The sequence below is a fragment of the Helianthus annuus genome, chromosome 4, assembly GCF_002127325.2.
Source record: "Helianthus annuus cultivar XRQ/B chromosome 4, HanXRQr2.0-SUNRISE, whole genome shotgun sequence".
Taxonomy (NCBI): Eukaryota; Viridiplantae; Streptophyta; class Magnoliopsida; order Asterales; family Asteraceae; genus Helianthus; species Helianthus annuus.
Window position 1 is genome coordinate 5,945,394 of NC_035436.2, and position 65,819 is coordinate 6,011,212.

The window sequence follows — 65,819 nt, forward strand, 5'->3', positions numbered from 1 at the left end:
CGAATTCAAGGATCTGATTAAGGAAGAGTATTGTAGTCGTGATGACATCCACAAGTTGGAAGTTGAGTTCTTCAACTTAAAGATGACAGGGTCGGAAATCGAAGCGTATACGAAAAGATCCAACGAGCTGGCAATCTTGTGTCCTACTATGGTAGATCCTCCTATCAAGCGCATCGAGCTATATCTCAAGGGTCTTGTACCAGAAATTCAGAGTCATATGACTGCGGCTAACCTTGGCACCATCCAGCAAGTCACTCGACTTGCTCATCGTCTCACTGATCAGGCGGTGGAACAGAACAAACTGCCCAAGCGTATTAGTACTACTACTACAGTCACTACTTCTGATGCCCCCGGTGTCACACCCCCAAAATCCCACACGCGGAGTACCACCGCTAGGAGGCGTTACATGACCAGGATCAAGCCACCAATCATATTGAACATGTAATTAATAAGTAAAAGTAAATGCCATTCAACCACCAATATGAAAGGTGTTCAAAATATAAGTATGTTATCACTGTTTAGCGGAAGCGTATAAATAAAACCCAACATAATAAAGTACGAAATGTCATAAAGTGTTTAACGAAACATTCACGATCCGTGCCCACAACGACCTGCTCCTCCTTGTGCAAGCTCCATATGTACCTAAGGTCCTGACGTGATGTCGCGGTCACAATCAAATTTAATCCCAATTTCAACTATATAGATAGTGGCAAGTGGGTATCGAACACAGGGAGTTTGTGGAATATGTGTTATTTGAGAATTTATCTAGATTAACTAAATTAGACTAATTGCAAGAAAAGTAAAATGTAAGAGTTGGTTGGATTGGTTTCTTTTAAAACTACAATTACTAATTAATTTGCAAAATGAAAAATTGAGTTTGTAAACAATTTAGAGACAAATGACTATCTTGAGTTTCCGGTTTGTTTCGACATTTGTGCTATCGACCACTAGAAAGAACTACATAGACATAGTTCATGTATAACCAATTGCAGTGATGAAAGGGGACTAAGTACTCAGATTCCAAGAACGTGAGGTTGTCACCCGATGATCAATCAACCCTTACCCAAGCCTAACTATACCCATGATTTCTCGATTGCCAACGGCACCAAGAACGTATGGTTTCTAATTAGTTCAACCTAAGAATCAACAAGTTACTAACAATCAAATATACACCATAACAATCAATTTAAATAAAAAGGAATTGTTATTCTAGAAATATAAATAAAACACAAAGTCTACCACAAACCTTCCACACAAGATAATCATCCAAATATTTAGCCACTCATAGCTTTAACAAACATCATAACCAAATGGAAAGGAAATATTGTTCACAAGTTTCACCAACAAGAAGTAAATAGAGATTTTTAGTGAAAGATAGTTCCAAGATGTGAGATTAGATGATCTTCTTCACTCCCCAAGTGCCCCATTTATCCTCATCATTCATGTCCCTCAAGTAGTAACCGAAATATTATGATTAAAGATCATAATTCTCCATCAAAAAGGCATTAAATGAAGATGTTACAAAATAAGCTCAGTCGTCGCCGTAAGCTACGGCGGTCAGTATAATCCAGGAAGTCAACATAGCGCCGTACGCTACGGCTCATCGCCATAGCTTACGGCGACCATCAATCTTTTACGGCATCTGCTTCCTGTCTTACGGCGGCACCTGTTTCATGAAAGGGGGGCCGTAAGCTACGGCCTGGTGGCGTAGCTTACGGCGCTGAGCTTTATTTCTTTCCTTGTTCTTCATCTAAACTTCCATTCTTTCACTCTTTAACTCTAGCAGCTTCTAGCATTCCATCATACCTCCTAAAAGCTACATCTTGGTAGCTTTAACACCTGCACAGTCCAACATAAAGTGGTTATCTAGTTCAAGCAATTAACCGAATAAAGTGTAGAATGTGCGTTGTATTAAACCTTTTAAGGGTTGTCCTACGGACCACCCGTCACATCCCCACACTTACCCATTGCTTGTCCCAAGCAACCCTTTCAAAACCATTTTCAACCAAGAACGATCAAATATGCAAACCAAGCTAAAGTGCCGTCCTTTTACTAACTTTCTATCATACCACAAAACACACTCCTCACAAAAACTCTCGGTGACAAGAAAAATTAGCATATTATGCTAAACCACTCAATGCGTATATGTGTGTGTGTGCGGCAATAAGCTTGTATGAGAATCAAGTTTCCTCCTAACAAATATTTAACATGCTTATGAATCAAAGAAACTTACGGGTTGTACGGTGCTAGGTGTAAGGGTAGGAAAGTGGTGGAATACATTTGAGAAGGCTAATTGATTTGACCCGGTTTTATTTCCACTACTAAACAAAGCAAGCAACTATGTACAAAACATCAAAAACTTCTAAACTACTTTTGCAACTAATGACTTCTTTTTTTGTATTTTTCTCATATTTTCCTCTTTTTTTTTTTCAGATATTACTCAACAATATATACAAGGACATCACAATCACAACTAAATTCCTAAACCGGGTCATCTCAATAGGGTATAATTTATATAGGAAGTAGGCTTTGGGTTTCAATCGAATGGCTTAAGGCTCAAACATAGCTTTCTATGGACCAAACCCCCACCCCTCACAATACCAAGCTCATATATGTAAAGTATGAGGTCCAACCCACCAACTCCCGCACTCTCACACATCTAGACGAGGCTTCCTAAAAGTCCCCTATCATCTTCAAAAGCATGCCAACTCTGGGATTTAACAAGCATTCACACACAAGTTCTATTTACACACTACACACACCGCCACTCAAGCAAAGAATTAACTCTCATATGTGGTTCACTTCTCACCAAAAATAAAAAGCTAAGAACGGGTATCGGTGTGTCAAATGGTACAATATCAAGCTTTCAAATTTTTACACTTTTTGCTTGGATTTGCAAAAATTTTTGAATTTCTCAAAATTTCCCTCATCCCCACACTTGGGATACATTGTCCCAATGTATGGTTTTGAGGGAAAGATTCCTTTAACCAAGAACATCCCCAGTTGCTTATATTCTCAAACCCCAATTTTTTTTTTTTTTTAGATATTATAAAAGACACCATCAACTCTCACAACCCAAGAACATATTAACACAAACACCACCCAACCTCCCAACCGTAACATAAACATACCACTTAAACAAATATATAAAAATGTACAAAGGAGCAAAATACAACCTGGCTAGTAGTACTTCGGCTGTGGAGGCCCAAAAATGGATGTCATCATATCCGTCCACTCACCAAAGCCAAATGCTCCACCGCTACTACTGCTTCCTTGATCACTACTTGGATTCGCCTGTTGGTAACTCATAGCATGCGGATCCACCCACTGAGAATGGTGCAATGGTGGGGTGGGGTATGACACACTACCATCGTGTGGTGGCAATGTGGTGTAGTCCACAATAGGCGGATCTCCTACAATTGGCTGCCCCGCATGCCATTGGTCATGCATGCGTCTCTGACGATCATCCAAATAACGGTTGTTTTTTTCTTCTTCATGGGCATATCTATGAGCACGGTTCCGTTGCTCATTTCTATCATAACTTCTTTTGATAGCCCTTTCCACACTAGCACCCATGAAAGTTTGTTGATCAAATAGCACTTGGTTTTGTTCACTCCAATCACCGAAAGTGGGTGGCCGCCTTTGTTGAATGATTTGACCCATATCCCCAGAATGGGCCCAATACGGGTCATAAGCCTGTTGTGCATAATCAAATGCAGTACCCACATAACCAGATTGTACGCCAGCTCCTTGAACCCCCGCCTGACCGACAACCCTTACCTGAGCATCTACCATGAATGTGTCTTCACGATAATCATCATCTCCACTTATTTCATCATCCGTTGATTCGGGTTGCTCTTCCTCTCCCGGTCGTAACGGTCTCGCATCCACTTTCAATGCTCTCCACCTTCTACCGTCTGTTTTCAACTTATGAAACCTCTCCGATTCTGTGTAAGTCCAATCCGACCCAAGATTCTTAAGGTCGAATGGTCTAAACCTCTTGTAAGAACCTTTTTCATCTCCTTTGATTGCCCCATATTTTTTAAGCAATGTCGTAATCAACCGGCAATGGGGTATAATCGTTCTTTCCCCACTATTCTTGCTCAACCAAATATTGTTTAGCACCAAGAACCGGAAAGGGACTTTGGGTGACCCATGCATCATCATATATAAAATTGGCACTTCTTGGAACCGCACCTCCATCTTGTCACCCCGCCTTGGAACCACATTATACATACACAATGTCAACAACAACTTCGCTTCCATCCTCAAATTTCTTCTAAATAACTTCCCATGTGTTGTACCCGGAAGGAAGAGGTAGTCAAGCATATTTTGCCATTGTGGATGCTTAGCGGGCTCATGGTAAAGATCTTTGAGGCTTGGATAAATGTATTCGTTGGCTGGCCCATCATCAAACCTTGCTATCTTGCGCAAAGAATCATACGACATTTCTACTTTCACCCCATTACACCATCCTACTAGCCGCATCTTGCTTGGGGACTTGAATGGGGGACATTCTAGTGATGCCACCCATTCTTGAATCTGCGTGTCATACATCTTCTTCACCTCACCATCATAGCATTTCATAGCCGCCCCCCAACCCAATGCATTAAACTTGTCTGTGATCCCGAATGGTCCGAAATCAACATGTCGGATCTCCTTTTCACAAATAAACGCTTCACCTCTTTGTTTTAGCTTGTTCATTTGCTCATGGAATAGATCCTCTCTCCATTCCGCGGGTTGGTCTAACAATGAACCGGATGTCCAATCCGGCTTTGGCCCCCTTGGAGGTGCATCCTCCTCCGAGTCCGGGTCACCAACCCGGGTCAATCTCCTCCTTTTTTGTTGTGCCGCATCCCCTTGAGAAGAACTTGCAACTCCTTTCCATTTCTTAGATGCCATGCCTACACATTCAAAAATCACATAAACAAATCAAGTTAGTATATCTACCCAATCTTCCCCACACTTGCTTCATGTTATGAGTATAGATGTGCAAGAACCAAAAAAAATTATTCTTTCAAACAAAATTTTGGCATGATGTCCCCTAAAATCAGAACTTTTCTAAAAATTTTCATTAGACATCAAACACATTCATACCCATAGCACTCAATGGTTCACAAAGTTCTATCATCTATCTCATACAAGCAAGTGTGTAAGCAAAAACATAATGAAAACTTACAAACCTCAATGTACTTCAAAGAATGAAAAGAAATTGCATACCTTGGTGTTGTGGAAGATGAGAATCACAAAAACTTGAAGTTCACACAAAAACCCACAAAAAGCCCCAAAATTTCGGCACCCTTATGCTCAAATCCGACCCCAAAACCAAAAAATCTTTGAAATACGAGTACAAATTTAGAATCCTTGTAAAATTTTACCCAAGATAGACCCAAAAATTTCTAAAATCGGGTTAGATTTGAGAGAGTTATGAAGATGTGAAGGTTATGGAGAATTAGGGTTCTAAGAAAAGAAGGGTGGAGAAGAAAGGTTGTGGTTGGGGTTGATTGCACGATGTATGTGGTTGGGAGTTATTGTGTTTTTGTTTTTATTAAAAATAGTTATTACTATTATTTTTTATTTTCGTTTTTTTTTATATACAAAACGCTGACCAGAAAGGTGCCCCAAGACCTGCTCGGCGCCGTACGCTACGGCGGTTACTGGGTACAAAAGTTGTGCCGTAAGACAGGAGCTTACCGGCGTAAGGTTCAAAAATTTTCATGGCCGCCGTAAGCTACGCCCCTTCCACCGTAGCTTACGGCGGGTACTGGGCTTAGGGGGGCCGTCAGAACTTGCTTCAAAAACCTTTTTTTTTTTTAGCTTTTATACTTCTTAATTTTTATGTGTTTTTATAATTTATCGAAAAACATAAAATATTACCCTACCCCCCGTTAAAAAACCGTGTTGTCCTCAACACTATGTTCGGGAAATCCGTAAAAATTACCCCACACTTGTTTCGAACACCGGTTTGAACGGAACTTATTCAGAACGAAATAAACTACACTAAATATTTACAAATAGCAAACCTGGGCCTCTTGCACGTTTCTTCGTCATCCACCAGGTGTAAAATGTAACCCACTTTGTCTAGATCGAGATTGTTGATATCATTACCTTCCAAGTACGGTTTGAGTCGATGCCCATTCACCGTTTGTTGCTTGTTTTCGTTCGTCTTGAATATCAACATCACCGAACCTTCCCACTCTTCGAACAACGTAAGGACCCATCCACTTGCTTTTTAGTTTCCCCGCAAACATTTTCAACCTTGAATTGTACAACCACACCTTTTGACCCACTTCAAAGTTCTTTTTCTTTATCTTCGCATCATGAACTTTTTTCAGTTTGTCTTTATATGCGGATGCACACTCATAGGCTTGATCCCTTATTTCCTCAATTTCATTCAATTGAAGCTTTCTTGCCCGACCCGCTTCATCATAGTTTGCGTTTACCGTTTTAATTGCCCAATACGCCCGATGTGCCAACTCCATAGGCAAATGACATCCTTTCCCGTAAACCATTCGATAAGGAGTGGTATCAAGTGGAGTTTTGTAGGCCGTTCGATAAGCCCACAATGCATCGTCAAGCTTGCTTGACCAATCTTTCCGATCCGTTCTCACCGTCTTCATTAAAATCTCTTTAATTTGCCGGTTGGAAACTTCAACTTGACCACTCGTTTGCGGGTGGTACGGTGTTGCAACGCGATGGTTCACATTATATCTCTTAAGCAACTTTCCGAAATTGAAATTTTTGAAATGCGAACCACCATCACTTATTATCACCCGAGGCACACCAAAACGAGCAAAAATATTAGATTGCACAAACTTACATACAACGGCATGATCATTGGTCCTTGTGGCGATGGCTTCAATCCATTTCGACACGTAATCAACCGCAACCAATATGTACAAAAACCCATTCGAGTTTGGGAAAGGACCCATAAAGTCTATTCCCCAAACATCAAATACTTCTACTACCAAAATCGGTTGTAACGGCATTTCATCACGTTTCGAAATGCTTCCCATTCTTTGACAATTGATGCAATTCCGGGCATACTCACAAGAATCCTTGAAAATCGTGGGCCAATAAAACCCACTAGATAACACCCGATAACCCGTCTTGTTCCCACTAAAATGCCCTCCACATGCCGATGAATGAGCATGGATCAAGATCTCTAAAACTTCCGTTTCGGGAACACATCTTCGTATCACTTGATCGGCCCCGATTTTGAACAAGTCGGGTTCATCCCATATATATTGCTTCACTTGACTAAGAAACTGTTGTCGTCTCTTCTTAGTCCAATGATTTGGAATTGCACCCTTAGCCAAATAATTAACGTAATGGGCATACCAAGGTGCAACATAAGTAGAGACGGCCAACAAGTGTTCATCGGGAAACCGTTCATTGATTTCACTTGGATCATCAACACCTTCCAACGGGATTCGGGACAAGTGATCCGCAACAACATTTTCACATCCCTTTTGTCCCGAATCTCAAGATCGAATTCTTGTAGCAAAAGCACCCAACGAATCAACCGAGGCTTCGCATCCTTCTTTTCCATCAAATATCGAACCGCACTATGATCCGAATACACTATCACCTTGCTTCCCCAAATATAAGATCTAAACTTTTCCAAGGCATACACCACCGCTAATAATTCTTTCTCGGTTGTGGTGTAGTTGAGTTGCGCCTCGGACAAAGTTTTGCTTGCATAGTATATCACCACCGGCTTCTTATCGACCCTTTGACCCAAAACCGCTCCAATGGTCGTGTCACTAGCATCACACATAATCTCGAACGGCTTTGACCAATCCGGTGGTTGCAAGATAGGAGCCTTCACCAACTGTTCCTAAACATGAAACGCTTGCAAACATTCGTCAGTAAAATCAAAGGGAACATCTTTTAATAACAAGTTACATAAAGGTTTTGTAATTACACTAAAACCTTTAATAAACCTTCGATAAAACCCCGCATGTCCCAAAAAAGATCTCACCCCCTTAACATTCTTTGGTGGGGGTAAAGATGAAATTACCCGAATCTTTGCTTTGTCTACCTCCATTCCCCGGTCCGAAATGACATGCCCCAACACAATACCCTCTTGAACCATAAAATGGCTCTTTTCCCAACTTAGTACCAAGTTTGTCTCAACACATCTTTTTAAAACTTTTTCTAATTCATTAAGACAAGAGTCAAAACTTGGACCAAAAATGGAAAAATCATCCATAAACACTTCAAGAGATTCCCCGACCATGTCCGAAAATATACTCATCATACATCTTTGGAACGTGGCGGGGGCGTTACATAGTCCAAATGGCATTCACCGAAAAGCAAATGTACCATATGGACATGTAAATGTGGTTTTGTGTTGGTCGTCCGGGTGAATAGCAATTTGGTTATATCCCGAGTACCCATCTAAAAAGCAATAATATTTTTGACCGGAAAGTTTTTCAATTATTTGGTCAATGAAGGGTAACGGAAAATGGTCTTTTGAGGTAGCGGCATTTAGTTTTCTATAATCAATACAAACTCACCACCCGGTTACCGGGCGGGTGGCGATTTGCTCACCTTGTTCATCTTTCACTACCTGGATGCCGGATTTTTTAGGCACTACCTGAGTCGGACTTACCCACGCAGTATCCGAAATGGGATAAATGATCCCCGCATCCAACCACTTGATAACTTCTTTCTTCACCACCTCTCTCAAATTTGGATTCAACCTTCTTTGGGTTTCACGAGTTGGCTTCACATCCTCACTTGTGATAATTTTGTGCATCACAATGGATGGACTAATACCTTTTAAATCGGCTATCGTCCACCCAATTGCCGCCTTGTGAGCCTTCAATACCCGTATCAACTCCTCCTCTTGAGCTACCGCCAAATTGGAAGCAATGATCACCGGTAAAGTGTCATTCTCCCCCAAAAATGCGTACTTGAGATGTTTTGGTAGCTCCTTCAACTCCACACTTGGTGGACATTCCAAAGAGGGCTTTGTACCCGAATCAATTCCCACCGGTAAAGAGTCCGTTTGGTGGGTCCATGGTGGTCTTCCTTCTTTCACCGCAAGAGCCTCTTGCTCTTTCTCTTCCACCTCCAACTCACATGCGTGAACCTGCAAAGACATATCACAAACACAAGAGCCCAAAATTTCTTCTTCGAACTCCTTCGGGTCATAACCATCTATGAAATCTGCTAAGAAACACTCATCACCATACACATTAGTACCGTTAGTAAAAACATTTAACCTCATTTTTCTATTACCGAATGTCATGTCGACCGTACCATATCGACAATCAATAATAGCATGTGCGGTGTTCAAAAATGGCCGACCCAAAATAACATTTTGTTGTTGTATTGGGTCCGCGGATGAGTAGTCTAGCACAAGGAAATCAACGGGGTAATAAAATTCATCAACTTTAACTATCACATCCCGTACGATACCCCGGGGAAGTTTATGAGACAAGTCGGCTAATACAACCGTTGTCTCAACTCGCTTCAATGGACCAAAATCGTATTGGTCATATAACCCCCCCGGTAGGATACTTACTCCGGCTCCAAGATCCAATAACGCCCTTGTGGTTTGAAAATTCCCAACTTGAATGTTTATAAGGGGCGTTCCCAGATCTTGTAACTTAGGAGGAAGGTCTCCTTTCAATACCGCACTTACCCGCTCCGTCAAGTCTACCAATTTAGGCACTTTTTGTTGCCTCTTTTGAGTACACAATTCTTTTAGAAACTTGGCATAAGCGGGTACCTGTTTGATAGCTTCAAGTAAAGGAAGATTAATTTTAACCTGTTTGAAAACCTCCCACATTTCCTCTTTTTGAGGACCCCGTTTTGAAATAAAATGTTTTCTACCCGGATCTAATAAAGCCGAAGGAAACGGTACTTCACTAGATCCCTCACCCTCATTTACTTTTTCTTTTTCTTTATTAACTTTGGGTTTTTCAAAATTGGGTTTTTTAGAAGAAACAATAGGTGGTTCGTTTTCCTCCTCACTTTCCTGACCCATTATATCCTCAACCACCCCATCAACCAAATCCGGTGAAGGATTGGTTTTGTACTCTTTCCCGCTTCTCAAAACACTTACATGGTGGATATTAACATTGTTACCTCTTGAAGTACCATGGGATGGATTTACCTTAGTGTCGCTTGGTAATTGACCTTTACTCTTCTTCAATTCGGACACTTCGGTGGCAAGTTGACCCATTTGAGTGGTCAAAGTTTGGATTGCTTTGTCTCGAGCCTCATCCTTTTGTATGCGAGCATCATCCACTTGATTCCTCTTTTGCATTTCCGCTTGCACGCTCTTCAACATTTCCATCATTTCATTACCACCCAAAGACCCCCCTTGTTCTTGACCCGCTTGATATTGCCTTTGGTATCCTTGGTTGTTCCCACCTCGATATCCACTTTGATTATTATAAGGTTGGCGCGAACCATAATTTCCTTGGCTACCTTGGAAATTCGGGTTTGATTAATTCGAAGGGTTCCCATAACGAAAATTAGGGTGGTTTCTCAACCCGGGGTGATAAGTGTTAGAATTCATATTGAAATTTCTAGCACCCCCTCCTTGACCTTGAACGGCATGAACTTCTTCAAATTGCCCTTCCACCATTCCTTGGCAATTTTCCGCCGCATGACCTATTTCATTACACAATGCACAAACATCATAAATTTGGTTAGAAGTTTGTGTGTTACCATCATCAACCGCATGCACTTGTGTTCGGGTAACGGCCGGTCGTGCTCTCCTTGACGCTTGAGCCTTTCTCTTTGAAGTGATTGCCATTTGCTCCAAAAATTCCCAATCCTCATGCTCATAGTTTGTGCCAAAAGTCCCATTTGTAATGGACATCAAATCTCGTGCATCTTCGGCACACAACCCTTCATGAAAGGCGTTCATTAACTCCCAAAGCTCAATCCCATGGTGTGGACAATTTTTTATCATCATGCTTAAACGGTCGAAAGCTTCATGAAACATTTCTCCTTGTTGTTGTTGAAAGCTTCTCAACCCTTTTCTTGCATCATTGGTCTTTTGGGTGGTATAAAATTCGTCTAAGAATGTTTGTTGCATCTCCCCCCAAGTATAAATAGATGCCGAAGGCAAAGTGTAGAACCACTTCTTTGCCTTATCTTCCAAGGAGAATTGAAATAAGACCAACTTCACATCATCGGCCGAAAAACCTTGACTCCCAAGAGTGTTGCAAATTGAGTCATAGGCTTCCAAATGAAAATAAGGTTCCTCCGTCGCTAGACCCTTATATTTCGGCAAGCTTTGTAAGGAATTTGTCCTTACTTCAAAGGTTCTTCCTTGGTTATTATGAGGGATGACCACCGGTGAAGGATTGTGAGTGATCACCGGTCTAAAATGCGCTTCAATACCCCTCGCATTTTCCCTAAGATGCCTCCTTGGCACACCAAATCGACCCCTTGGACGAACTTGACCCATTGGTCTTTGTATAGGCCCTTGTGGTGCATTTGGTTGTTGAAATTGTTGTTGTGGCACCGGTGGGTGTTGAATTGGCCTTTGGAAGTGTGGTTGCACATTTTGTGGGCGAATTTGCTGCAAAGGTATCGGGCGTTGCAATTGCAGCCCTTGTGGCCTTGGCCTAATATGTTGAGGTATGAGTTGTTGTTGTTGCACCCCACCAACATTTGGAATCACTTGCACTTGGCCTTGCATATAACCGTATTCCCCTTGCTCTCCATCACCCCCATAAGCGTACCCGTCTTCATCAAAACCTTCAAACTCCTCATAACCTTCATCATACCCATCTCCTTGAATTCCCGACGATTGCCCAAATGGAAGAGTCGAGTATTGGAAACCCGACTGATTTGATGGTCGAAACGGTGTAGCATGGACAATGGACGAAATTGGTGCTATGTTATGGCTTGAATATGACGGACCCGCACCCGGGAAAAAATGGGATAATGGTGGTATAGTAGTGGAAGGGTTAAATGTGATGGTTGGTTCTTCTTGTGTAGTAATGGGCTGTGTGGTGTTGGTTGATGTGACATTTTGAAGTATGGTGGGTTCGGTAGTATTTGGTGGAATGGTGGTATTTGGTGAAGGTTGAGTGGATGTTGGTATAAATGATGAAGTGGATTCACCCGTAGTGGGTGGTGGTGGTGGTGGATCCATGTATCGAAGTGGTGTAATCGGTGTAATTGGTGTTGTTGGTGAACTGCTGATTGTATTTTCCCTTAACAAAATTCGGTTTGCTCGCAAAGTTCGCTCAATTTCTGGATCAAACACTAGTGGTGAAAGCTTGTGAGAGCTTCTAGTACGCATGCACCTCTAAATACCTGCACACTAAACACACCTCGCGTAAATCAGAAAAATAACAAACTCAAAGCAAGAACAAAAATAACACACGTTGCGCACTACTCCCCGGAAACGGCGCCAAAATTTGACGTGATGTCGCGGTCACAATCAAATTTAATCCCAATTTCAACTATATAGATAGTGGCAAGTGAGTATTGAACACAGGGAGTTTGTGGAATATGTGTTATTTGAGAATTTATCTAGATTAACTAAATTAGACTAATTGCAAGAAAAGTAAAATGTAAGAGTTGGTTGGATTGGTTTCTTTTAAAACTACAATTACTAATTAATTTGCAAAATGAAAAATTGAGTTTGTAAACAATTTAGAGACAAATGACTATCTTGAGTTTCCGGTTTGTTTCGACATTTGTGCTATCATTCACTAGAAAGAACTACATAGACATAGTTCATGTATAACCAATTGCAGTGATGAAAGGGGACTAAGTACTCAGATTCCAAGAACGTGAGGTTGTCACCCGATGATCAATCAACCCTTACCCAAGCCTAACTATACCCATGATATCTCGATTGCCAACGGCACCAAGAACGTATGGTTTCTAATTAGTTCAACCTAAGAATCAACAAGTTACTAACAATCAAATATACACCATAACAATCAATTTAAATAAAAAGGAATTGTTATTCTAGAAATATAAATAAAACACAAAGTCTACCACAAACCTTCCACACAAGATAATCATCCAAATATTTAGCCACTCATGGCTTTAACAAACATCATAACCAAATGGAAAGGAAATATTGTTCACAAGTTTCACCAACAAGAAGTAAATAGAGATTTTTAGTGAAAGATAGTTCCAAGATGTGAGATTAGATGATCTTCTTCACTCCCCAAGTGCCCCATTTATCCTCATCATTCATGTCCCTCAAGTAGTAACCGAAATATTATGATTAAAGATCATAATTCTCCATCAAAAAGGCATTAAATGAAGATGTTACAAAATAAGCTCAGTCGTCGCCGTAAGCTACGGCGGTCAGTATAATCCAGGAAGTCAACATAGCGCCGTACGCTACGGCTCATCGCCGTAGCTTACGGCGACCATCAATCTTTTACGGCATCTGCTTCCTGTCTTACGGCGGCACCTGTTTCATGAAAGGGGGGCCGTAAGCTACGGCCTGGTGGCGTAGCTTACGGCGCTGAGCTTTATTTCTTTCCTTTTCTTCATCTAAACTTCCATTCTTTCACTCTTTAACTCTAGCAGCTTCTAGCATTCCATCATACCTCCTAAAAGCTACATCTTGGTAGCTTTAACACCTGCACAGTCCAACATAAAGTGGTCATCTAGTTCAAGCAATTAACCGAATAAAGTGTAGAATGTGCGTTGTATTAAACATTTTAAGGGTTGTCCTACGGACCACCCGTCAGGTCCTGCAAGGCATGCAGCAAAGAGTCAACAACTAGTTGAGCGAGTTCACAGTAAACAGTTCAGTAATAGTAATAGTAAAGTAAGCCTTGTGTTCGTTCGTTAAGTCATATATCGTATTAGTTCGTATTAGTTCGTATCGCGACCCTCTAGGCATGTGTGCGATGACTAGGGGAAGTTTTCCCCAAGTATTCTAGACTAGGTATATTCGTATCGCGGCCACCCGGCATGTGTGCGAAGATGAGTGTGTAGTTCGCGGCCTACCCCGGGCATGTGTGCGAAGATTAGTCATATTATCGCGGCCTACCCCGGCATATGTGCGAAGATCAGTTCAATTAGGTATCACTAGTCTAGTTGTATCTCAACATTAACCCTTCCTCACCCGAGGAACATATAATTAAGTTCCATAAGCTAGGTATGTACAAGTAAATAATCCAAACCCATTCCCACCCTGGGAACCCATGCCTTGGCTGTGTGAACTCACCTTGGTTTGCTCGGTATGCTAAGTATGTGCTCAAAGTAAATCAATCACGTCCTAAGGTATGCATGTGTACATGACCAATTTATATCCAAGTTGTTCATGTATAAGTATAATCAATGATCACCAAGTAGTACACATCACTAATCAACATCATACAAGTCATGCATAGTGTTTAACAGCAGTTAGTTAATTCAGTTAAGTTTAACAGAATAGTTACTGTGTGCAATATCCAAATCGGCGAAACACAGAATTGACGAAACACATATTGACGAAACACATTCTGTTTCGTCAACTATCCTTGGCGAAACACCCCTTCTGTTTCGTCGACTGCCCTTGGCGAGACACCCCATCTGTTTCGCCAACAATTCTGTTTCGTGAAACAGTTTGTTACGTCAGTGGATCAGTTACAGTTTAGTTTTGCAGAAAACCCTAATCGCTCTAGAACAGCCGTCAATAATCATACAATCATCATCATGCAGAAATCATACTGTAGTTATTCAGAAATCATGACATTCATTGATTATTAATCATAACAAAATCATGGATTAACTTTAGATCATTCTAGCATATGATTTAACCCTAGCATGAGAGCATATTCCCAGATTCAATAGTATTCACATTTAAATCTAATCATCAACAGTAAACAACACGCATCTCGATACACGGAAATTGTAACCGATAGCATATGCACTAGTGATCTCGATCTATCACGCAAACATATACACAAACCACTATTGAACATCAAATCCCACCGTTTTCCAGCAAAACAGTTAGTAAAGATATAACTCAAACAATAACACCAAGATTAAGTACTAACCGCGAAGAATAGAATAACAACAAGATCAATACGGGATTTCTGAGAGCACACGATTGCCGTCAACATAGAACAGGAAGCTTTAGGGTTTTTCTTATTTTTCCAAAGATGTGAAACAGAAGTCGTTTCACGTTAATATACACAAGTTAACGTTTTGGGCCCGTAATGGGCTTTGGCGAGACTAGGCTCGGCGGAACACATATGTTTCGTCGAGATTGGGATGGCGAAACAGGATGGCGAAACAGGCTTTGTTTCGTCGAGTTGGGTCATGGCGAATCACTTGATTCGTCGAGTCGTTTGATGGTGAATCAGTCTAAGTGTTTTATAATAATCCATGTTCTATTTTACAACAGCAATAAATCACATATATGCACAATCATAACACGTTTCATTAAAACATAACATGTATGGTTACAAGTCAAACAAGTCAACTACTAAACAGTCAAAGTCAACGTGCAATAAATGCGAAAGTGAAAGTCGGAAACTCGAGTTGTCACATTATCCCCAACTTGAAAGAAATTTCGTCCCGAAATTTAGCATGCGGTCACTGAGGAAGCTAGGTAAGTTGTATCGTTTACTGGTTTTCCTGGGGTGTCACATCATCCCCCCGTTGATTTGGAATTTCGTCCCGAAATTCTGCAGTAGTAGCTTCAGCCTCAGTAGTGGTTGCATTGGTTCCGAATAACTGGGGATACTTGTGTTTCATTTGATCTTCACGCTCCCAGGTGAACTCTGGGCCGCGACGAGAGTTCCAACGAACTCGAACAAGAGGGATTCTCTTGTGCTTGAGGACCTTTACATCCCGGTCCGTGATTTCAACAGGTTCCTCGACGAACTGCAACCGCTCGTCGATAGTGAGTTCCTTCAAGGGAATTATGAGTGTCTCATCTGACAGGCACTTCTTCAGATTTGACACGTGAAAGACATTGTAAACTGCCTCGAGTTCTGCTGGTAAGTTCAGTTTGTAGGCTACTTTGCCTATCTTTTCAATGATCTCGAACGGTCCAACATACCGCGGATTAAGTTTGCCCCGTTTGCCAAAACGAACCACGCCCTTCCAGGGTGAAACCTTGAGTAAAACCCGGTCCCCGACCTGAAATTCCAATGGTTTCCTACGCTTATCCGCGTAGCTTTTCTGACGGTCGCGAGCTGCCGCCATGCGTTGCCTTATTTGTGCAATCTTTTCCGTGGTGTCCACTATAAGTTCTGGACCCGTGATCTGACTATCCCCCACCTCTGCCCAACAGAGAGGTGATCGGCATTTACGCCCGTACAATGCCTCGAACGGAGCGGCTTGTATGCTGGTGTGATAACTGTTGTTGTACGAGAACTCCACCAAAGGGAGATGCTTTTCCCAACCATTGCCGAAATCGATAACACATGCCCGAAGCTTGTCTTCTAAGGTTTGAATCGTGCGTTCAGACTGCCCATCCGTCTGAGGGTGATAAGCCGTGCTCATATCCAACCGAGAGCCAAAAGCCTTGTGCATTGCTTGCCATAGTTCTGATGTGAATCGTGCATCGCGATCCGAAATGATAGATGTGGGCACCCCGTGCCTCGAGACTACTTCCTTTACGTATAGGTCTGCTAAGGTGGAGAACTTGTCTGTTTATTTGATTGCCAGGAAGTGAGCAGACTTGGTGAGTCGATCCACGATCACCCAAATAGTATCGTTCCCACGCTGGGATCTAGGTAGGCCTGTAACAAAATCCATGGAAATTTCTTCCCATTTCCATTGCGGTATCTTTGGTTGCTGAAGTAGGCCTGAAGGTTTCTGGTATTCAACTTTGACTCCCGCACAAGTCAAACACTTGCCGACGTAAGTTGCGATAAGAGCTTTCATGTTTGGCCACCAATACGTTGTTCTGAGATCGTGGTACATCTTATCCGACCCTGGATGTACCGAGTAGCGAGACTTGTGCGCTTCATCCATCACAAGTTCGCGTAGACCGCCATAAAGTGGGACCTAAATACGCCCCGTTACATAGTAAGCACCGTCTTCCTTTTGTTCTAATCGTTGCCTTGAGCCGCGTAAGGCTTCAGCCCTTACATTTTCCGGTTTCAATGCTTCTACCTGAGCATCTCGTATCTGTGCTGGAAGACTAGACTGAATGGTGAGTTGCAATGCTCGTACGCGCTTAGGTGTAGTGTCTTTCCGACTGAGGGCGTCAGCCACAACATTGGCTTTGCCTGGATGGTACTTGATGGCGCATTCATAATCATTCAAAAGTTCGACCCATCTTCGTTGACGCATGTTCAAATCCTTTTGCTTAAGGATATGCTCGAGACTCCTGTGATCGGGGTAGATTGTGCACTGGGTACCGTACAGGTAGTGTCGCCATATCTTAAGCGTGAAAACAACAGCTCCCAGCTCTAAATCGTGCGTCGTGTAGTTCCGTTCGTGAACCTTGAGTTGACGAGAAGCGTAGGCAATAACTTTATCCCGTTGCATCAATACACACCCGAGCCCCTGTATCGATGCGTCACAATAGACCACAAAATCATCCGTGCCCTTTGGCAATGAGAGGATAGGTGCGCTGCATAGTCTATCCTTTAAGTACTGAAAAGCGGTTTCCTGGGAATCTCCCCAACGGTAGGTGACACCTTTCTGTGTCAGTAATGTAAGCGGTTGTGCGATCTTCGAAAAGTCTTTGATGAATCGCCTGTAGTAACCTGCCAAACCCAAGAATTGGCGTATTTCCGTTGGTGTACGCGGTGCAGGCCAGTTCCTGATCGAATCTACCTTGGATGGATCAACATGAATCCCATCCTTGTTTACCACGTGGCCTAGGAAATGGACTTCACGAAGCCAGAAGTCGCATTTTGAAAACTTGGCGTACAACTGCTCTGTTCGAAGGAGTTCCAAAATCAATCGTAAATGCTGCTCGTGTTCCTCCTGACTCTTGGAGTAGATCAGAATGTCGTCGATGAAAACGATGACGAACTTGTCTAAGTACGGCTTGCACACCCTGTTCATAAGGTCCATGAAAACTGCCGGTGCGTTTGTTAGTCCGAATGGCATGACTAGAAACTCGTAGTGACCGTAGCGAGTTCTAAATGTTGTTTTGGAGACGTCCTCATCCCGGACTCTCAGCTGATGGTAGCCTGACCTCAGGTCTATCTTGGAGTAGTAGCTCGACCCTTGCAACTGGTCGAATAAGTCGTCTATACGCGGAAGAGGGTAGCGGTTCTTCACTGTCACCTTGTTCAATTCACGGTAGTCAATGCACATCCTGAAGGTACCGTCCTTCTTTTTCACGAATAGCACTGGAGCTCCCCAAGGCGAAGAGCTTGGACGAATAAAGCCCTTTTCCAAGAGCTCTTGTAGCTGCTTTGACAGTTCTTCCAGTTCAGTTGGGGCTAAACGATATGGTGCTCGAGCTATGGGTGCTGCTCCAGGAGCTAGCTCGATTTGAAACTCGACCTGGCGATGAGGCGGTAGACCAGGTAAATCTTCAGGAAACACTTGAGGAAATTCGCGTACCACAGGAATATCCTCTATTCTTTTCTCTTTTGTTGATGCCTCGGTAACAAGTGCCAAAATGGCAGTGTGCCCCTTTCGTAAACATTTCTGCGCCTTCAAGAAAGAGATGATGCCAACCACAGCACCACTCTTATCACCTTGAACTTCAAGAGGTTCTCTGCCAGAACGAGGAATGCGAATTATCTTTTCCTTGCATACGATTTCTGCTTGCTGTTGGGATAACCAATACATCCCAATGACTATATCGAAGCTACCCAAAACTATAGGAATGAGATCAATCGAGAAAGTCTGACCAGCTAAGACGATGTTGCAACCCTTGACTACATGCGTGGCTTCTATACTTTTACCATTTTCTAACTCTATGACATGTTTGGTGTTTAGGGGTGTTGGTGTACGTTTTAACAATTTACTCATTTTCAAAGACATATAACTTGTATCCGCGCCCGAATCAAACAAAACAGTAACATAAATATCGTCAAGAAGAAACTTACCCATAACCACATTGGGATCATTCCTTGCGTCGCCCTGACCTAGCACGAAAGCATGACCCCGAGCTTCGTTGCCGTTGTTGTTGTTTCCCCCATTGTTGTTGTTCCCGTTGCCCTGGTGATTGTTGTTGTTGCGATTCTGGTTCTGGTTCAATTGAGGACAATCACGTTTGAAATGACCTTCTGCCCCACACTGGAAACACCCCCGGTTTCCACGCTGTGGCTGCTGCTGTTGGTTCTGTGGAGCTGGTAGTGGGTGTTGCTGATTCTGATTCGCAGTCGCACACTCCTGCAGTCTTTAGCTTCATGCCCTAGCTTGAGACATCTCTGAAAACGTTCTTTGCGACACCGCCCACTGTGGTGTCTGTTGCACCTGTTACATACATAGTGGGTGATTTCCCCGATATCCACCCTTCCCCTGACTGCCAGACGATTGCTGACTCGGATTCTGGTAATCATTTGTCTTGCGCTGCTGTGCTTGAGACTGAACAGAAACTGATCCCTTACTGGAATCCCCATCCCATTTTCTCTTGTTGTCACTGGGAGTAGCAGAAGTAGTGACAGCAGTAGTGGTAGCACTGATGCGCTTTGGCAGCTTGTTCTGATCCACTGCCTGATCGGTGAGCCGATGAGCAAGACGCTGGATGTCTTGGATGTTGTTGAGGTTAGCCGATGTCACATGGCTCTGGATCTCTGGCGCAAGTCCCTTGAGGTACAACTCAATGCGCTTAACGGGAGGGTCCACCATAGTTGGACACAAGATGGCTAATTCGTTCGACCGTTTAGTATAAGCTTCGATTTCTGACCCCGTCATTTTCAGGTGATACAGCTCCACCTCCAACTTGTGGATGTCATCACGGGTGCAGTATTCTCGTTTGATCAGTTCCTTGAAATCTTCCCAAGGTGTGGCGTTAGCAGTTGCCAACCCTAGGATCTGAACTTGCGCATTCCACCAGGTTAGCGCAATCCCTTCCAATGTGCCAGTGGCGTACTTCACCCTGCGAGCCTCAGGGCATTCACACATCTCGAATACTAACTCGAGCTTTTCAAACCAATGGAGTAGTCCCACTGCTCCTTCCGTGCCACAGAACGTGCTTGGACGACAGTCCATGAAGTTCTTGAATGTGCAGACAGGTTGTGGAGCGTTTTGACCTATTGTGCATAGAATAGGACAATATTAAATACAAAGGTTGAGTTAGGAATGTAGGATTCAAAGATCCTAATGTGTATCCCATCCGCAGGGTATACTACCTGCTTGTGCAGCTGCAAGTGCCGCAGCTACTTGTTCAGCAATGAGAGCCGTCAACTGGGCTTGAGTCATGTTCACACGTCCAGACATGATCTTCATAGTACAAGTAAAACAAGTGAGAAGGGTTCGCGAGTAGTGCGATGACAGAAGAGAGTAAGCACGTAGGTGTTCTCATGTAACGACGTATAGTAGGCAATGTAATCTAAGCATACTACGAGTAAAGTTCTATGTAGTTCTAGCAAGTAGGCAATAAACATAAACCTTATTACCTAGAATGTCGAGTCTTGCACATGGAGCGAAGCGTCGTTGTGGATCGTTGAGAGCACTGTTCTGGTTATAGTCCGGTTTTAATAAAATCGTTTTCCCATATTAAAACCAAGTTCTCTATAACCTGGCTCTGATACCAATCTGTCACACCCCCAAAATCCCACACGCGGAGTACCACCGCTAGGAGGCGTTACATGACCAGGATCAAGCCACCAATCATATTGAACATGTAATTAATAAGTAAAAGTAAATGCCATTCAACCACCAATATGAAAGGTGTTCAAAATATAAGTATGTTATCACTGTTTAGCGGAAGCGTATAAATAAAACCCAACATAATAAAGTACGAAATGTCATAAAGTGTTTAACGAAACATTCACGATCCGTGCCCACAACGACCTGCTCCTCCTTGTGCAAGCTCCATATGTACCTAAGGTCCTGCAAGGCATGCAGCAGAGAGTCAACAACTAGTTGAGCGAGTTCACAGTAAACCGTTCAGTAATAGTAATAGTAAAGTAAGCCTTGTGTTCGTTCGTTAAGTCATGTATCGTATTAGTTCGTATTAGTTCGTATTAGTTCGTATCGCGGCCCTCTAGGCATGTGTGCGATGACTAGGGGAAGTTTTCCCCAAGTATTCTAGACTAGGTATATTCGTATCGCGGCCACCCGGCATGTGTGCGAAGATGAGTGTGTAGTTCGCGGCCTACCCCGGGCATGTGTGCGAAGATTAGTCATATTATCGCGGCCTACCCCGGCATGTGTGCGAAGATCAGTTCAATTAGGTATCACTAGTCTAGTTGTATCTCAACATTAACCCTTCCTCACCCGGGAACATATAATTAAGTTCCATAAGCTAGGTATGTACAAGTAAATAATCCAAACCCATTCCCACCCTGGGAACCCATGCCTTGGCTGTGTGAACTCACCTTGGTTTGCTCGGTATGCTAAGTATGTGCTCAAAGTAAATCAATCACGTCCTAAGGTATGCATGTGTACATGATCAGCTTATATCCAAGTTGTTCATGTATATGTATAATCAATGATCACCAAGTAGTACACATCACTAATCAACATCACACAAGTCATGCATAGTGTTTAACAGCAGTTAGTTAATTCAGTTAAGTTTAACAGAATAGTTACTGTGCGCAATATCCAAATTGGCGAAACACAGAATTGACGGAACACATATTGACGAAACACATTCTGTTTCGTCAACTATCCTTGGCGAAACACCCCTTCTGTTTCGTCGACTGCCCTTGGCGAGACACCCCATCTGTTTCGCCAACAATTCCGTTTCGTGAAACAGTTTGTTACGTCAGTGGATCCGTTACAGTTTAGTTTTGCAGAAAACCCTAATCGCTCTAGAACAGCCGTCAATAATCATACAATCATCATCATGCAGAAATCATACTGTAGTTATTCAGAAATCATGACATTCATTGATTATTAATCATAACAAAATCATGGATTAACTTTAGATCATTCTAGCATATGATTTAACCCTAGCATGAGAGCATATTCCCAGATTCAATAGTATTCACATTTAAATCTAATCATCAACAGTAAACAACACACATATCGATACACGGAAATTGTAACCGATAGCATATGCACTAGTGATCTCGATCTATCACGCAAACATATACACAAACCACTATTGAACATCAAATCCCACCGTTTTCCAGCAAAACAGTTAGTAAAGATATAACTCAAACAATAACACCAAGATTAAGTACTAACCGCGAAGAATAGAATAACAACAAGATCAATACGGGATTTCTGAGAGCACACGATTGCCGTCAACAGAGAACATGAAGCTCTAGGGTTTTTCTTATTTTGCCAAAGATGTGAAACAGAAGTCGTTTCACGTTAATATACACAAGTTAACGTTTTGGGCCCGTAATGGGCTTTGGCGAGACTGGGCTCGGCGGAACACATATGTTTCGTCGAGATTGGGATGGCGAAACAGGATGGCGAAACAGGCTTTGTTTCGTCGAGTTGGGTCATGGCGAATCACTTGATTCGTCGAGTCGTTTGATGGTGAATCAGTCTAAGTGTTTTATAATAATCCATGTTCTATTTTACAACAGCAATAAATCACATATATGCACAATCATAACACGTTTCATTAAAACATAACATGTATGGTTACAAGTCAAACAAGTCAACTACTAAACAGTCAAAGTCAACGTGCAATAAATGCGAAAGTGAAAGTCGGAAACTCGAGTTGTCACACCCAGCGACAACAAGCGCAAATGGGATGGAGTCTCCAGCAAGGGTTCAACATCGGCTCAGTCTCAGTCTCAGCAGTGAAAGACTGAGGACTACCAGAGTCCTGGTCAGCAATCGTCTGGTAGTCAAGGGCAGGGTGGATACAGGGGTAACCACCCCAAGTGCAACCGATGCAATAGGCATCACAGTGGGCAGTGCAACAAGGGTCGTTGTCTGAGGTGTAACAAGTTTGGTCATGAAGCGAAGGATTGTAGGGGCGCACGACCTGTGAATCAGAATCGCCAACAGCAACAGCAAACAACACAGAATCAGCCGCAGCAGCAGCAGGGTAACAGGGGATGTTTTCAGTGTGGTGCCGAAGGTCAATTCAAGAGAAATTGTCCTCAGTTGAACCAGAACCAGAACAACAACAATAATCAGGGAAACAACAGGAACAACAATGGGAATAACAACAGGGGAAACAATGGAAACAATGGCGCCCGGGGCCGTGCGTTCGTGATTGGTCAGGGTGATGCAAGGAACGATCCTAACGTGGTGATGGGTAAGTTTCTTCTCGACGACTTCTTTGTTACTGTTTTATTTGATTCGGGTGCCGATACCAGTTATGTGTCCTTAAAAGTTAGTCAAATGTTAAAGCGCACACCAACACTTTTAAACACCAAGCACATGGTAGAACTAGCAAACGGTAAAAATCTTGAAGCCACACACATAGTTAAGGGTTGTAACCTCATTTTAGCTGGTCAGACCTTCTCTATCGACCTCATTCCTATCGTACTGGGTAGTTTCGACATTGTTATCGGTATGGATTGGCTATCTCAACATCGAGGAGAGATCCTCTGTCAGGAGAAGATCGTCCGCATTCCTCGTTCAAATGGAGAACCCTTAGTGATTCATGGTGAGAAGAGTGGTGCTGTGGTGGGCATCATTTCTTTTCTTAAGGCCCAGAAGTGTTTGCGAAAGGGCCACACTGCTATTTTAGCCCTCGTTACTGACACCTCAAAGAAAGAGAAGAAGATAGAAGATTTTCCGATCGTACGTGACTATCCTGAGGTATTCCCTGAGGAATTACCTGGTCTCCCACCCCATCGTCAGGTTGAATTTCAAATCGAGCTAGCTCCTGGAAAACAGTTATGTGTTGATATGAATCAAATATGTGATGTATGAATTGCATGGACTTGTACAACTACTATGTGCTATGATTGTACCTATACGTGAAATATGAGGATGCAAACTGATTGTGTGTACATGCATACTATAGGCTTTGACTGAATTGTTTGTGCGAGTAATCTTAGCATACCGAGCAAACCAAGGTGAGTTCATACTTTCTTCAAGGCATGGGATTCCCAAGGGTTGGGAATGGGTTAAAAGAACTAAAACGAAACCTACATATCCTCCTTGGGTAGGATATGTACGACCATCCTCTTTGGGTAGGATGCCACTATAACTCCTGCGTATTCTCCTTGGGTAGAACTACGTACGTTCGTCCTCCTTGGGTAGGACAACAACCTTAACTTAGTAGACCAAAACTCTATCATGAAGTCCCTCCTCTTTATATCGACTTAATCGCCGAGGCCGATGGCGAGCGGGTCATTAGTTAATAGCGCTATTAGGTTTAACAAACCTCACACCGTGTCATTCGAACGGGTGTGTACTAATGGACTATGGTAAACTGTCAGTGATGATAGACACTGATGTAGGGCACAACTTATATTTCGTTAGTAGTTGATATGGTACGGTCTAGTGGTTCACATGGGAAGCCCCTACTGATTATGGTTATGGTTTGGGAAACAAAAGGTTACTGGTTAACTCGTGGTTACAAAGCAATGTATGATTTCAAAACGAACTGGTAAAACTAATCAACCAACTGTGAACTCGCTCAACTTTGTTGTTGACTCGTTGTTACATGCCTTGCAGGTCGTTAGGTACTTTTGGAGCTTGCATGAGGAGTCGCGGATGTTGTGGGACATGGATAGTCTTATGCCATGTTAAAAAATTATCATACTTTTGAACTTATACTTTGGTTTTAAACATTATGCTTCCGCTTGCAACTTAAACTATGTTTTGTTTGGAAACCAATTATATTGTGTTTGGGTTTTACATTTATTTATACGCTATGTTCAATATGATTGGTGGCTTGATCCTGGTCAGTCACGCCTCCAAGCGGTGATACTCCGCATGTGGATTTTGGGGGTGTGACAAAAAATAACACTAAAAAATATTTTTTCATGGGATGCGCCCGCCCACCCTTGGCTTAGGGTGGGTACGCCCCAGTACACAAATCAACAATCTCTCTAATCAAACACTCAATTCACTAAAATAAACACAATTTAACCTCAGATCCACTACAATTACGCTTACACAATCAACAAATACCTCAACCATAAACAAATTACCAGATGAATAGGCGCTTTGATACGTTTAACAACCGTCCACGCTCTAACATTATGCTTATGATGTTGCTTGATGTAATCACTCCTCGTCAAGCTCGTACCGCCGCCGTCGTTGATGAGATTGTGCGTTCTATTGCTCTAAAGCGCGTTTGTGGAGATCTAGAAGAGACAGTCAACCTTTCTTCTTCTTCGCTGTTGTTGCTTTACCCATGATGGTCTCTCTCTCTGTTGTTATCTTCTTTTGTTTCTCTCTCTAGACAAGATGTTGATGATTTTTGTTTCTTTGTTCATCAATTACAAGGTATTATATTTTGTCCATTTAACTACTGAGGTATTGTTAATAATAGTAGTAATAATACTGTAGTGGTTGATGATGGGAAGATTGAGAGTAAAAGTGGGTTGCAGTTGTTTTGTGGGGTTGATCTTGAATATGATGAGTTGAATACATTGGTGTGGGAGATATTTCAAGAGTGAGGAGGTGGTGTCAGGTGGGTGGTGAACTGGTGATGTGATGACGGTGGTGTATGGCAGCAGTGGTGGTGTTATAGGCGGTGGTGGCCCCTGATTGTAGAGGGTGAGGAAGAGTTGTCGGAAGGAGAGAGAGAGTTTTGAAAGATATGGAAAGTTGGGTTTTTTTATTATTATTTATTTTTTAGGGTAAAATGATCAAAACATTCTCATGTGGAGTACACTTGGTATGATTTAACCATGAAAAATAACAAAGTTAGGGCTAAAGGATATGACGTGCAAGAGTTTGCAAACATCGAGTATGTTTTTTGTACTTGTTAAAGACAAAGAACATACTTTACAATCTGGTGTAAACATAAACCACTAGTTTTGCAATCTAATCTAATGTAATATTAAGGCTGGTGGGTATGGGGTCCGTCCCCCATGCATCTTGGACCGGTCGGCTTGAACACCATCCCGCCCCCGTCCCCGTCCTCTCTGTGCAGCACTTTCAAATTTATACTCAATTCACTCCCACTTTTATAAATACTCACATCTTTTACACTATTTTTCACAACTTTTCACCAACTACAATCTCATATCTCTCTCACATTTTATAAACCATATTCCCTTTTTATACAAACTCATCAATTTTTATATCATTTTTACCCACTACCACCCATCTCTCTCTCAAAAATTACCATGGCTTCACCTTCTTCCATTTCTTCATCTTCTTCGTCTACGTGGTATTCATCATCTTTGGAACAACGCTCAATACGAACCAGACGACGACATGGAGGACGAAGACTAGTAACTTTTTTTAATATATTAGGATTTTTTTTTAAGTTTATATTTTTTTTAGTTTATGTTTTATTTTAAGTTTATGTAATTTTGTTTAATATTAATGAAAATATTTTATTAGTTTATTTATTAAATGTTAAAAAAAGTAGAAGATTAAAAAAATAAAAAACATAAAAGTGGTGGTGTAGGATCATATAGAACCATCCTCTCATACCCGCTAGTTTTGTGGGATGAACCATTACCTGACGTCTACGTCACAGATCATGTGCAACATACCGTCTAGCCTAATCTAGGCGTTTATTGGCACTAACGAAGACACGTTACAACAGACGTCAACCAACCAACCAACCACACTAGACAGCAAAACCCCATCCGTTTCCGTTCCTTTTCCGTTATAACGTCGCCGTCATCTTCCCTAAAACACTCTTCTTCTTCACTCCCAAACAACTTCACTTTACACATTCAAATCGCCATTTCAATCCACTTTCTGCTAATTTCAACCGGTAATCCTCTCAATACTCTCATCAATTTCTCCATTAAACTCATCTCACAAACCCTAACATTCAGCTTCATCGTTTTATTGCAGCCAAAACGATCGATTTGATCGATTACACATGTCGCTTGCAGGATTACAAGATCATTTGAAGTTAGCGAGAGAATATGCGGTTGAAGGACTGTATGATACCTCCGTGATCTTCTTCGATGGCGCAATCGCTCAAATTAATAAGTATTTGCGTCTATCTCTATTGTTTTTAGTTTGAATTTACTGTTTGTAATGATTGCATTGTTGTAGATCTTGAATTTCTGTTGCTAGATGTTAGATTTGTTAGGAATTATTAGGTTTCTCAGAATTAGTTGATAGACACTTGGATCATTTAAATTTAAAAACGAGCCGAGCTCGAGCTCAGCTTGTTTCGAGATCTATTTCTCGAGCTCGGCTAGTGAATAGTTTTTCGGCCTCGGCACCTAAATTAGTTTTATATGCCGAGCTCGAGCTCAGCTTGTTTCGAGATCTATTTCTCGAGTTCGGCTAGTAAATAGTTTTTCGGCCTCGGCACGTAAATTAGTTTTATATATTAAAATTGTTTTTTATATGTTTTTAAGTATAATTTGAATACATAACATGATATATATTATTTAGTTATTTTTGTCATAAATAATGTGTAATAACAGTTATTATACAAATCTATATTTAAAACATTAAATAAAATTCATACAAAGGATAGGCTCATTTAGGCTGGCTCGAGCTCGATAAGTGAAGCCTAGCCTCGGGCTTGTTTATTAAATAAGCTTATTTTTAGGCCTGAGCTCGTTTAAGCGTGGCTCAGTTCAATCTTTTTAGCAAGCCAATCTCGAGTAGCTCCCGAGCGGCTTTGCTCGGTGTACTGAAATAATTATAATCTGTTTTTTGTTGAAATTATTCCTAAATTGGTTATTCATAGATGAATCAAATGATTAATAGCAGTTTCACTATACTCAAACACTAAGAGGTAGGGATTATATGCCATTTGAAAACATAGTAATCAGATAATCACTTTCAGTACGTGTTTTCCAAACATCTCTGAATCATTTCATGTTTATACGTATGTTGCTAGATTTTGATTATTAGGGGTGTTTGGCAGTGGGTTTTGAAAGTGATAATTTGATGTGAAGATAACCATAATCAGCTGACTGAGTGTTTGCCAAATGATAATCAGTTTTGTTGTAGTAGTTACTCTTAAAGTTGGTTATCAATAGCTGAGTCACATGTTCATTAGCAATTTCACATTTTCACTATACCCAAACACTAGGTATGAATTATATGCCATATGAAAACACAATAATCAGATAATCACTTTCAAATTCAATACGTGTTTCCAAACATCCCCGAATCATTTCATCTATATGAAAACACAATAATCAGATAATCACTTTCAAATTTCAATACGTGTTTCCAAACATTCCCAAATCATTTCATCTCTATACATCTGTTTAGGGCTGTAAACGAACCGAACGAACACGAACAAGGCCTTGTTCGTGTTCGTTCGTTAAGGAAATAAATGTGTTCACGAACGGTTCATGAACAACGAGATTTTATGTTCGTGTTCGTTCATTAAGGAAATGAGCGTGTTCGCGAACACAAACGAACACAAATAAATTTGGCGAACGCGACGAAGGATAAAAAAAATGGCCTAGAGAGTAGCACTCGAACTTGAATCCCTTATTGTGGAATGGAGGTTGATCGTATTCGCCGATATAAATAATGAGAAAGAGTGAATTGCAAGTTTTGTCCTTTATCTTTAGGCCATTTTGCAAGTTTTGTCCTTTATGTTTAAATTTGACGAGTTTTGTCCTTTATGTTTAAAAATCAAGCACGTTTTACCCTTTGGGCCTTAAAAATCAAGCACGTTTTGTCCTTTATGTTTAAAAATCAAGCACGTTTTGTCCTTTATGTTTAAAAAATCAAGCACGTTTTGTCCTTAAAAATCAAGCACGTTTTGCCCCAAAGGGTAAAACGTGCTTGATTTTCAAACATAAAGGACAAAACTCGTCAAATTTAAACATAAAGGACAAAACTTGCAAAATGGCCTAAAGATAAAGGACAAAACTTGCAATTCACTCAATGAGAAATGAATGGGAAATGATGCATAAACAAGGTGAAAGTGGGTTTCCTAGTTTAATTGTTAGGGTAATAAAATATATAAAAGTTTAATAATATAAAAAGTACAAATAAAATGTAAGAAAGTACAAAGATCTTCAATTAAAACACAACATACGAACATAAACGAACGCAAATCAACGAATGTTCACGAATACCCTACTGAACGTTCACGAACACAATCGAACGAACGAGACCTCTGTTCATGTTCGTTCGTTTAACTAATCGAACGAAATATCTTGTTCATGTTCGTTCGTCTAATAAACGAACGAACATAAACGAACTTCCCGCCGAACGGTTCATGAACTGTTCGTTGAACGTTCGGTTCGTTTAGAGCGCTACATCTGTTGCTAGATATTTATACTCGCCATTCGGATATTATATTGATTTCGAGGATAATTTTTTATTTTTTCCTCATAATAGGTACTTGAGCACCCTTGATGATCCACTAGTTCGTTCAAAGTGGATGAACGTAAAGAAAGCTCTCTCAGAGGAAACAGAAGTTGTAAAGCAATTAGACACCGAAAAGCGGTCTTTTAAAGATGGTTCAATGGGCAGAAGACCGTCTTCACCTCCTATATCAACCAACAAATCATCATTTGTTTTCGAACCGTTGGATGAATACCCAACTTCGTCTGGCGCTCCATTCGACGATCCAGATGTGTGGAGACCCCCAAGCCGAGATAATTCAACTAGAAGATCTGCAAGAGTTGGAGTAGGGGGTTCAAAGAAGTCACCACAAGATGGAGCTTGGGCTCGCGGTTCTACTACTAGAGGTGGAGCCACGGCCCGTGGAGGAAAAGCCGGTGGTTCTAGTAGGGTTAACACTGGGGCCCGAGCGTCAACGAATGGGAAAAAAGGCACTAGTTCGGGGAAAACGAACTCTTCCAAGGATGATTCAGGGGTAAGTTTCACTTGCGCGCTAAATTAGTGTAAAAGTCTTTCTAAAAGAGGAGAGTACACGGATGGTCCCTGTGGTTGACCAAAAATTTGGATTTGGTCCCTAGCTTTTCAAAAGTACACAGCTGGTCCCTATGGTTTACACTTTGTAACGCATTTAGTCCCCAACTTTTGCCAAAAGTACATGGAATGTCCCTGTGGTTTGCACTTTGTAAAACATTTAGTTCCTAACTTGGACCTGCTAAAACATTTAGATTTGTTAGTTGGGGACTAAATGCGTTACAAAGTGCAAACCATAGGGACCATCCGTGTACTTTTGAAAAGCTAGGGACCAAATCCAAAATTTTGGTTAACCACAGGGACTATTCGTATGTCTTACTCTTTCTAAAATAAGCGTACGCTATCTTTTTTTCTTCCAATGTGTACACTAAATCTTGACACTAAGTTTTTTTTAGTTCGTTTAAAATACATAACAAAGTGGTAAAATTTGATTAATTTTATTAAAGTTCGACATTTTTCTATTTAAAACTTAATAAATCATAAAGACTTTAATTTGAACAGCAATCATAAGTGGATAACTGTAAGATATCATATAAAATTAGGTTCATCTTAATGTCTTAATTTAAAATCTGCCATAATATGTTTTATATGAATTACTTACTAGAATCTTTTTTCTAAAATAAAGTTATAGGGTATAAGTGGTACAATGGGCTGTTCATTTTGGTGCTGGATATGGCAAATTCCTACCCATTTATGTGTTTTAATGTGATCATTTTTAAAGACTTAAACAAATATAAAACAAAACAAATGGGCTGAACAATTGAACATGTCAAAAATGGACCAAAGCATGCTATTCAATGATTAAACGAGTGAGATACTTGGATGATTATTTTGATACTTTGTTTTTTCTAATCATATTGAATACATTAATTACATAAAGTCTTTCTTTTTTTTTTTTTGAAAAGGGACAAAAGTGTTGATGATAATTATTGATTTTGTGTATAATGGGGGTACATATGGCCTCTATATAAGTATATATAGAATATGATATTAAATAAAGTGTCAAAACAACTAAATATGTGTTACTTTTACTGCGTTTTGAATTATAATATTATCCACATTTCACATTCTCATTACCTTGCAATCATTAGAACGGAGGTTCTGAAGAACACACATCAAAACGTGGGGAGTACGACGGGCCCGATCATGACTTGGCTGCAATGCTTGAAAGAGATGTCTTAGAAAACACTCCTGGAGTAAGATTTGATGATGTGGCAGGGCTGACTGAAGCAAAAAGACTTTTAGAAGAAGCTGTGGTTCTACCTTTGTTGATGCCTGAATACTTCCAGGTATGATGTTGGTTTGAATTATAATTTATAAGTAACAATTTTTTAACCATTTACTTGGGAATAAGTCGATTTGGCCATCTGGGTTGTGTTATCTCATAAGGTTAAAATGGGTCAAATAATAAAGTTTGGGTAAAAGTAGTACGGGTCGGTAGGGTTGAAACTTGCCCAAAGTCTATATCTACGCATACATTGCCTAAATTGTTATAATGAACTAATGTGTTGGTATGAATTATACATGGTAGCTAAACGAGCTGAGCCCGAGCCAAGGTCAGCTCTGCTCGTGACTCGCTCGTTAGCCAGCTTGTTGGCTGGCCCATTAGCTTGCTCATTGGCTCTTTTAATATACGTATTAAATTATATTATAGTTTATATAAATTATAAACCAACATTATGACATATTATTTAAATAGACCATAGATATATGGTCATTTTCACATATCATAACGAAAAAACTTAGTATAAAAATATAAAAAATGATCATAGTTTTTCAAATATCAATCTTGTATCATTGTTTCAACGAGTGAAGATAAACAAATATACAAAAAATATTATGTTTTTGCATTTAAAACAACAATTTGTCTTTTTTGTAAAACAAACAAGTTGGCTTGCGAGCCGACCCCGAGCCCACATTTTGAGCTTGAGAAGATAAACAAGCCGGCTCGGCTCAGCTCGGTGTTAAAACGAGCCGAGCCCAAGCCCACCCTGGCTCGGCTCGTTTACAGCCCTAGGTAGTTTTGACCCAATTACCTGGGAATGGGTAATTATGGGTGGTGTTATCTCAAACGGTCCATGCAGGTCAAGTTAAAATTGGCTGAAAAGAATATGGGTCAAAGGAGTTAAAAGTTGCTCAAAGTATGGTCAACGGTCAACCCCATCCAATCCAGCCTTAGTTAACTAGTTACTCTTCTATACAGCTTGTGTGCCTTCTGTGAATCCATAAGGTTGAATCTTATGATTATTTCAGGGAATTAGGAGACCATGGAAAGGTGTTCTTATGTTTGGTCCACCTGGTACCGGGAAAACATTACTGGCTAAAGCTGTTGCCACAGAGTGTGGGACCACCTTTTTCAATGTTTCTTCTGCCACCTTGGCTTCCAAATGGCGCGGAGAAAGTGAACGCATGGTTCGATGCTTGTTTGACCTGGCCCGCGCTTATGCTCCAAGCACAATATTCATTGATGAGATTGATTCTCTTTGCACTTCTCGTGGGTGAGTTTTTTTTCCCTTTCAAATTTGGGTCAAATTATTTGTTTACTAGAGATGGAAAATGTAAGTCGAATCGACCGGTACTTAAGTAATAGGCCAAACTTATTACACATAATGTTTTCCTATGTAGCACCGAATTTTCGAAATTATTTCACATAAACTAATGTGACATCCGAAGACGTGTTCTCAACAAGGACATCAGTCACTCTAGAGAATAAGTGAATCTGTTAACATTTAAATATCTTATACAACTTTTATGTATTAATTCCTTAAATAATCAGAATTTGTCAAACCTTTAAACATTTAAATACGAGTAAAGTACACGGATGGTCCCTGTGGTTAACCAAGATTTTAGTTTTAGTCCCTAGCTTTCTAAAAGTACACAGATTGTCCCTGTGGTTTTTAGTTTTTGTCCCTAGCTTTCTAAAAGTACACAGATTGTCCCTGTGGTTTGTACTACGTAACGCATTTTAGTCCCCAACTTTTGCCAAAAGTACATTGATGGTCCCTGTGGTTTGCACTTTGTAACGTATTTAATCACCAAAAGTTGGGGACTAAATGCGTTACAAAGTGCAAACCACAAGGACCATCTGTGTACTTTTGGCAAACGTTGAGGACTAAATACGTTATAAAGTGCAAACAAAGGGATCATCCGTGTACTTTTGAAAAGCTAAGGACTAAATTCAAAATTTTGTTAACCACAGGGACCATCTATGTACTTTACTCTTTAAAAATCTTATACAACTTCAAACAGTAGTAGCACATTCTAGCAGCCGATTATCTGACAGATTATTTAGTGTTACATAATCACTTTCAAAACACAGTCAAACATCACTACAGTTTAACTTCTCACTGTTAGCGCGTACATTTCCCCTGTTGTGTGTGAGAGACTGAGTGTGTTACGTACATACAAATGATACATGACATATCTACATGTATTCAGAGCTTCAGGGGAACACGAGTCTTCAAGAAGGGTTAAATCCGAACTTCTAGTTCAGGTTGATGGTGCAAACAGCTCGGGGACTAATGAAGACGGTAGCCGTAAAATAGTGATGGTTTTAGCGGCCACAAATTTTCCGTGGGATATAGATGAAGCCCTAAGGTCTGTTCTCAATTTCACATATCATGTTGCCAATTTTACCCTTTATGCTTTTAAGATACCAATTGACTTGAAAATTTTTCAAGAGGTAATGATAAAGGTAATCAAGGTAAAATGGGTAAATTTACATTACAACGAAGAAAGAAACACAAATAAAGTATGTAGGATTAATGCATATTTTAATTAGCATCATGAAAAATTTACTCTTAATATATTTAGAGTAAAATGTCATTTTTGTTCCTGAGGTTTGGCCACTTTTGCGATTTTCGTCAGAAGGTTTGTTTTTCCGCATTTGGATCCAAAAAGTTTGAAATCTTGCCATTTTCATCCAACTTGTTAACTCCATCCATTTTTTCCGTTAAATGAGGGGCATTATTTTTATTAAAATAAAAAACACTATAAGAAAGAAAGATCCACCTTTATTGACTTTCTCCCCACCAAACCCTTTGATCATCACAAAAAATGTCTAAAAAGAAGAAAATACCCTTGACTTAACGTTAAAAAATGGATGGAGTTAACGAGTTGGATGAAAATGGTAAGATTTCAAACCTTTTGGATCTGGATGCGGAAAAACAAACCTTTGGGCGAAAGTCGCAAAAGTAGCCAAACCTCATGGACGAAAATGGGATTTTACTCATGTATTTAAGATGCAATAAGTTGAAGAACTTGCAAGAGCAAATGAATAAGGTAATCAAGGGCAAACTGGTTAGTTGGTAAATTATAACCATATATTTTTATGCTTTTTTGTTTATTCCATATATATATATACATTTTTTGTTTATTTCTGGGGAATGCAGGCGGCGTTTGGAAAAACGTATATATATTCCTCTGCCAAATTTCGAGAGCAGAATGGAGCTTATAAAGATCAATCTGAAGACTGTTGAGGTAAAATGACGTGTTTGATCAAATATCTGTGTGTCATAGATGGGAAAGTGGCAGGTTGGGTAACACCGTAACGGTCAATACGAGTACTTTTGGTACAGTTAGAAGTGTTGTGGGTTGGGTTGACCTGAAACACTTCTTTTTGGTATGAGTTGAAATGCGTTGGGTTTGGTTGGGTTGAGCAAATGAAGATAAAGGCAACTTAGTGACGAATACAAACAAATGATCAAGAACGTAAATGAACAAGCGAGACTTGTGTTCGTGTTCGAATTTAAATAAACGAGTTAACTTCTCGCTCAACGTTTCATTAAAATTTATACTTTATCAGGTAGCTCCTGACGTGGACATCAGTGTTGTAGCACGCCGAACAGAAGGATACAGTGGTGATGATTTAACAAATGTATGCCGTGATGCATCGTTAAACGGCATGCGTCGTAAAATAGCAGGAAAAACACGTGAAGAAATTAAAAACATACCTAAAGATGAAATTGCAAAAGACCCAATCGCCATGTGTGACTTTGAAGAAGCCATCAAAAGAGTCCAACCCAGTGTTTCTGCCGCCGATATTGAACGTCATGAAAAATGGTTTCAAGAATTTGGATCCGCATAGGAATTACGGTAAATGGGGATGCCAGTTGTGTTTGTTTTATTTAACCATGAGAACCCGTAAAAAAAACTTATTGTACTTCACAAATACCCTGCTAACCAATGTGATCAGTTTACGCTGAGAACAGGGGAGGAGCTTAGAGGAGGCCGGACCGGGCCTCGGCCCGTGCGGTTTTTTCGCCTAGTAGTGTTAAATTTCAGGTTTTCGAGAATTTTTTTAAATGTGTATTGGTTTGGCCCAGGCTCATTTTATCTTTCAAAAAACCTCGGCCCATGCTGAGTTTTAGGTCAAGATCCGCCACTGGCTGAGAAGGTGGCCTTCAAATTCTTAGGCAAGAAAAGAGTTGTGTGTTATGTTAATTTGTGTTTGTTTTGGAATCTTGGACTGCTATAATGTAATGATTCTTGTGAAATTAATTAATCACAAAAGTTAAAGATCATAGCTAGCCCCGCCCCTAATCTTTATTGGTGAACTTTACAATGATCAATAACTAAATTTTGTCATTAGTTTTGGGTATAAAACTAATTAATGAGACTTCACTAATATCAGTAGTCACTTGTTGATAAAGTCTTGATTTTCTCGACGTCGATTTGTATACTAATCCCGATGAACTTGAACGTGTGTTTTCGAGTTCTTTTATGTCTCTTCGCCCTCTTTTCATACTCCCTTCAAGGTACGTACTAGCAACACGTTTGTAATAAAAGCGGGTTTTCTAGCACCATACACTATTATCATTGTTTATGGTACGTAGAAAACTAGTGTTTTGAAAACCGGACCGGATTTAGTGGTGCCACTTGTTCGGTTTTAAGTGAACAATGAAAATCTGGTCAAAATCAATGGTCACTTTACTGATCAGTTAAACATGTTAAACATGTGATATGTCATTGATCCGGTTTTCAAAACATTGTATAAAACTTATAATTATTATCTAAATTATGTAATTGTGTTTGGCAAAACTAGATGCGTGTAAAGACAAAGATTGTGGGCAAGGAAAGTGTGTACCTGATTTAGTACTTCCCGACATATTGTTCCATTGTGAGTGTTATACTGGTTGGAAGACGATCATGGTTGGACCCATGTCCTTCGGCAGCTGCATTATCCCCAATTGTTAGTTTCCTATTCCCACATTAACAATAAGATTACCTCATTAAATATAATCTATACTGGACCACTACAGGATATGTTCGGTCGGGTGGTGGTCCATGGTATGAAAAGATTTGGTTTAGTCATGTTTGGTTTCGGCCCAGTCCGTTTCAAGCCTAAAACTAGAGGTGTTAAATGGAGTATGTTCATGGGTTGACGTGTCGAACAAACACGCGTCATCTTAAATGTATGTAAAGTAATTTTGTATAATCTATGAAACTTGATTCTTATTATTATTATTATTATTATTATTATTATTATTATTATTATTATTATTATTATTATTATTATTATTATTATTATTGTTATTGTTATTATTATTATTATTATTATTATTATTATTATTATTATTATTACTATTACTATTATTATTACTATTATTATTACTATTAGTATTACTATTAGTATTATTGTTATTATTGTTATTATTATTATTTTATTATTATTATTATTATTATTATTATTATTATTATTATTAATTTAGATTTCGTTATAAAACCCTCGATTGGTTTAAGTCATGGCCTAATAGTATTTTTTACGGTCAACCATGGACTAAAACACAACCCGTTTAGCTAAAGGTGGTTGTGCGTTAAACCGAAACTAACCCGAACTGTTAGACTAAACCTAGACCTTTAAATTTATCGTTAGAGTCAAGTCGTTTGGGCGATTTATTCTAATTGGGTTTAGCTCAAAAGTTTGAGACCTATTCGTAACAAAACCTCACCTACAAATAACCCAAAAATTCGATCCAATGAACACCCTTACGAAATATGAATTGCAGGCACTGTGGATTTCTCATGCGGCGGAAAGTATCCGCCCACGCCTCCATTCCCACCGATTAATTTCACCAGCCGTAAGCATCCATCGATCCTTCATCTTCAAATTTTTAACTTAAGAATTACAATGTTAACTAACTTCTCGTCGGGTCTTGCAGCTTGTAACTTAGTTTGGTGTGGCGACGGCGACTGTGTGGTGAATGGAAACGACCACTATTGTCAATGCCACGACCGTGCTGCCAATTTGTTACATAATCCAAAGTTCATTTGCATGCAACAATGTAATGGAATGATTTAAAATCCTCACGTTACTACATTACTAGAAAACTGTCTATTATCCTAGGAAAAAAAATTGTCACGTTTTCCACCCAAAAGTTTATTTTTTAAAAAGAAATAAATGTTGGTAGGAAAACAGAAAACCGTGATCCGAAATTTTGGTTAGAAATATTTTCTCACTTAGTTTTTTCCTATAGAGATAATTTTGGTCAGAAATTTGCCAGAAATGATAAATTCGTCAGAAACAGTCATTTCTGACGAATTTCTGACCAACTTGCTGGTCAGAAACGTGACAGTATTCTAGTATTGTCATTTTCCCCCAACTTTTAATTTGCGGATTCAAACTCTTAACCGATATCCTCTTTTTCAGGTTATCTGGACGGAGATTGTAATCACCTAGGTCTCTTCCCACCACCGCCGCCGCCTAGCAGTGTGGCCTCGCCTGGACCTAGTGGCGGTAAGTGGTTTTACATGTTCTTGTTAATGGCGTTGATGCATTTTCATTATCTGAATTAAAATTTTTATTTTGTGTTAGGGAAAAATGGTGCATCATATTCCTTCACAAAGCTTCCTGCTGTTCTTGTTGCAATTTTCACTGGAGTTTTTCTAACAATGACTTGATTAGTGATAACTAATGTATGCATGCATGCATGAATGTATGTATATAATGTTTTACTTTAGATTATAATCAAAGTTAAAAGAGACTTCATAAGAATTATATTGCATGACATTGTTTCTTTTGAATACTTGTAATAACTTCATATTAATGAAACTTTAGATATATTTAAATTAGGTGAAATGATTTTTCACTAATTTGTACACAACTAGGTGTTGCCCCGCTCGCGTTCGGGGCGATAGCCGAATAATTCTCAATCAAACATGCCCTATGTTCTGCTAGAAAGAAAAAGTAAAAAGAGTGTTAGGCAGCTACTTGACACGTTTTTTAGCTGGGGGCAAAGTTATATTTTTATTTTTACTTGGGGGAAAATCAAATTTTTTTCCGAGGGTAAAATCCTAATTTTTAGCTAGGGGAAAACCATATTTTTATTTTGCACCGGGGGCAAAAAAACGTAAGTTTGAATTGAGGGTGATATCGTAATTTTGAACAGAGGGGAAAATCGTAAATTTTAGCTGGTGGCAAAAGCATAATTTTATTTTGAACTGGGGGCAAAGACGTAATTTTAAACTGTTGTAAAATCGTAATTTTGAGCCGGGGGAAAAACAACATTTTATTTTGACCTGGGGCGAAAACGTAATTTTAAAGTGGATATAAAATAATACACTGGTGTAAATCGTAATTTTGAGCCGGGGGAAAAACAAAATTTTATTTTGAACTGGGGCGAAAACGTAATTTTGGCTGAGAGTAAAAGCGTAATTTTTTTACCGAGGGTGAAATCGTATTTTCGGTTTGGCCAGGTGTAAAGTCATATTTTTATTTTACCGAGGACGAAATCGTATTTTTATCTCTAAAATATCCGGGTTTTTTTCTGTAAATCCTACGTAAGAAAACCATTTCTGACACCCATGTTTTGAAAATGGACAAATTGAGTGGCTTGATCAGTTAAATTGGGTATTGTTGGCAGACTCTCAGCAAATATTTTTAAGGGCGTGAACAAGAGGTTTAACTAAATTTTCAAGGAGTGTGATCGGGATTTTACCCTATGAAATAGTAAAATACACTAAATTTTTTTCATCCAACTCTACCTAAGTCCGCCCCTGATTGTCGGTGTCATTGATTCAGTTACAAGCTAATGTAATTTTCGTCCAAATTATGTTCACAAAACTCCAGAATTCATGTGTTTTCAAAGAAAGATAACAAACACATCATATGTTAATAATATTTAGAGTTAATTGCCCGAATGGTCCCTGTGGTTTCACGTTTTTTACGTTTAGTCCTCACCTTTTGAAAATAGAAGGTATGCTCCCTATGTAGTAACAAAATGACAAATCATAGGGAGCATACCTGCTATTTTCAAACTAACTGACATCTACTCAGAGAACTATCCGAGTAACAAAATAACAAACCATAGGGAGTATACCTGCTATTTTCAAAAGGTAAGGACTAAACGTGAAAGAAAGTGAAACCACAGGAACCACATGAGCAATTAACTCTAATATTTATTTATTGATATTACATAAACAAAGATGGGAGGAGGGACCCGACAAAAGAGACATAAACAAAGATACAATTCCGACCGACGCCCATTTATGGAAATTAAAGAAACAAAAATTGAAGGTGATCTCTATGATCTTCTTGGAACGACATGCATTAACATGTTCGAAAAATTAAGAAAATACCTAACTTTTGATTTGTACCTATCACTCCTAACTTTCAATTTATTGGCCAATAGTACTCCAAACTAACCCAACACTAACCTAGTTTGCTGACATCAACTGCCACGTCACCAAACCACTGCCACGTCATAAAAAAGCCAAGCCAGATGTCACGTTAGCTGTCACGTCATCAAAAAAGCCAAGTCAGATGTCACATCATCAAAAAAATTCCACGTAAACACACAAGTGGCACATCAGCAAAAACACTAACTGGGTTAGGGTTCAATTAGTTTGAGATTGCTATCGGCTAATAAGTTGAAAGTTAGGAGTGGTTTGGTACAAATCAAAAGTTGAGTGTGCTATCGGCCAATTGATGAAAGTTAAGATTATTTAAAAATTACATTCTAAAAGGAGCACTAGATTTGTCCTTATTTTCGTTTTGTAATTTGTATACCAGTGATTATGATTAGGATGTAAATCATTTGTTCCTGAGATCGGTTTTTTAATTAATCAAATCGAATCAAATCAAATTTAAGCAAAGATCAAGTTGAATTCGAACTTAAATTATAGCTTATTTATTAATAATGAGCCAGACAATAATATAATACACTGAGATTCACTGCCCCTCACGAGCCTAAGCACATATAACAAATGTATAATTAATATTACCTAATTATATACGATTATAATATTTACACAAACTAAAGCTCTCTAAATGAAATGTCCGATTTACACGAAACAAATCATAGATACGTAAAGCGTGACAAACAACATTTGAGCGTTAACGCATAAACATTAAGATTTGTCATTTGAGAGTGAATTTTGAATTACGATGAGAAAAAATAGTGTTCATCTTCCTCAACTAAGTCCTTTGGTCGTGCACGTAGAATTTTGATTAATTTCAATAACTCAACCTGAAAACATAAAATCTCTATATCTAATAATCAAGTATCTGGTTATATCAGGTATCACAATTCTATAAATTTAATATTGTTTTTTCTGGTTCTCTTGTTTCACCTCTTTTCTTCCCTAGTAAAATTTGCCAACGGCCTATGACATTATTGCCTAGTGGTATCTTGTGGGTGGAATAAGACTTAGGGACCATCAGGTTGTACGTTCGATTCTCACAAGGGGGTTTTTCCTTGATTTCTTAGGTTTCCTCCTGAATTGGTGTACAGACATTATAGCCGACTAAAGATGGATATGATCAAATGATTCCGCTGATAACACAATAATACGCCTAAGAACCGAACTCACTAGAAACAGGAAAATAACAAACCACAAACACATTTTGACAATCACTTCACACCAAATAAAGTTGACTTCAACTCAACTCAACTCAACTAAACCTTCACTCTCACCAATTCACAGATCTCACAAAAACACAACACAAACACAAAACACAAACTCAAAACCCAAAGATCCAACCAATCACTCACTCAATCCAATCTCCAAACAATCTGGTCAACTTCAAAAGTCAACGCATCAGCTCACTCCAAATTCACCATCTCACTCAACTCAAATCCACAATACAATCACACCCAGTTTACATCTCTTCAACAGGTATTCAACCCACTTCAATTCCCATTCCAATTTCTTCAATGAAGACTTTTCTAATATTAGGGTTAGGGTTTCTATCACTTTTCTTCATTAGATTATCAATCGCACAAACTTCACTTGATATTAACGGCAATCGATTTGGGGGTTTGAGATCCACAAACGAACCCAAATTCATCCCCAAATATGATCGAATTGATGAGGTTAAAAAGCAATGTTCTTCAATTTTACCTCGTGATTCTAACAAAAAACCCTACGGTAAACCCTTGTTTAGATTGAAAGATAGATTATCTTTTGTTAATGGTGATTGGTTTCAAGATTTGGGTCAATCCCCTTTGATGCCATTTGTTCATAACCCAAATGGGTCAAACTCAAATGGGTCAAATTCAAATGGGTCAAACTCAAATGGGTCAAATTCAAATGGGTCAAACTCAAATGGGTCAAATTCAAATGGGTCAAACTCAAATGGGTCAGATTCAGATCCAAGATCACCATTGAGTTTGATCTCATTTTGGGTCACGGATGTGGACCGGGCTCATCGGGTTCGAAACTCGGTTAATATTAACGGGATTATGCGGCTTGGTATAACGATGGCGGGTGAATTCGGGTTCAAACCGTATGAGAATGACCCGACTTTTCGGATATACCAAGATCATTCGGAACTAACGGTTTCGTTTCAAGGGGTTGTGGCGGATAATTCGGATGATAACGATGGGGAAGTGGTAATGTGTTTGCTTGGGAATACGATGTTACCGTATCGTTATAAGGATAAGAGTAACCCGTGGGATTGGGTTAAAGAACCGGGGTTTATGACCCAACCGCCGTTGATTCAAGACGATCAGGTTTTGTTAGTTGTTCGGTATCCAAAAACGTTTAGTTTAACGAAACGAGGGGTTTACGGTAGTTTGAGAAGTTTAAGCCCGAAAACGAGTGAGAAGTACTTTGATGAGGTGCATGTTTCGGCTTCGTTAAGTGGTTCTGCTAATTACGAGTTTAACGCGGATAAACTTGTGTCGAAAGCTTGCGATCCGTACCCGTATAAAGATAATGTTACGGATACTGGGCTTGGGGTGTATAAAGGGGATGACTTTTGCCTTATTCTTGAACGGTTTACGGGTCAAGATCCGTTGACCGTTGTCCCGAATTGGAAGTGTAACGGGAATGGTAGTTTGTGCAGCCGATTAGGCCCGTTTGAATCTGATGAGAGTATAAGATTGACTAACGGAAGCTTTAAAGATGTACGACTTAGTTTTCAAGATGTCCGATGTGAAGAATCGCCCGTAAAGGGTAAAACCGAAAAGTATACGAAAGTTGCGGGCCTTATTAGAGTCGTTCCACCATTTGAGGATCATTACCGAGTGTCGCAACGAACCGGGCTTAACAATATGACCCTTTCGGTTGAAGGGATGTGGAAATCATCCAGTGGGCAGCTGTGTATGATCGGTTGTCGTGGAATCGTTGATCAAGCATCCAACGGCTGTGATTCGCGGATCTGTTTATACATTCCGCTCTCGTTTTCGATTAAGCAAAGAAGCATAATTCTCGGGACAATTTCGAGTATCGAAGATGGTAGTTCGAGTAACTCGTCGTACTTTCCATTATCGTTTGAAAAACTGGTACGACCTTCTGAGCTATACGATCAGTACACCGAGTCAAAACCGTATTATACGTATTCGAAGATCGCGTTAGCCGGAACCGTGCTCGAAAAGAACGAGCCGTTCAGCTTCGGGACCGTGGTTAAAAAGTCGCTTTTGACGTTTCCGAAAGTCGAAGATGCAGACTCGTATTTAGTGGGCTTGTCTCTTTTATCCGAAGATCTCACACTTCACCACCCCGCGGTTCCCAATTCGGGCCCGAATCGGCTTCCGAGACCCGATTTACAAATCGAGATCTTATCGATTGGCCCGTTATTCGGTCACTACTGGTCTCTACAAAACGACACGATAACAGAAGAAGACACGCCGTACCAAAGCAAAAAAACATACACCGAGAAGCAGCTTTTGTTGAACGTATCGGCCCAAATTAGTCTAACGGGCCAGCAATATGCAAACTTTTCGAATCTGTTCGTAGAAGGGTTGTATCACCCGCTTGTCGGGAAACTGTATTTGGTGGGTTGTCGAGACGTACGGGCCTCTTGGAGTGTTTTATACGATAGTATGGATCTCGAAGACGGGCTGGATTGTTTGATTGAGATCGTGGTATCGTATCCACCCACCACGACCCGTTGGCTTGTTAATCCAACGGCTACGATTTCAATATCGAGTCAAAGGAACGAATATGACCCGTTGTTTTTCAAACCCGTTAAGCTGCAAACGGTTCCGATTATGTATCGGGCTCAACGCGAAGACATTCTTTCTCGACAAGGTGTTGAGGGGATGTTACGGGTTTTAACGCTTTCGGTTGCAGTCGGGTGTATTTTAAGTCAATTGTTTTATATTAAAGAGAACTCAGACTCGACCCCGTATATTTCGATAGTGATGTTAGCGGTCCAAGCGATCGGGTACGGGATCCCGCTCGTTACAGGAGCCGAAGCGATTTTCAAAAAGTCGAAATCGTACGACGATTCTTCGGTTCTCGAAAAAAGTCAGATGATTCAAGTTATCGATTACACGGTTAAGATCCTTTTATTGGTCTCATTCTCGTTAATCGTAAGGCTCTACCAGAAAGTTTGGCGGGCCCGGGTTCGGTTACTCACACGGGCCCCACTCGAACCGAACCGTGTACCTTCTGACCGAAGGGTGCTTTTCGTGACCGTGGTGGTTCACGTGCTCGGGTTCGTATGTGTTCTCGTGGTCCATAAGGTGCAACCGTGGCTAGTCGAGCTCGAGGAGTACGCGGGTCTAGTTCAAGATTTCTTTTTACTCCCGCAAGTTATCGGTAACTTAGTTTGGCAAATCGGTTGCATACCGTTAAGAAAATCGTATTTTATCGGGTTAACGGTAATCCAACTACTTCCTCACGTGTACGATTACATACGATCACCGATCCCGAACCCTTATTTTTCCGAAGAGTACGAGTTTGTGGACCCGCGTCTCGATTTCTACTCGAAAGTCGGGGACGTTTTGATACCCGTAATTGCGATTTTACTTGCGGTTTTTGTACATGTTCAACAGAAGTTCGGTTACGAGCGGCTTGCGCAGGCTCTTGATTTCGGGAAGTTTCGGGTTTTGCCACGACGGACGGTGGCGTATGAGCGGCTGCCGCCCGTGGTGGCGGAGGCTGAGATGACTTCTGGTGTCAATGGAGATGGTGGTGCAACAAGAAAGGAGGTTGATATAGAATGAATGTAATGAATTGTAGATGTTGTGACACTTTTTTAAATTTTGTATACTTTTGTTGCTACATGATGATTAAAGTTTGTTGCTTGATTTTGAAGTTATTAGATTGTTGAAATTAGATAGTGGAGATTGATATGATTGAGTGATTCCGCTGGTGGTCCGATGATACTTCAGTGGTCCGTCATCGATCTAAATTTGATGTTAAAAAAGATAAAGTGGGTCGATCAAAATAATTTGTCCGGTTTGCTAGTTGCCAGGTTTAGGGATGTAAAATCTAAGTGCGGGTTCAGTGTTCACACTTGTTTTAAGCTCGAATCAACTCGGGTCATTTATAAATGATTTTATTTATATATATATACTAGGTTAAAATCCCGTGTATTACACGGGTTGAATAAATATAATTTTATACATTAAGTAATAAAAAATATATCTTAAAAAAAACACATGTGTTGCATAGGTTGAATAAAATTGCGTATTAAAAAGGTTGAATAAAACTGCGTATTACAAAGGTTGAATAAAACTGTGTATTATATAAGTTGAATAAAATGTAATTTAATCGTTTGACACATACAGTCATCTAAACATGTCTTTAAAAATGAATTTCGAAGTACTATTTATTAATTATAAGGGAAAACAAAAAATAGATAGCCTCAATAAATGATACGTGTCACTCATAGGTTTGTTTATTATATAGTATAGATATAGATTCGTAGACTATACTCATATAAGTTATTTAGTTTAGAATTAATGGAGAGAAAAAAAAAAACTTAGCCGTTTAAAAAAAATTAAGTTATTTTATTTATAATTTTTGTTTTATACAAGGCATTCGTAGACTACAAAGAACCTAATTTAACAATCATTATTTTATATTTAAAATAGAAATTAGATTATTATTTTCTAACATACCCGTTTATTCACCCAACAACAAATTATAACCCGTAATATATTAAGCTATGAATTATAATATAATAATATGCCAGTAAATGGGTAAATTCATAATCCACTTTCGATAATACGTATTTTCAAATTTAATATAATCAATAATTTTAGTATTATATAATAATGATTAGATTTGATTTAATATTATCTTTTAATTGAGAATTGATGATCAACATTTATCCTTAAAATTGTAAATTATTTAATTTAATAAGAAAACAAAAAAAAATAGATAGTCTCAATGAATGACAAGTGTCCCATAAATGGTTTCTTTTATTATATAGTATAGATAGATACATATGGGTCTTAACATAAAAAGTGGAGGTATTTTTAAATTTTTTTTTTCCTATTTTATCAAGTACATATTTTAGTTTCAGGATAAAAAAAATCATGTAATTACACTAATAGAGTAATTATAATAAATACATAATTACTCAACTAGAGTAAATACACGTTTTTTTATATATTTTGCAACTAAACATTATGTTTAAATAGATGAGAAAAAATTCCAAAAAAAAAAAAAAAAATCTTCAGTTCTCATGATAAGAACTATTTATGTTAAGAGTCATTTGTATTTGATTTTTAGAGTATGTATATACCGATTATAATTTTATAATTATATAATTATATACAATATAACATTTTTATGTAATTTTATATTTAATATATTAAATAAAAATATTGTAACCATATATGCTATTGCTTGCTTAGGCTCACGGGCCTATTTAAACTCGTTATATGAATTGGCCCACAAGCCCATTTACTAAATGAACTTCAATATGGATTGCAATTTGTTTTAGCCTAACTCGATTAATTCTTTTTAGGGTAAATTACATGGATTGCAATTTGTTTTAGCCTAACTCGATTAATTCTTTTTAGGGTAAATTACAATTCTCGTCGTTTGTATTAGATTCTAATGGATAACCTTTAACTTTGATAATTACAGTCACTGTTGCAGAAATCGGCCTAGGCGGCCGATTAATCGGCGCCTAGGCGCTAGGCGGTCACTTACTGCCTAATTTTGAGCTAGGCGGTCAATTAATCGGTCATGGTCAAAATCGGTCCTAGGCGGTCAAAATCGGTCCTAGGCGGTCAAAATCGGTCCCAGGCGGTCAAAAATCGGATTAATCGGACAATATTAGTCGGTCAAAATCGGTCCTAGGCGGTCCTAGGCGGTCCTGGGCGGTCAAAATTGGTCAAAATTGGTCAAAATCGGTCAAAATCGAACCATACTATTTGAAACTTGAAGTATTTATGTGAATTTTGAAGTATTATTTTTATATTATTGGGTATATATATATAATTTTGAAAAAGTACATACAAAAATCCCATTCCGATTAATCCCGATTAATCCTGATTAATCCCGATTAATCCCTAGGCCGTACCTCACCGCCCGACTAGCGCCTAGCGCCTTCTACAACATTGATTACAGTCACAATCATTTATTTGGAAAACTCATTACACTATACATCCTTTGGCACTAACCAAGTTAGAAATTTCAGTTAAGTATGGTATGTGTCTTTCACATAAGGGTATGTTAGTAATTTTACTAGTATATTTACAATTTGTTAAATAAAAAAAACACTATTTGAGAAAAAAAAAATATATAAAAAGATAAAAACTCTCTTCCCTTTCTCTCTCTCTCAGCTTCCTCTCTCACTCTTACCTTTCTCTACCACAAGCCAACAACCACAACCATCAGACCACCACCACCGAACCTTGGCCAACCATGAGCACCACCGGTCCACCACCATCTTTTATCAATGATTCAACTCAGACCAACCCTAGAGTCGATGGCAGCAACACACCCTCCTCTCTCACTAGATTATCCCTCTCTCTACCCCCGAAAATCAGTATCACTCACACCCACACCCACACCATTAGATACACGATTTGTATATTCAGGTGTTCAATTAAACAATACCCATGGCTTCAATTGTTTAGTTTGTGATGTGATTGTTTCGACAGTGTTTATTTGATCAATTTCTAGGGTTTTTTTTGTTGTCAAATTCGTTGAATACGTTGTTTGCTCTATCTATTGGTTTGTGGGATTGGAATCGTTACTGGTGGATCAGTGTTGTTTGGGTTGGACAGAGATAGGTTTGCTATCTGATATCACTACCATCGACATCTAAGATGGAAAACAGGGAGAAGCTAAACAGACATGCTTGAGATTGCTTCTATTTTTTACCAGAATTTTTAGACTTGCGTGTTCTTTCGGTCGCTGGTGGGGAGTTGGATTTGTGGGATTTGGTGGTGGTGGTAGTCGATTTGTGGGATTTGGTGGTGGTGGATTGGTAGTTGTTTATTTGTTTAAGGGAAAATTACACTTTTGGTCCTTTGTACTAGTAAAATTACTAACCTACCCTCATGTTCAAGGCGCATGCTATACTTGACTGAAATTTTTAACTTGGTTAGTGCTAAAGGACGTATAGTGTAATGAGTTTTCCAAATAAAGAATTGTGACTGTAATTATTGAGTTTTCCAATCTCATACAAACATAAAGGACGAAAAATGTAATTTACCCTTCTTTTTACGAGCTAATTTCAAGTAACTCACGTGTGACTCGTTTACATCAGATGGATCGGTTTGAGCTTTTACATCTCAATACAGTCGATCGTAACGGTTTAGTCGCTCTAATGAGTCCACTGCCATGCAAGGGCGTACCCACTTATATGTTAAGGTGGGCGGGCGCACCCCTTGAAAAAATAAAATTTAGTGCTAAATTCCCGGTAAAATCCCGACCGCACCCCTTGAAAATTTCCGTCCGCACCCCTTGGAAATTTTTGACCGCTCCCCTTAGGAAAAAAATCTTATGAACTTATAAAAAAATTACGTAAACGCTGATTTTTTTTTAATACAATCTAATTAACTTTCCACTTAACTAATTAAGTTTCATTTAACCCAATTAACTTTCTCTTAACCTTTAACCCAAAACACACCATAACTGAAGCCCAACCCAATCTAATAATCTAATTTGAACTAAAATATAATAACCCAATCCATCGCAATTTCGGCCACCAAACTCACGAAAACAGCATCTCATCACTATTTTCGGGTATGGTTCGATTATTTTTTTGTTTTCTTGTTTTATTTGGATTTTTTGGAGAAATACAATTAGTAAAAAAGTTTGAAATTTTAATTGTTTTGTTGTTTTTTGAAACTTTATTTGGTTGATTTTGTTGTTTTAGTTAAAGTTTACTGTATTTAAATGGTTAGTTAGAAGGAATCAACAATTAAAACTAGGGCTTGATTTTAAAGTTGAAAATTATGAAGTTTGGTGATGATTGTTTAAGTGTTTAGTGTTGAAAATTAGTTGTATATGTTATATAGAGGAAGACTTGCTTAGAAAAGTAGCTCTAGATGTTTTGGATAGATTTCAAAAAATGAAAACCCGTAAAGCAACATTTTAAATAGGTTTGTAACGACGTTTGATATGTTTTTGATAATTATTTAAATTTTAGCTTGATATTCTTTTGTTTTACATGACCCGACCCGATATGAACCGAATTTTTTTATATACCTAGGGCCTAAAATCTTTAAAAATATTCCGCACCCCCATGAAAAAATTCCTGAGTCCGCCACTGCTACCACGGTGGGTTTGATATATAAAACTATTAAACGAAGGTTACTAGCTTGACCGACGTTTAACGTTTACTATAATATACTATCATAAAAAAAATATGTTAGGTATTTTATTTTAGAATGTTCTAACATACATATACATATTTTAAGAAGAATGGTTAGTTATTTGATTTTGTTAACCATGTTACGTGTTTGAAACTCATGTACAATTTGGAATTTCGGACAAAATAGTAAAAGTATAATAAACAGTCTTATTTAATTTATATTCTCTTTATAAAAATTATTTAATGATTTAAATGTTGGTTTTAAAACGACGTTTTAAAAATTATATATGGGTTATTTTTTCATTTACTAACAATTGGCTTGTATTTAATTCGTCTCGTCTGTGTATTGTAGGGGCCGGACACATAAAAAGAAGTTGTACTACATATAATTAAAAGCGGGGAACTCTTTTCTTTGTAATAAGAGTTAATTGCCCGGATGGTCCATGTGGTTTCACGTTTTTTCACGTTTAGTCCCCACCTTTTGAAAATAGCAGGTATGCTCCCTATGGTTTGTCATTTTGTTACTCGGATAGTCCCCCAACATTTACTCTGGGGACTATACGAGTAACAAAATGACAAACCATAGGGAGCATACATGCAATTTCCAAACTAACTGACATCTACTAAGGGACTATCCGAGTAACAAAATGACAAACCATAGGGAGCATACCTGCTATTTTCAAAAAGTGGGGACTAAACGTGAAAAAACGTGAAACCACAGGGACCATCCGGGCAATTAACTCTTGTAATAATAGTATGCATTGAAAGAAATATTTGACTTTGTATCTATTTCATTTTAGGGTTATGTCAAATACTAATACTAAATGTAAAATGAAGAGTTAAGTGCCATTTTAGTCTCCAGAGTTATTTTGAGAGTTTAGTCTAAAAGTTTTATTTTTTGTTTATGGGTCTAAAAATGTTTTATCGTTGTTATTTTAGTCCGCTAGGTTAACTTCATCCATTTTTTGTTTACGAGAAAGGCAATTCGGCCATTTTATATATAATTCTGTTAACTAGAAGGGCAATTTTGCCATATAAAATGACCGAATTGCCTTTCTTGTTAACAAAAAAACGGATAAAGGTAATCCAGTGGACTAAAATGGCAACAGTGAAACATTTTTTGACCTACAGACGAAAAATGAAACCTTTAGACTAAATTGGCAAAATGACCCAAATCACAAGGACTAAAATGACATTTAACTCTAATTTAACTCATAAATGAAACAGAGTGAGAAGGATTTTTAGTATATTGATCTTAAATTTGAAAGGTTAAGATTAGTTTTCGAGAAAAAATAGTTTTTTATTAAAAGGTAAGTGATATTCATAAAACGTAACCCCCATAAGTGATAAGACATGGGTGACCATAAACAACCAACCAAAAAACAGATTACATTACATCAAAATTGCACCATATTTCCCAGGCTGATATGAAGATCATACAACATTACGAACCTAAAGGATTGCACATTAAAGGATCAAGCAGATTACATTACATCAAAAGCTTTAAGCAACTTTTAAGGAAGTTGGACACGCGTCATAAAGGAGACATATTAAAATGAGGGGGAAGATTTATTCAAGTTGCATTTTTCTCCTTACTAAGTTTTCCCCCATTTTGGTTTTTTTTAGTCTAGTTTGAAGGAGCCAACATACCTGATCCAGAAGTATTAGAAGAACAAAATATGCGTTGCACTCTTTTTCCCTTAGTTTAGATTTTGCCCTACTAGTTTTTCCTGGCAAGGTTTTTAATGAAACAACATCTCAAAACGTATTAAGTTGATAACAAAAAGCGAATGTTATAAATATGTTCTTATGATTATGGTTGTTAACTCTTAAAATAACCTAGCTTGTTTTCCAATACTTGTTCTCCTGTATATAGTCATTGTATTCTGTTGTAAAATACTACATACACATTAATCAATGGAATATTAGTTCTTTTTCTTTATTTATTTAATTGGACAGAGATGGATATCAATGGAATATTAGTTCTTTTTCTTTATTTATTTAACTAGGTTATAACCCCGTGTATTACAACGGGTTGAATAAATAAATTTTATATACTAATAATAAAACAATATATCTTTAAAAACCTTATTTCTTTAAAACCACGTGTATTACACGGGTTGAATAAATGTAATACTGTCTACCAAATAATAAAATAATACATCTTTAAAAAACCTCATTTATTACAATGGTTGAATAAATGTAATTTTATATACCAAATAATAAAAAAATTACAGTTTTAAAAATATGCGCATTACACGGTTTGAATAAATGTAATTTTCTGTACTAAATAATAAAATATATATATATATATATATATATATATATATATATATATATATCCTTAAAAAACCCCATGTATTGTACGAATTGAATAAATCTAATGTTATATATCAAATAATAAAAAGTTATATATTAAAAAACCTCATGTATTACATGGGTCGAGTAAATGTAATTTTGTATAGTGAAAATAAAAATAGTTAATATATTAATACAAAATTTGGTTTTCGTGATAAAAATAGATTATTCTGTTGCAAAATTTGTTGACGAAGTCTCAATAAATTTGACTCTTTCTTTAAAACTACGTAAATGTATAAATGATAAATAATATTAGTTAATTTTATTTTAAGTTTCGTAAAATCTATTTGATACCAAACTAAACAAAACGATCAAATATAATTAATTCAAATACTATAAAGAGTAAATTACGATTTTGGCCCCTGTGGTTATATCACTTTTACCCTTTTGGCTCAAAAAAGAATATTTTAACATCTGAGCCCTCAACGTTTTTTTTCTAACCCTTTTGGCCCCTAAAAGTAAATGGATGAGGTTAGTGTTAGGGGCCAAAATGGTTAGAAAAAAAGACGTTGGGTGCTCAGATATTAAAAAATTTCTTTTTGGGCTAAAAGGGTAAAAGTGATATAACTATAGGGGTCAAAATCGTAATTTATTCTATTATAAATGAGAAGGAGATTAAACTAAATAATAATTATCCATAAGATATTAAACTAATAATATTTAGTAGAAGGGTTATATATAATATAAGATATTAAATTAAATAATATTTAGTAGGAGGGTTATCTATAATTAATTAGAAGAAATTAAATTAAAATAATAATTATCTATAAGAGATGGTCTAATATGATGACAAGTGTCCCGAAAGTAGTTTCTTTTATTATATAGTATAGATTGGACAGAGATGGATGAGTTTTATATTTATTATATTTCTTTTTGAAAATAGTTATATTAAAACTATTAAGAAAAACTAAACATTTTCCCTACTCATGTGGTTTTTCTATAATAGATGTTTGGTAATTGTATGCATATTCATTTTAGAAATATAATTATTAAATATTTTTATGTAGTATATTTTATAATATTATTTATTTACAAATATAATTAGTTTTTATATTTTTTAGAGTTAATTACATAGATAGTCCTTATGGTTTATTGAATGTAACATCTTTAAATACTAACAAAACATTATATACGAGTATTTTAGTCATTTTACACTGATTTAACAGAAAAATTAACAGCAATTAGCTTTAATACTCACAGGTATTACAAGATCGAAACCATAAAACATAAACCTGTTAAAAAATAAGTTAGTGCGTATTATTAATAAATCAATGGACGAGTGTAATTAACTCTTGTTTTTTTTTTTCAATAAAAATGGCCCACCTCTTCCTAAATATGGCGCACGTAGCCTTCACTCAAATATGCATTAGATTTGGTGTGAGAGGATATTTTTTTAACGGTAACAGAATCAATCCCGAGCATTTTTTGGGACATCTACTAGATCAAACGGAGTATTCCGAGAGTAACCCGAGTCCACCACCAATTCCGCAGAAAACTCGGTAACCCACCCGCCTGTAGGCACGACGGTGAAATTACCGGTAAAACCCGTTTGGCTCAAGGATCGAACCCAAGGTTTCCCTGGGTCTCCTATCATTGTTTACCAATGCCTCACTCTGCACCAAGTGAGAGTTAAACTTGCATCTTTCAAGAGAAATGTAAGCCTTAGATGACTTGATCTAGAGATCGTTGGCTTTAACAGGATATTAATCTATCTACTATACTAAAGCAAAATAAAGGTTGACTATTTGACCATGATGTGGCATCTCTCTTTGGCCAGATAATTGTGAAAATGGGCGCCATATCTTAATTCTCTCAAATCTCAATCAATTCTCATACCGCCTCACAATTCCATCATTCTTCTTTCACAAGCTCCTTTGATTTTGGTCAATCCAAACCATAATTGTTCATCTCTCTCCAATCAATCCAAACCCTAATTGTTCGCCTGTATGTTTTAAAACGCTTATAAATCCTCCTCCTCATCATAGGTGACTACGAAGGGTTTCTTTCACTTTTGAGTTGGTTGTGAAGAAGAAATAAATTCAGTCATTCTGTTGGATCCACTTGATGAATCAATCGCACCAATCATCAACTTCAAACGCTTTCATCTCATCAATCTCACACAATTGATCCAACAATAGGGCTCCAATTTCACGAGATCAGGTTTCTGGATCGATCTCGTCACAATTATGCTCTCGAATCAACTTCAGAACGGCGTCGAGACCGCCAAACTGATCTGGTCTCGGCTGGCCAACGCCGAAGATGGCAGTGACGCTGAGGGTGATGAGGATGGGGTTTTGAGAAGCGAGGGTTTTGATGCTGTTGAGAGTCTTGATTATGAAGTTATCGAGAATTACGCCTATCGCCAAGAACAGGTCTCATCGTCTTAAATTCATTCTTATTCAGTTTAAATAGTTATAATTATCGTAATTCTTACTGAGTTAGATTTATTTTTATTGTGTTAAATTTGTGACTTATAAACATCTAACTGTTTGTAAGTGCAGGCGCGAAGAGGAAAGCTATATGTTTGGTACAACGTGGGGGTGAAGTGGTTCTTTGCTTTGCTAATTGGCATAGGTGTTGTCATCAAGAAGCCGACCACCACGGTGCGTGTCAAACAATGATTCGTCATGTTTTTCTATACGTGTTTACTAATTATACCTGTGAAACGTTAATTGTAGGTACAGGAGGGATTATGATTCTGTTATTTCAAAAGTCTCTGAAATCTTTCAATTGGGTCTTGATCACAGGAATTGAATTAGTTGTATCACAATGTGTATTTTGAGTGCACAACTGATTCTAAAGGGGTTTAAGAAATGGAACCATACAGGTTAGAACTTTGATTTTTTTTTCTTGGTTTATATAAACATTTATTCGTCTAAATTGTGCGTATTATGTTCTTACATACACTTGGTTGAGTTCGGCATAAAAACCCCTATTTAAACAAAATTTTCTTTTTCGGGACTTTTAGATTTTAAGAACACCAGGGGTTTTGTATTTTGTATTCCCACTCTTATTTTTTCAATTCAAAGTTGAAAAGATTGTCTCATATATGATGTTTATATGAGTAGGATTGTGTGTCAAGTTGAAACCGGACCGAACATGGAACTTCTAGACAATAAAACCGAATCAGATGGGAAGTGCACGGTTGCCATTGTTGTAGCATGGGCATTTTTGCTTCTTTTTTTGTATGAAATTGTGATTTTCTTTTATTGTGTATGCAGAATGGAGTGACAACCAGGTTACCGAATACCTGGTGGCAACATTTGGTATTCTATTGTGTATGCAGAATGTAAGTTTTCAAGTTTTAGCATTCATAAAAGCTATATAATTATGTCATTTTATTGGTCATGTGCTCTTAATTTGGGACTAAAGTTGTCTTTCTTTGACCCCCACCCAATATGGTTCGTTGTGCTATCTTTGTCATGTATTCATATCGTATTTGGGACGTTAAAATGATTCATCAATTTTGTGGTTTCGTTGAGTTTAGTAATGGATTCCTATCACTATTTTTTTTTATTGTGTTAGTCGATAGTATGTGTTTGAAAATTTCATGATGATTTAATGTTTGGATCTAAGCATTAGGGTTTGGACGAAGAGCTGAAAGTAGTCTTAAAGTTGTGCAAACGGGAACGTAATGAGTGATATATATGATGATGGAGACTTCAAAAAGGACCCGTGGGACGTTTCAAAAGCTGATTCAGTGGTATATTCATTTTGACCCATTTCACATTTTTATCCTTAATTCTCTTTAGGACCTTAAATGTACCTGTTATATTGTTGTTGTATAATAAAAGTAGTCATTTACCTATGTTTCTTTAAAAGTGCATCATTCAAATGTTTTTATTCTTTTGCTTATTAGAAGTCTAACCCATATAATACACAAGATATTATTTGTTTTTTGATGCAGCTTATTCCTATTCAGTTTCAACATGAATACACCTTTCTACAGAGTTCTTAAGCTTTGTTCGACCAGATCCTTTCTACACATCTTTCCAGGTGGATCTCTTTTTCTTTATAAGTTGGTTCATGTTAATTGGGTTAGATTATAAATCGGATCATCTTAACTTCAAAACGTTTATGAAACATTATCTTTTACATGAAGGTTTGCATGAGAGAGGATGGAAAACAACAGGTTAGCATAGATATGACATTTTCCCCTATTATGCTATGGTAGTGATGACGTGTCTCTTTTTATTTACACATTAGCATCAGATTTCCTTTTTTGCATGTCTTTTGATCTCATTTCATCGAAATTGTTCATGTGCTTTGCTTCTGCAGTTCCATGAGCTACACTTTCGCCGAATTACGGTAGGTTTCTCATTTTATGTCTTTGATTATTCATGCCTTTGTATATTTTATGGAGCCTCAACAGTCAACCCAGATTGGTGTGTTGTATTGGTTGAGGGTTTAGTGTCCTGCAATTTCCTTTACATGTTAGTTTATTGGTTAAAAAACCATGATAATTTTGATTGTGTTCTATATATTTTTTGTTGCAAGTAAACTGATGAATATTCTTATTTTAATCCGTTATTGGTTAAAAAACCATGAACCCGTTAGTTTATTTAAGTACCATGAACCATGAACCCTTATATGAAAATTGGGTCGGGAAATTCTGACCTAGGCTACGATAGTGTATCGTTGTTGGTTGGATGGTCATGTGGTTTATTTTCCTACCAAAAGCCAACCAGCAACAACAAGCATTTGTTCCGTTCTTACATGAGTAATTTACTATTTATATACATTTTTTTGATATTTTATTTTACTTTAAAACACTTTACACAAACATAAATGACTGCCGCAAAAAAAGATCAAATACGACCCAAGTCATTGGCCTTCAAACCGATCTCTGTTATCAACGAGTATGATGAAGCGGAACCCATACAGATAAAGAGTGGTTAAAAGGTGGATTCCAAACTTCTAGAATGTAGATCTCTTTCATATGTTCCTGGACATGCATGTAAGCATCAATTATCTTACAAGCCATTTTACATATTTACTTAAACAAAGACACTTATACATTTTTGTTATCTTGCAGGTTGATATACAACTTGATCTTGCATCACTTTTTAATTTGTTGCCACGTTTTGTTTAGTTTCACAGGTCATGCCACAACCGATAATATGTGCTATCAGCATAGAGGACAGAAAAAACCCAACTGAGAGGCAGAAAGATATGGAGATGCCAGAGGTGTGTGTATGCAAGAGAGAGCTTGGTATCAATTACGGCAAACCTACTTCAATTTTGAACGATGAGGATGCATATCGAAGGGCGATTAAAAAAGCGTTTCCTGTTTACAACGAATCGAATATGATTTATCACCAGCTTCCTAATCGAAGTGACGAGGTATGATTTTTGTTTTTTTATTTACAGTTGATTGATGATGTTCTTTGTCTTGACCTAGAATTTAAATTTTCAGATATGAGTTCTCTCAGTGAGTCAAACAGTGAAACTATTGGAGTGAATTTTCTCATTAATGCTTGTGATAAACAATGCTTACCTTGCAAGGATAGGTCAGTTATGACTTAGTTGACTCAGTGAGTCAAACGGTGAAACTGTAGGAGTGTGTCGTTGCTCCTACATTTTCTTAAATTTTTAAATTGTGTTTCGTGATCTCTGATCTGCAAGTAGACAATCTTAGATATTTGGATACTGGATTTTTTAATTTAATTTTCTTCTTGAAAATATGTATTTTAGATTAAGTTTTTTGGAAACCCTAGGTTTATTGATTGATTGAATTTTTCAGATTTGAAATTAGCCGACAGTGAAAAATTGGTGATTTGAAGACCTAATTGTAAAGTTATGGACAAGAAGGGAGGAAATGCGATACCGAGTTCACCATCTCAGACTAGGGATGAGCAAAATGGACCCGGTACCGGTACCGAACCGGTACCGGTACCGAATTTACCGAACCGGGTACCTTTTCGGTACCGATTCGGTACCGACTTTTGATAGTTTCGGTACCGGTTCGGTACCGGTCCGGTACGGTACCGGTTCGGTACCGGTATTTACCGGTTTTTACCCTTAAATACCGGTACCGTACCGGTACCGAACCGGGTATATTCGGTACCGGTACCGGTACCCACTTTTGAGGATTTTTGTACCGGTACTTTCGGTTCCGGTACCGAGCTCATCCCTATCTCAGACTCCGAGATCTGTTGAGAAGTCAGCAAGAGATATTCGACTTGTAGAAGGAAATATTAGTGGTAAATATGATAAAGAAAAAGGGGTAAATGTTCAGGTTGTTGTGAGATGCAGGTGTGACTACACACACCAGTGGTGGTTACATGTGCAGAAAACAAGAGGGAAGTATGTGCAGTTCAAAACATAGCTAACAAGCAGATTGATAGATCATTTGTGTTTGATAAGGTGTGTTTTTTACTAATGCATTTATGTTTATCATCTTTATATACAAATGTAGTATGTCTCCGAAGAGAAATGAAACCAAAGGGTAAAGCTTCTCTTAAAGCAATCATAATCTTTATTTTTTGAAGAAACCAAAATTGAATTTGTGTTGTTTCATGTGCTAATCTGGTACAATATCCGTAGGTATTCAGTCCAAAATCCCAACAAAGAGACTTGTATCATTCAGCAGTGTCTCCCATGGTTTTTGAAGTTCTCGAGGGCTACAACTGCACTATATTTGCATACACCCAAACGGGAACCGGAAAAACATACACAATGGAAGGAGGGAGGAAAGAGGTATACTTTCACCCCAAATGAAATGAACCCGTTTGTTTTTCGGCTTTTATTTTGGGCTATACCGTTAATATCGGTGGTATATCACCGATATATCGGTCCTCCTGTAAGATATCGGTGTTAAATATCAGTCAGAATATTGGTACCAACATTATCAGCGATATTGACCAATATTTGACCGATATATCACCGACTTTCCCGATACCAGTACCTTTCTTCTTAAATCTACCATTCATCTTTCTTCTTATTGCTATTATTAGTGTTTTAAGTCTTAATTGTTAATTGTTAGTGTAAAATGTTAGTGTTTTAAGCCTTCATCACTTGCTACAATTTAACTTTTGCAAGTTGGAAAGGTTAATTTCTTAATGATAGGAGAGTATACTGAATTGTTAGTGTTAAACTGCTATATATATAAATTCTGCATGATATTAAAATTACCGATATCCCACCGCGATAACCCAATCTTAAATATCTGTCTTGATCGATATCTGATTTTTTACCGCGTTAACTGCATAGATTTTGGGTAATAACCAACTTTTTTTTGTTTTAGAACGGGAATTCCCAAGTGATGCAGGTGTGATTCCGAGGGCTGTTAGGCAAATATTTGACATATTAGAAGCTCAAAATGCAGAATACAATATGAAAGTTACGTTTCTAGAGCTGTACAATGAGGAAATAACCGATCTTTTAGCTCCCGAAGAAGCTTCAAAGTTTCCAGAAGATAAGTCTAAGTAACCGATAGCGTTAATGGAAGATGGAAAGGGTGGTGTACTTGTTAGAGGCTTAGAAGAGGAGATAGTTTCTACTGTCACACCCTGGCTTTGCGGAAGCGTGGTTAATTTGGTGTGACTTCTTAATACCATAGCTTAACCATAACAAGCTATATGAATTTAAAATCATGCAAAGTCATCCATTGAAAATAAAATGGTCAAACATTGTCTAAATGGGTAAACACCCGACAACCATTACTTGTCTTAACAGTACAACCACTACCAATATGCAACATAAATAAACATGGTTCAGGGGCCATGGCTTGTCCAGGAAAGAGCCATGAGCCTTGAACCCGGATGACTCTGAATCTAAATGCAGCGGGAAATCCTGCTAAACCGTGCCAGATCCTTAATTCCCTGAAATACATGTAAGTTGAAAAATCAACAATAATGTTGAGCGAGTTCATGCGAAAATGAGTAAATAAACCTTTATCTTTATCAAAAACCCTGGTATGTAGCAAATAAGGAAATAAAAGAGATCACCAATGGGTTGCAAGTCCACTGATATGTGTGAAGTGCAAGTAGGGATGACTCAAACCTAGCGGATTTATGCGTCGGGCACTAAGTCACCCCGAGGTCCGTTATGCTGGACCTGGGGCTGGGCTCGCTACACCCAGATAGATCTACCGCTCCTGTCCCTCGGTCCTCAACGAGGATTAATGGCCTCAAGTTTCTGCCTACCCACTCACATGATCTAAGTAATAACCCTCCTTATGCTAATCATACCATGTATAACATATCCATAATCATTGTAACATGTATTTCACCCCCGCAGTTTATAAAACTGAAAACAGTTAAGAGAAAAGGGGGACATGAACTCACAGTGAAGGCGTCACTAAAACAGTAATCCGAATATCCGTGTGCTGCGCAACGACCTACATGTGCTAATTCTATTAGACGGATGGCCGTGCTTTAGCTTCATAGATTATATTTTTGGGAAACAGTTAGTCAACCGTTTCGTATATATATTTGATACTTTACTTTCCTTCCCAAGGATGGGGGATTTAAATACATGTGTATTCATATTATCTCATTAAGTCCCACTTAATATATTTTATTTCTTATTCCAAAATATAATTATTTTTCTCAAAAATAATATATTTTCTTTACTTAATTCTTTTCCAAAATAATACGTTGACAACATACGTGTCGATGAATATTTCTGCGTAAAGCGTAAGTTACGTTTTAATGATTAGGTGGTAATAGAAATTACCGTTGTAACTTTTATGCTTGTCGTATAAGCGTTTGTATTATTTTGAGTTCGACAAAGTTTGTAAATATTATTTTTACTCTAAAAATAATATTTACACATTTTCACAAAATAATCATAAACAGTGTTGTGAAAAATATATTTATTGAATAAATATTTATCACGTTTATTTTTGTGAAAATCCCACCTCCGAATATTTAATAAAGTCATGGCGAAATATATTTTGTAAATACTTCAAAAATAATTCCAACACTTGTAAATATTCTAAGTGTTAGATTTTTAGAAAATTTCGCCAGAGTTTCCCCTGTAACTGGAGGTGGCCACGCTTTCAAGCGTATCATTTTCTTTTACAAAAACATCTCAACAATTTATCAAATCAACCGAAACAATTTTCCAACATGCTAAACAAGTTTTAACACTTCAAATTGTAGATTATTTTGCGAGGTCGTATTACCACATGAACTTGTAATTTTTCCAAGAGTCGTTTTGTAGATCACTTTATATTAGTGGATCTATTCATATAATAACTTAGTCTTGTAAAAACCCCGTTTTTAGAAACAATCACTCTTCACAACTTCCCGACAACTTTTGTAAAAACTCAATATTTTGTCGGATCTTTTATGTACAAGTGTTTCTACACTTGTAGTTTATAGAAAATCATACTTATTCATATCTTACCCATTTTTATAAAAACGTGATTTTCTCGACACCCGGTCCTACGAATATACCACTTGTACATCCGTAGATCGGCTTGTTTTAGATACTATTTTTCATGTCAAAACATTTTTACACAAGTTCATGTTTCCCGTGTGGTGGAGTTTCACCTTTTAACCCTTGTACACAAGAAACAAGTGTATGTCAAGATACGCGATCCGGACAAAGTCGGGTTAAACGATGATGAGAGCCACCACATCGTAGATCGGGCCATATTAATCAACATATTCAAGTACTACGACTTTTACACGCGTTATGTGCTTTTATCCAACGAAATACACGTTTTTGAAGACTTTAAAGTTTCATTTAGCGGGTTACCGACATTCAACCATCAAAAATCCTTTTAACCACTTTAGACACGATTAATAATGAGTTTTAAACGTTATACCTCTAGCTCGGGGCTAGGGAAGATCTATGGCGAAAACTGAGTGGATAATAGCAAACGGTAGAGGTCCTTCGCGTTCCGTTTGTTCCGAGCTCCGTTGTACGTAACCACCGATACTTGAATATACTTGGAATTAGCAAAGCTCGAACCGACAATGGATGTGGGGGTGGGGTGGCTCACGGCCGAGAGGGGCAAGGGGAGAGGGAGAGAGAGTGAGGTGAAGTGTGTGTGTGTTTGTGTGTGAGAGGTGAGGGGCTTTTTATAGAGATTTCGTCCTCGATCCACGTGCAATCTAATTAAATATTCAAATGTGTACCCTCCCCGGTCCCACTAGTTGGCCGATTTCCTTAGGATGTAATGACATCCGGTTCGTTTTCAATCGTTCAGTTACGGTTCAGTTACGTTAAGTGCATTACTTTAAGGTACTAACCTCGTTAGTTGCTTTAGTGCATCAAAAGCGGGTGTTAGGGTAATCAGGGACCCTAACTGGCTCAGAAAAAATACCAATATTAATTTTGGCAATATTTTTATGTTCCGGGTATTGTCCGGTTGTTCGGTCGGATAGTAATCCGTTAAAGTGCTTAAGATATCCGTTAAGCGTCACAAATAATATTTTTAGCGACACAATTTATTCTGCAAAGTGTCGGGAATAATTCCTCATATTTTGGCACTTTATTAATTAGCTAGAAGCTAGTGTGTTGATAAAAGTGCTGTGTTTTGTGCTAAAAGTATGTTTTAGGCACATCCAAATCTCTGTATCTTATCCCTAGAGACGTAATCATACAACCCTTGTATTCCTACACACACTCTGGGTGTAGTAAAAATATTTTGGCTCATTCAGGCCCTTAGAGGCAGTGTTTGCCTGATGCTGGCTATACCAGCAAGTTCACTGTGTATCCGTTTAGTGCTACTGTGCTTTTGTGCATCATGTTTGTCACTAAGGTTCAGTAAATAAGTAGTGTAGTGACAGGAATATCAAAGTATGATGCAGATATGTACAAGTACCAACAATCAAGTAGCAGTTTATCAGCAAACTCAGTAAAGCACAGTAATTAGGCATCAATTAATAATTAATTAAGTTGTACGGATACCTGGTTTTGTGAGGGTTGTCACATTCTCCCCCCGTTAAATAAATTTCGTCCCGAAATTTTAAATTCTGCTTGTAGAAGCAGGGTCTTCTGGAAATAAATGGGGGTATTTCTCTTTCATTCGGTCTTCACGCTCCCAGGTGAATTCAGGACCATGTCTAGCATTCCAGCGAACTTTGACGAGCTTGACACTGCTCCGGCGGGTCTTGTTAACTTTCCAATCCGTGACCTCACAGGTTCTTCAATGAAGTGGAGCGTGTCATCAATATGAATCTCGTCGGTAGGAATGGCAACGTTAACTTGAGTTGGACTCCTCTTGAGATTGGATACATGAAATGTATCGTGAACGTTATTCAGCTCGGCAGGTAGATCCAACTTGTATGCTACTGTTCCAATTTTCTCCAAAATCTTAAAAGGACCAATGTAGCGTGGATTCAGCTTCCCACGCTTCCCAAAGCGTGCTACACCCTTCCAGGGTGATACTTTCAACAAAACCATATCCCCAACCTCAAACTCTTGAGGTTTCCTTTTCAGATCTGCATAGGTCTTCTGACGATCACGAGCCGCGCTAATGCGATCTCGGATTTGCGCGATCTTATCTGTAGTTTCCTGAACTACATCGGGACCTACCAGTTGTCTATCACCTGCGTCAGACCAACAGAGCGGCGACCTGCACTTGCGCCCATATAAAGCTTCGAATGGCGCGGCACCAATACTGGTGTGGTAGCTGTTGTTGTATGAAAACTCAACCAGGGGTAAATGCTTATCCCAGCTACCGCCTAAATCCATCACACATGCTCTCAGCATGTCTTCCAATGTCTGAATCGTCCGCTCACTTTGGCCGTCGGTCTGCGGGTGAAAAGCGGTGCTCATATTCAGCTTCGAACCAAAAGCTTCCTGGAAGGATTGCCATATCCTCGATACGAACCTTCCATCTCTATCGGAAATAATCGAGAGGGGTACTCCATGGCGAGTGACAATCTCTCTCATGTAAATTTCAGCCAATTTGCTTGTATGATCCTTTTCACGGATGGGCAAGAAGTGTGCTGACTTCGTCAAGCGATCCACTATCACCCAGATAGTGTCATGGCCCTTAGGCGTTCTTGGCAGCTTTGTAACAAAATCCATGGATATTTCCTCCCACTTCCACTGGGGAATTTTCGGTTGCTGCAGAAGTCCCGAAGGCTTCTGGTATTCTGCCTTAACCTTAGCGCAAGTCAAACATTGGCTCACATAAATAGCAACATCGCCTTTCATCCTAGGCCACCAATAATAATCCTTAAGATCTTGGTACATCTTATCCGCTCCCGGGTGGATAGAGTACCGTGACTTGTGAGCTTCATCAAAAACAACTTCTCTTAAATCACCAAACAAAGGAACCCAAATCCTTTTCTCAAAACATAACGTTCCTTCCCTGTTTGGAACCAATATCTTCTCCATCCCACGGAGATATTCTTTCTCAAGGTTTCCCTCCTTGAGAGCTTCTTTTTGCGCTGCTCGAATGCGTGAGGAAAGATCGGTTTGGATAATCATTTCCATAGCCCTAACCCTTATGGGCTTGATTCTCTCCTTGCGACTTAGGGCATCGGCGACCACATTCGCCTTTCCCGGATGATACTTGATCTCGCAGTCGTAATCGTTCAACAGCTCAACCCATCGCCTTTGCCTCATATTCAACTCCTTCTGGTTGAATATATGCTGGAGGCTTTTGTGATCTGTAAAGATCGTACACTTTGTCCCGTAAAGGTAGTGTCTCCATATCTTCAAAGCAAAAACCACTGCGCCTAGCTCCAAATCGTGCGTGGTATAGTTCTTTTCATGTACCTTCAGTTGGCGTGATGCGTAGGCGATAACCTTTTGACGTTGCATCAACACACAACCCAATCCTTGACGCGATGCGTCGCAGTATACCACAAAATCGTCGGTACCTTCCGGTAGAGCTAAGATTGGCGCGTTGCAAAGCTTATCCTTCAACAACCGAAATGCTTCATCCTGTTTGATTCCCCAATCAAACTTTTTGTCCTTTTGCGTGAGGAGCGTCAATGGCTGAGCGATCTTTGAAAAATCCTCAATAAATCTTCGATAATAACCAGTCAAACCCAAGAATTGCCGGATCTCGGTTGGCGTCTTTGGCGCTTCCCAGTTCTTGATCGCCTCGATCTTGGTTGGATCCACATGAATTCCACTTTCATTTACCACGTGCCCAAGGAATTGCATGTCTCTCAGCCAAAACTCACACTTAGAAAATTTGGCATACAACTGCTCCTTCTTCAGTAGCTCTAAGATAGCTCTGAGGTGTTGCTCGTGTTCTGCCTTCGTCTTTGAGTAGATCAAGATGTCGTCGATGAACACAATCACGAACTTATCCAGGTACGGCTTACAAACTCGGTTCATCAAATCCATGAACACTGCAGGTGCGTTTGTTAAACCAAACGGCATGACAAGGAACTCGTAGTGCCCATAACGAGTTCTGAAGGCTGTCTTCGGAATACTTTCTTCCTGTATCCGGAGCTGATGATATCCAGATCGAAGATCGATCTTGGAGTAGAAACTTGAACCTTGAAGTTGGTCGAACAGATCATCAATCCTTGGCAAAGGATACCTATTCTTGATCGTCAGCTTGTTCAATTCTCTGTAGTCAATGCACATACGGAAACTACCATCCTTCTTCTTGACAAATAAAACTGGAGCTCCCCAAGGCGAGAAGCTTGGTCGGATAAAACCCTTATCTAACAACTCTTGAAGTTGTGTTGATAGCTCTTGCATCTCAGACGGGGCAAGTCTATAAGGTGCCTTAGCCACAGGCGCGGCGCCTGGAACTAAGTCGATGCGAAATTCCACTTGCCTCTGAGGCGGCAAGCCAGGCAAGTCTTCTGGAAAGACTTCCGGATACTCCCTTACGACAGGGATGTCTTCGATCTTCGGCTCAGCAGCCTTTTTATCCACGATGTGTGCTAGAAAAGCAACACATCCTTTCTTCAGACACTTCCTTGCTTTCAGACAGCTGATAATCCGCAACGGCGTCTCACGCTTCTCTCCATGAACAACAATGGTCTCACCATCGTCGGTCGAAATACGGATAATCTTCTCGTGACAAACAATCTCTGCTTTGTTACTTGCTAACCAATCCATCCCTACTACCACGTCGAAGCTTCCCAACTGGACTGGTAGTAGATCGAGAGCAAACTCACGCTCTCCTAACTCGATTACGCAACCTCTAATCACTTCATTGGCTTCTACTAACTTCCCATTAGCTAGCTCGATCGAATAAGGAATATCTAACTTACTAGCGGCTAAACCAAGCATGTTCTTAAATTCTAGCGATACGAAGCTATAATCGGCACCAGTATCAAACAAAACAGACGCATAGCGTTGGTTTACAGGGAACGTACCAGTAACGACATTGGGATCCTGGCGCGCTTCCCTGGCCTCCATGTTAAAAACTCTTCCACGAGCTTGGGTCAATTCCGGGCAGTTCCTCTTGAAGTGCCCTTGATCTCCACAGTTAAAACATCCGGGCCTCTGCCCGTTTCCACCATTGTTCCCAGCCTGGTGGTTTCCCTGGTTTCGGTTCACGGTGCCTGCTTGGTTAGCACGGTTTCCATTTCCACCCTGATTTCCTTGTGGGCGGTTCCCATTACCACCACGGGTATTTCTATTTCCATTTCCTCCCTGACCTCCCCGGCCAGCATTTGCCCAA

The 65,819-nt window shown here is 38.8% G+C and overlaps 4 protein-coding genes across 4 annotated transcripts; all 4 read left to right on the forward strand.

The window, feature by feature from the left end:
* The first annotated feature begins 26,670 nt into the window (after positions 1-26,670).
* On the forward strand, positions 26,671-35,468 carry LOC110935606 (katanin p60 ATPase-containing subunit A1). The gene is made up of 8 exons (XM_022177982.2): positions 26,671-26,851; positions 26,935-27,075; positions 29,410-29,890; positions 31,038-31,235; positions 32,200-32,444; positions 33,385-33,543; positions 34,338-34,425; positions 34,751-35,468. Exons 2-8 carry the CDS (start codon positions 26,963-26,965, stop codon positions 35,030-35,032), a joined length of 1,566 nt encoding a protein of 521 aa, XP_022033674.1. The 5' UTR covers positions 26,671-26,851; positions 26,935-26,962; the 3' UTR covers positions 35,033-35,468.
* A 39-nt stretch (positions 35,469-35,507) lies between these two features.
* LOC110932798 lies at positions 35,508-37,968 on the forward strand. The gene is made up of 6 exons (XM_035989691.1): positions 35,508-35,702; positions 35,990-36,136; positions 36,954-37,025; positions 37,107-37,229; positions 37,595-37,681; positions 37,760-37,968. Exons 1-6 carry the CDS (start codon positions 35,636-35,638, stop codon positions 37,843-37,845), a joined length of 582 nt encoding a protein of 193 aa, XP_035845584.1. The 5' UTR covers positions 35,508-35,635; the 3' UTR covers positions 37,846-37,968.
* Positions 37,969-40,807: 2,839 nt separating this feature from the next.
* Positions 40,808-44,455, forward strand: LOC110935605. Its single transcript, XM_022177981.2, has one exon. It carries the CDS (start codon positions 41,100-41,102, stop codon positions 44,337-44,339), a length of 3,240 nt encoding a protein of 1,079 aa, XP_022033673.1. The 5' UTR covers positions 40,808-41,099; the 3' UTR covers positions 44,340-44,455.
* An 8,722-nt stretch (positions 44,456-53,177) lies between these two features.
* On the forward strand, positions 53,178-53,952 carry LOC110932797 (chloride channel protein CLC-d-like). Its single transcript, XM_022176053.2, has 3 exons — positions 53,178-53,628; positions 53,758-53,859; positions 53,935-53,952. The coding sequence occupies exons 1-3, from the start codon at positions 53,443-53,445 to the stop codon at positions 53,950-53,952; spliced, it is 306 nt and encodes a 101-aa protein (XP_022031745.1). The 5' UTR covers positions 53,178-53,442.
* The last annotated feature ends 11,867 nt before the right edge of the window (positions 53,953-65,819 follow it).

What these genes read in the sequence shown, in the direction of transcription:
- LOC110935606 (XM_022177982.2), top strand. Translation starts at nt 26,963, where the DNA reads ATGTCGCTTGCAGGATTACAAGATCATTTGAAGTTAGCGAGAGAATAT. An exon ending in TGATGCCTGAATACTTCCAG is followed by an intron (nt 31,236 to 32,199) that starts GTATGATGTTGG and finishes TGATTATTTCAG; the next exon opens with GGAATTAGGAGACCATGGAA. An exon ending in GATATAGATGAAGCCCTAAG is followed by an intron (nt 33,544 to 34,337) that starts GTCTGTTCTCAA and finishes TGGGGAATGCAG; the next exon opens with GCGGCGTTTGGAAAAACGTA.
- LOC110932798 (XM_035989691.1), top strand. Translation starts at nt 35,636, where the DNA reads ATGAACTTGAACGTGTGTTTTCGAGTTCTTTTATGTCTCTTCGCCCTC. An exon ending in CTTTTCATACTCCCTTCAAG is followed by an intron (nt 35,703 to 35,989) that starts GTACGTACTAGC and finishes TGGCAAAACTAG; the next exon opens with ATGCGTGTAAAGACAAAGAT. An exon ending in GTTCATTTGCATGCAACAAT is followed by an intron (nt 37,230 to 37,594) that starts GTAATGGAATGA and finishes CCTCTTTTTCAG; the next exon opens with GTTATCTGGACGGAGATTGT.
- LOC110935605 (XM_022177981.2), top strand. Translation starts at nt 41,100, where the DNA reads ATGAAGACTTTTCTAATATTAGGGTTAGGGTTTCTATCACTTTTCTTC.
- LOC110932797 (XM_022176053.2), top strand. Translation starts at nt 53,443, where the DNA reads ATGCTCTCGAATCAACTTCAGAACGGCGTCGAGACCGCCAAACTGATC. An exon ending in ACGCCTATCGCCAAGAACAG is followed by an intron (nt 53,629 to 53,757) that starts GTCTCATCGTCT and finishes TTGTAAGTGCAG; the next exon opens with GCGCGAAGAGGAAAGCTATA.